Source organism: Cajanus cajan, chromosome 2 (assembly GCF_000230855.2).
Source record: "Cajanus cajan strain Asha chromosome 2, NIPB_CcT2T_4, whole genome shotgun sequence".
Lineage (NCBI taxonomy): Eukaryota > Viridiplantae > Streptophyta > Magnoliopsida > Fabales > Fabaceae > Cajanus > Cajanus cajan.
Window position 1 is genome coordinate 7,503,918 of NC_138518.1, and position 72,089 is coordinate 7,576,006.

General features: G+C 34.4%; 4 protein-coding genes and 1 non-coding gene across 5 annotated transcripts; 2 read left to right on the top strand and 3 right to left on the bottom strand.

Annotated features, from left to right (window-relative positions):
* Positions 1-3,287: 3,287 nt before the first annotated feature.
* On the top strand, positions 3,288-4,930 carry LOC109819128 (uncharacterized). Its single transcript, XM_020384735.3, has 5 exons — positions 3,288-3,549; positions 3,683-3,772; positions 4,035-4,184; positions 4,464-4,664; positions 4,767-4,930. The coding sequence occupies exons 1-5, from the start codon at positions 3,403-3,405 to the stop codon at positions 4,869-4,871; spliced, it is 693 nt and encodes a 230-aa protein (XP_020240324.1). The 5' UTR covers positions 3,288-3,402; the 3' UTR covers positions 4,872-4,930.
* Positions 4,931-12,301: 7,371 nt separating this feature from the next.
* On the bottom strand, positions 12,302-12,374 carry TRNAA-UGC (transfer RNA alanine (anticodon UGC)). Its single transcript has one exon. It is a non-coding gene; the product is annotated as a tRNA-Ala (tRNA).
* Positions 12,375-14,223: 1,849 nt separating this feature from the next.
* LOC109805072 (Pentatricopeptide repeat (PPR) superfamily protein) lies at positions 14,224-16,597 on the bottom strand. Its single transcript, XM_020367021.3, has one exon. The coding sequence runs from the start codon at positions 16,540-16,542 to the stop codon at positions 14,344-14,346; it is 2,199 nt and encodes a 732-aa protein (XP_020222610.2). The 5' UTR covers positions 16,543-16,597; the 3' UTR covers positions 14,224-14,343.
* Positions 16,598-17,342: 745 nt separating this feature from the next.
* Positions 17,343-21,603, bottom strand: VTI13 (vesicle transport V-snare 13). Its single transcript, XM_020367389.3, has 6 exons — positions 21,398-21,603; positions 21,065-21,180; positions 20,025-20,083; positions 19,748-19,936; positions 18,032-18,202; positions 17,343-17,799 (listed from the first exon to the last, which is right to left on the bottom strand). Exons 2-6 carry the CDS (start codon positions 21,156-21,158, stop codon positions 17,647-17,649), a joined length of 666 nt encoding a protein of 221 aa, XP_020222978.2. The 5' UTR covers positions 21,159-21,180; positions 21,398-21,603; the 3' UTR covers positions 17,343-17,646.
* Positions 21,604-30,103: 8,500 nt separating this feature from the next.
* On the top strand, positions 30,104-52,991 carry LOC109805206 (hyperosmolality-gated Ca2+ permeable channel 2.3). Its single transcript, XM_020367217.3, has 11 exons — positions 30,104-30,259; positions 31,942-32,320; positions 32,943-33,092; positions 36,166-36,229; positions 36,337-36,546; positions 37,722-37,907; positions 38,635-38,933; positions 46,590-46,866; positions 50,185-50,460; positions 51,123-51,356; positions 52,602-52,991. Exons 2-11 carry the CDS (start codon positions 32,040-32,042, stop codon positions 52,758-52,760), a joined length of 2,136 nt encoding a protein of 711 aa, XP_020222806.1. The 5' UTR covers positions 30,104-30,259; positions 31,942-32,039; the 3' UTR covers positions 52,761-52,991.
* Positions 52,992-72,089: the final 19,098 nt, after the last annotated feature.

Consider the following 72,089-nt stretch of genomic DNA (forward strand, 5'->3'; position numbering starts at 1 on the left):
CCAAGCTAGCCCTGACCTACTCCCATACCAAGTATGATCATCGCAGTTCCACCATATGGAAACAGAAGCGTAAGCTAGAGTTCAAAGCCAATCATACAAGTACAGAATAAAATCTATACTACACATCATCCAACTATCAATCATATTCATAGAGTCACACCATACACTCTATCCAATACTACTCATGCATAAAATACAATCCACCAATCATGAAGTCAAACACCACACTTCATCATATTAATAATCATGCAATAAATGCATCTCATGATAGATATCAATGCATATCAATCATCTAATGCATCGTCACGCATATACCTAGGAGATCTCCATAACAATAGAGTTGTATAAGTGAAATTTCATCCTACCGAAACCACCCCAACCGTTTTCACGCCCAATGCGCCCGCTCGGTCACAGCTAAACAAGATATAATCCTCACTCGAGTTTACTCAGATGATGTCGCTTACACAATTGAAAGTCCAGATCTACCGTCAGGTATAGCACAGCTGGGTACGGGCTTACCACGACCTTAGCATGCATAACCAAGTCAATTGTGGAGTTCGCCCACCGACTATCCGCAAGGATCCACGCACCTTCCCGAGTACTTGGTTAAGGGAATAACCCTCGACCTCATACCCCGCTCCAAACTAGCTAAGGACTTAGAGGAGACTCACCCAACCCAGTGGCCTATCTGAGCACCACTCTCCCAAATCTAGTGGTCTCCCTGAGCACCACTCTCATATATCAGTGGCCTATCCAAGCACCACTCTCAAGAGACTCTATGTGAGCTCTTCCAGTTCGAAAATATTTTTCCTCTCCTCAAGTCCTAGGCTAGACTCATGCCATAAGGCATCACATGCAATTATGCATCATACATCATACATGGTATGTCCACCATCATGATCAACAATCATACACATGTCATAAAACATTACATGCAATAATGCATCATACATCATACATGGTCTACCACCATTATGATCAATAAACATACCCATATGAACATATACACATGTCATATCATATTCAAACATTCATACGTATCATCAGAAGGCATACATATGAATCACCCCTCACCATACATCATATATCATACATACATGATCTAAAACTTCAACTTTAAACATGCATAAGCATCAATTCATTCATAAACATATTCACGCCCGGCGTAGCCTGAGCTCGCCCAGCCTAATCCCAACCTGAGAGTCCTAAAACTCATCCACACCCGGCGCGTTCAACTCACGCTCAGTGTCCTTGAGACAGAGACTTCTAAGAGTATCCACGCCTGACGCAACCAAATCACACCTGGCCCAACATCCAACCCAAGAGCCCTCAACTCTTCCACGCTTGGCGCGCTCAACCTGCGCCCGGCCTAAATCCCAGTCAGAGAGTTCAAAACTCTCATCCAAACTAACAAATTCAACCACATGAAAACACAAAACACAATGCATAGGCTCCATACGACTCAAAATAAACTTAAATCTCACATGCAAACACAAAACACAATGCATAGGCTCCATACGACTCAAAATAAACTTAAATCTCACATGCATCCAACCTATGCATGAAAATCATCAAAATCCTCCTTTTTCTCAAAACCCCAAAAATGAGATTTTCTTCAATCCATCTATGGATTCTCAACATTCATGCACCTATTGAGTTTGTAAACTCACATGCAACCTAAATAACAAACATTCTAGCTTCCCTCACTTGAAAATTGGCTCAAAATAGCCAATAACTGAGAAGAAGTAGAACTCCCTTCTGAAGCTCAACTCGTAACTTCAATCCTCCCAAAGTAAGCTTCCTAATCTGAATTTCAAGGAAAGACAGAAGGCATTAGTGATCTAGAGGAGAAAAGGAATCATACAGAGAAATTTGGGAGAGAAAGGAGCTCATAGACCCAAAGTCCTTCTCTCTAAAACTTCTCTCTAAAAACTCGTTCTCCTCAACTACCCCAACCCCTATTTATAGAAGTTCCGGAGCCAGAACGGCCTGTTCCGAATCCGGAACGGCCCGGTCTTCACCCCTTCATCATGGGCAAAAATCACATGCAGAATGACCCGTTCTGAAATCAGAACGGCCCGTTCTGGGACTCATCCAGAACGGCCCGTTTTGGAATTTGGAATGGTCCGTTCTCCCTCCAGAACGGCATGTTCTCAACTATGTTTTTCAGGTCAATTTAGTAGTTTGGAACGGCCCGTTCTAGTTTGGGAACGGCCCTTTCTGGGCTACTAAATCAACCACATTGGGTTTTTTTTTTCTCTACGTTACAAGTTATGTGAGAAAAAAAAAAGATAATAAAATAGAAAGTATCTTTACTTACCATTAATTTGTGAAATTGTCATTGTACCGACTATATTCGATCCAGGTTCAAATATTATTGTTCTGTATATTAAGGACTCAAAAGACCTCTTACCTATTTATATTTTATTTTACAATGAATATTAATATAAATATTATTTAATTTATATATATTGTAAAATACATACACTCATATTTAATAAGATTTAATTATTTTACCACTTCAATCTATTTATTAATATAACATGATAATAAGTTAGATTTCTATTAAATGTATATAGTTTACATCGACTACTATTGTGTATAGAAATTATAATTAAACTCATGATATAAATAACTATATATATATATATATATATATATATATATATATATATATTATTTATATATATTTTATTTTGTTTTAAAAATCATTATATCTTGTATTGAATGTTAACTTTTTTTAACTATTGTTAAGTTAGAAACTTACATGAATTGATCTACTTGTTCCTTGGTTGAATGATGATATCATTGGAATCTTGTTGGCTTACGTGAAGATATTCCAAACTTATTGTCCCACGTATTTTGCAAGTCATACTTTAATTTGCTCACTATTTGTTGTTGCCAACACGTTAGAACACTAACTTCCATCCAATGCACTGCCCCAAAACCAAAGGGTTTGCCGGCCCACATATTTTGTTTCCACCAAAATCAACTTTTGTGGACCACAAATTAGCACTTTTAAGGAAAACTAAGACCTAATCACATGCTTGCAAGCTTTTGTTACCATTCTAGCAAAGCCAAATGGTCCCTTAAACCAACCCCCAAGTAATTCTTTCAAGTCTTGGTTGACATTTCTTTCAAGTGTTGAACTCACACAATCTTAATGTCTTGTGGTGACTTATAAGCTCACAACTAACAAGTTACACTATGGTTACCTTAACTATGATTAATTAATGGATAATGGTCACTACAATATTAATTAATTGGAACTCACTCACCAATTTAGTTAAATACCATGAATACATAGATGGATGAAAAAGAAGTACAATAATAGCATACCTTGCTGCGTTGATAAGGCATCTAATTTATAAAGGTAGATATATTCATTGTGTCAACCATATTATGGCTAGCCTTCTCTTGGTTCCTTTCCAACCCAAATTACTAAAGAAGTTTCATATAAAGGCAGCATCAAACTCCATTAGGAATGAGAAAACTTCCTCATTCAGTTTCAGAAGCAAAGCCAATGTTCCTATTTATGAATTGCCAGGGGTATGCCATTCTCACCCTCTTCATCCTCCCTTCTTAATTTGATAGAGGGTTTATAGTTTTCCTTGATAAACTATTCATCTGTCACAACCGAAATCACAACGATGTCTGAAATAAATGTTAATGTGCTTTGCAGGCTTCCTTTGATCAATATATGGATGACAAGCAGAGAGTTTTTAGAGCTGTGTTTTCTGATAACAAAGGATTAACTACACAGCTCAATGAGGTAATTAACTTTCATTCATCATCTATGATGGGAAAGAAACTAGGAAATAAAGAGTCTTTTGTATAAACCTCTTTAGAATTACTTCTAGGAAAAGTTTGTTTTATTTTTCCTTATGCATAAACTAATTTTAGTTTATAGAGAAGTTTATTTATTTATTTTTATTTTCTTATCATTCTCTGGTAGAAGTGCTTCTGGAGAAGTTAAACAAAACTTGATTCTTGTCATCTCAAAGTGCTTTGTGGTGTTATATGTATGCATGCAGGAAGTGTGGAGGATTAAAATGCCTCCCATACAATGCTTATTCTTAAATATCAAGCCAACAGCAGATGTCAGGTTAACATTCAAGTCCAATGGGGAAGATTATCCCCCTCACATTCCTCATCATGTCACAAAAGTTCTTGAGCTTCACTTTGTAAGCATTTCCATTCTAACATACCTTGGTCAGTTTCTAATTTGTTAAAAGACAAAACTTAGAGATATATTTTTTTTAGGTATATTGGGTGTTATTTTTCAATTAAAATTGAAATCTCATCCAAGTAATCTATATCAGCATAAACCTTTGTCACCTTGATTTCCAAGGTTCAATTCTGATAAAAATAAATAAAAAAAAGCACCAGAAGTACTTAAAGAACTGCATGTAAGTTCTTTTTATTTTATTAAACTTTGTAGAGATGGACATTTTGTTTTGCAGATAAGGTGGGAGCTACAGGGTCTGAATACCTTTAACAAGAATCCTTACCACATTAGCCTAGATGTTAAAGGTTCTCTATACCCAGAAAGGAAGGGAAAATATAGCTGGCTTAAGAATCAAATGGAGATGAAGATAACCTTTTGTGTTTCTCCAGGAACAACTTTCATTCCTGAAAATATATTAGAGGATGCCTTAGAGCTGGTTAGACTATACCTTTGATCACTTCCTTTCTTCCTATTTAGCTCATGCATGAAGATAATTTGTTTGAATCATATTATTGATGACTTGCTGGTTAATTCACAGGTTTTCAAAACAGTGTTGGATGAAATGAAGCAGGAATTTCATGGTAGATTATTAGAAGATTATAACAGGTTCAAGAGAAACAAATCCAAGAAGAATTCTGTATAAACTTTGCTATTCTATTCTAATAGCAAGAACAAATCAATTCTGATTAACAATGTTATCCACTGATCCTGTTACCTCATCTCTAACTACTTAAAACCTGTTGCTTTTTTGCTTTGTAAATAAAAAAAAATTACAATATCCACTAATCTGAAATCATAGTATAATAAAAATAGTCATTATAATAAGGAAAATGATAATATAATTTTTAAAATAGTCATTATAAAAATCAATAAATTTATTATTAAATGAATAATAATATAAAAAAAATTTCCTCAAGGTCAATGTATAAATTATTTTTCTTTTTTTCTTATTCTACCAAAATAAGAATCTGATTTTTTAATTTTTAAATAAAACATATATAGAATAAGGAAGGAAAACGTATTTGATCAATTTAATGAAATGAAATACTTTTTGAGTGTTGTTTGTTTTAAATATACAAGCAACATATTTTGGTTGATGGTTCTTGATATTTTTCTTCTTATTTTATACAGTTTTGCAAGCAACAAATTTGATTAGTTGATTAATTGATTTTGTTAGAGGATACAACTAAACGATAAAAAAAAATATAAAAAAAAAACCACTCTACCTAATAGGACGTGTCGGTAGATATTTGTGTAGCGTGTGGTTTTCACTTTCGTTAGATGTTTATTGTTTTGAACTTTTGATTTTCTCTCGAACACGTTTCAATTTTGATTTTCTTTCGAACTTCAAAATTCTAACTGAAGAAGCCCGAGAATTGAGAGCAATTGAAACAAGCAAATGTGCATTTTTACTTGTTATAATATAGGTCGTGTTAACATGCCCTATGTCACTTTGAGTTGGATAATTCTTTAATTTTATTCGACTTTTTTTTTCCCTTTTTTTTCTTTTGGAATGACTTAAACTCAATTCAATTTTAATATGATATGATTTTAATATTTTTTATTATATAATGACGATAATAAAAATCAAATTTAAGTCTTCAAAGTTCAAACCTCTATTCCAATCTTCATATATACTAAATCGACCGTTAGAACTTTTATAAACATTGTTCAATTTTGTTGACAACTCTAATTAATGTTTTAAGTTTGTTAATCATTATAACACCTTCCCCCATAAGCCTAATGGGATAAATCATCGACACAAAAAAAAGGTAATTACTATATATAGTTATTTATAATTAATTCTACCATAAATTTAAAATTAAATTTATGTTTCAAACTTATCCTTTATTTTAATTAACTATTATATTTAATGTTAATTATAAATAAATGCATAAAAAATAAAGTTAATAATAAATAAAAAGTATAAAAGAAATTTAATTATGATTAATTTTAAAAACTAATAATTATTGATAATTAGAATCAAAGAAAAATTCAATTTATTACTTATAATTAGGATAAGAGATAATACTATTTAAAAAAGAAAAAAAATCAGAGCTTAATGTTTGATTTGGTAATTATTAATCTATTAAATTAATATTTATTTTATAATAAACATGGATAGGAGAAAAATATTTGTGCAAGTGATTTTAATTTTTAGTAATCAATAATGTTTATAGTCTAGAAACCGAAAAATATCACCTCACTATAAGTTATAATGCGAATAAAATTATGAGCAACGTATTTGTTGGCCACTAATACATAGCTAACTCAAGTTATGGTAAAGTAGGCGTAAAATTTTATGACCAATAAAAAAAAATATTAAAAGAAAAACAATGCATCACAAATGTTCCTCTTGTGAACTATTTGTTTGCCAATTTTTTGATTGATTTCTATTATGAATAAATTGTTAGGTAAACAATAAAAGTACAAAAAAACATCTATCCCTTTAGATGTATTGTGCGTATTTTTAAAATGCAAAGAAAATGTTAGGGGGGTATGTTTTTTTTGCATGTCAAAACTACACCAAAAAACACTTAGGAGGATAGGCATTTTGTGTGCGTTTTTGAAATGCACAAAAAAAAATGCCTAGGGGTAAGTGTTTTTAGTGCATTTTTGTGCTTTATCTCATGAACCCATGCATAGTTTAATGTGTCTTATCCCATGAACCAATGTATAGTATGATGCAGTGTAGGTATTGTCTAGGGGTGATGAACAAAAAATGCATAGGAGGCGTTTTCTATTAATCAGGTCACTTCCAACTTTGCAAGCAATGCAGCGTTTCGTCTCGTCACTCCAATGTTTGGTCCCATCAATCTACCATAACTCGTTTGAATTTTGAATCGCATAAGGGGTGAGGTGTTTATTTATAACACCACCACCCCTTAACCTTTTCACTCTCTATTTCATCTTCTTCACCCTCGTTATATTTTTCTTAACTCTCATTATATCGTCGGTGATTTCTCTATTTGCTTTCTTGCGAAATTTTACAAAACTTTAAAAGTTTTTTCATAGTATCCAGTACAACTTCAAAAAATTTCAAAGGTTTGTTCGTTGTTTTTTTTTTTTCTATTAAAACTTGTCTAATTGACAATGAATTTCATTTGTTTATTGTATTTTAACAGCCATCAATTTTGTGATGATCCGGGTTATCATTTACGGGTCAAATGAAAATTATTCACATTAGTCATGAAATTAATTATTCATTCTTAAAAAGAAAAATCTAACAAACTTAAATTACTTGACCATCAAATTATTTCTTCCATCACTTGTAAGTATGTATCTTCGTTTCATTAGTCCACCTAACTACAAAGGTCATGAGATTACAAATTATAAAGATATCGAAGCATGTTTAAAGTTTTTCAAAGCTAGTTTAATAGCATAATGATCGAGTTATATATCAAATTTGATACTTTTGGTCCTTCATTTTCTTTATCTAATGTTATTACAAATGAGACTAATTAACGTTAACACTATATCAATTAATGACACACTTGACAACATCTTTATTATTCATACACAGACTAGAAGACAATAATATGTCATGGTAATTGAAGAAGCGCATATTCCTAATGGTAATTATTCAGACACAAATGTTGAAGGCGATTTTGATGCAAACATTGAGCCTTTAATGAGTATTCAATCGCCATTTAACGCAACACCTCCTACTAATAATGAACAAGGTATTGATGTTTTTTTTGTGATTGTTAATTTGTTGTGTATTTATTGTCAAAAACATTTTTTTGATTACTATCTTTGTTCTATAGGGAAAATCCAACCTCCGTTTTGGAATTCAATACCACATTACACATACATTGATTGGTCCCACCCTAATCAAGAGACATGGTTTAATGGTTTAGATGTCCCTAATTTATGGCATGTGGGGGACAAGTTGTATGTTGGGCTGTGATTTCACACTAATGCTGATGTGAAAATGATTGTAAAATATTATTCAATGAATGCACATTAGACTTCTTGTGTTATTAAGTCTGGTTTGGAGGTTTTGTCCTTAAAGTGTCCAAACAACAATGATAGTTGTCCTTGAAAAATGAGAGGAATAATGGAAGTAAAATGAACAATAAATGGATCATCAAGAAATGGGGTGGTCGACACCCATGCATTAATGCGATATTATCTCAAGACTACAACAAATTATATTCTAAATTCATTTTTTGTTGTATTTTGGGTAGGATTTATTATTTTATTCATTAAATCATAAAAGTAATTAATAACATCTTATTTATATCAAACATAATTAACTATATTGCTAATCATTTTAAGTATAGTCAAAGAAGATGCTTTAGTATCCATTTCGTTAATACAAGAACGAATTAGTGGTCATCAGTTTACAAGGTATTATACATGAAGGCTTGGAAGGCAAAGTAAAAAAGCAATATCAAGAATTATTGGAAATTGGGATAATTCATATGATCTATGCCAAGATGGATGGATAGGATGCTTGAAGTTTTTCAAGGTTTAACATACATTTTTGAGACAATAGATTAAGTCTTAAACAATACACTTGATGAAAATTTTTGTCAATTTAGACATATGTCAAATAGATATATATTTACATATATTATACTTATAGTAACACTTTTTGTATCTCACTGTATATAACATTTTTTGTAGTGTTAGTTTAATTACAAGGTATTATACATGAAGGCTTGGAAGGCAAAGCAAAAAAGCAATATCAAGGATTTTTAGAAATTGGGATGATTCATATGATCTATGCCAAAATGGATGGATAGGATGCTCGAAGTTTGTCAAGGTTTAACATACATTCTTGAGACAATAGATTATGTCTTAAACAATGCACTTGATAAAAATTTTCGTCAATTTAGACATATGTTTTGGACATTCAAACCTATATGTGATGCATTTAACTTCACCAAACGTGATATACAAATTGATGGGATGTTCTTGTATGGAAAATATCAAGACATTCATTTAATCGCCACAACACAAGATGGTAATTCTCATGTGCTTCCAATAACATTTGCAATAGTTAAGAGAGAAATGTTAAGCAACTAGTCATGGTTTTTGGCAAAAATTTGCCAATGTGTCACTCAATGTTTGATATCAAACCGTCATCAAAGTATTAAGTCAATAGGGGGGAGTACAAGCCTAGGTTAGTAACCACCTAATGCATACCACGTTTATTACATTCACCACATTGCTAGCAACTTCAACCATCGTTCCAAAAATGTTAAGTTGAATTAAAATTTAATTAACTTAGGTACATCCTTTATTGTTATTGAATTACATGCAATTTTAACACAAATAGTAGTCAAGTTTCTTTATCATAGATACTTTATCGTGAATTTCACATAGGGTACACAACTTGCAAGCATCAATTCCAATGGAGACTAAACAAGTTTCATGAAATAAGTCTAGAAGTACGTCAATGGATTGATGGATTTCCCTTGAGAAATGGAGCATTGCAAACAATGATTATGGTCGCAAATATGGTCATATGACAACAAACTTCTCAAAGGCTGCAAATAAGATTTTAAAAGAGGCTTAAAATTCGCTTATCACTACTCTAGCTAAATGCATATATATTTAGATTGGTTAAGTACTTTTATCAAAGACAAGGTGGAGTTGTGGTTTGAACAAGGTGAATAATATTGTCGTAAACTAATGGAGGCTATGCAAAAAAGATCAAGATGACACAACCTCTTATGTTGTATGCAAATTTGATTTTGAACCCACAAGGTTGGAGGTTGAAGAAACATTTAATCTAGTAACTTAACGAGGTGGACAAATTTGGATAGTAATACTTAATGATCGAACCTGTGAATATAGTGTTTTTCAAGCACATAGATATCCTCGTTCATATGCCATAACTATTTGTGCTTATATACATGTCAATTCATATAATTATGTTGATCCAATTTATTCAAACCAATACATAGTATAATAGTGGTATCTAATTGGTAATGATGTCAACATACGACCTAGTTATGGACCCTGTATTATTTCTGATCAGATAAAGTTGCATGTAAAGAAACATCCAAAGTCTACTCGTAGAGGCAATTAAATGGATTGAACAAAATCACAATGTAGACAGCGTTGTTGACATTATAGGATTGAAGGCCATAATCGGACAAATTGCCATCAACTAGCTGAAGAACTTAATGTAAATCACAACAATAGTTAAAGTATGATGTGACTTAAGTATCCGTTTGTGTATGTAATATTATCTAATCAATGTTGTATATCTTTAAGATAATTTACCTTGTTATGTAAAATGTATTATTTTTCAGTACATTATGGTCTTCAATGCATAATAAAATTAAAGCACGAACCATTCATTTCATTACATGTGAACAAAGTACAATTCTAAAAACAAAAATTATTCCTAGTGTGTGTTTTAATATAGTGAACAACATAAATGAATTTGTATTGAATATCAAGGTTGCTACTTGGTCAATATTTGCAAAAAATTGTTAGGTTAACAATGGGTGTTTAGAGCATCAATTTTTCATTATAGCTTAGACCACACTAACTAGTCCAAGAATCAAAAGAGTAGAGCTAGATGAACTTAAAATAAATTACACCTAACCAAAATATTATACCAATAAAATGTAGATAGAGAAAATGAAGAAATTTGAGATAAAAAAGGAGAAATGAAGGAGATGAGAAAAACTTTTGTAGAAGGAAACACGAAGATGTTTATGACAATTAAGAAGCAAAGTAAGAGATACAATATATAGACAAATTCCATAAGGAAAGCAAATGAATCGATGTAATTAAACAAAATCCTCATAAGTAACACGAGAAATCCTGACAAGGAATGCAAGCGAAGTGGAGAAAACACCACAAACCAAAGGCATTATTTTTGCATAAAAAAATTGGGCGTGACAAATGCATAAAAATGCTTAGGGTGGTAAGTTTTTTGTGTGCACTATTGAAATACACAGAAAACACCTAGAGAATAAGCATTTTTTGTGCATTTCAAAAATGCACACAAAACACCTACATTCTTAGGTGTTTTTTGTGCTATTGGAGATAAATTTTTTAAGACAAATAGAATTTTTCCATTAATTAATATTGAGGACTGTTGTGTCAGATTATAGAGTTTTAAGGTTAATGACACATACCTGTATCTATTTACGTTGACAGGAGATTGCAACAGAACAACCTTCTGCTGTAATGATCTTCCTTAGTCCTCAGTCAAATCATTGAATTCCGGAACTTGATATTCTCTTTTAATGGGGAGAATAGAAACGTTTTTTTTTTTTATTTGGTATATTAGGAACCATGACCATCTTTTTAATTTTAAACCTGTTTGAATTTTCATTAACCCCTAATAGGTCAAATATGATTTTCACTTATTTAGGTTTATATTAATTTTTTCTATTGACAGTCTAAAAGCTCACCAAAATTAAATCACTTTTATTGAACTCAACTAAATATAAATAATTAATATATATATATATATAGTTTATATTAATTATTAAAAATAAAATTTCTAACATATGCATGTTAAAACTGCACACAAAACATTTATCTCTAGACATTTTTTATGCATTTTAAATATGTACAGGAAACATCTAGGAGGTATGCATTTTTTGTGTTTTTATGATTTACACAAAGTGTTTGTGCATCCAAAACTTTTATTTTGGTAAGTTGTTTTTAAAATTATTTATTTTGATTTTTTTAATTTAATCTGGCCTAAAACCCGAGATTCTTTACAATTTTTTGTCGAATTATTTCAAGTATTTCTTTTCTTACATGTCTTTACTTTTAATGTTAATATCATTAAAACTATAATCTACAACGACGTGAACATGTTGATCTTCTCTTTCCTGTAAAAAGTTTTTATCAAAACACACACGTTTTCGTTTCGTTATCTATATATATACTTGTGAATCGTGATGCTGATTTTTTGGATCCACACAGTAGATAACTGAAGCCTTTGTCGGATAATATTAATGTCCACCAGAAGAAGACAAAATATTAGTCCTAAATAATTTCTAGTTTTGGCACCAACTCATAATGTTTTTTCCACTTAAAAAAAAATAGATATTTATACAATAAAATTAAAAGAAAAAAGTTAGTTAACTATGGAGATGCGGGGGATCGAACCCCGTGCCTCTCGCATGCAAAGCGAGCGCTCTACCATTTGAGCTACATCCCCGATGACAATATTGATGCACTGTTACTTATAATTCTAAATATTAAGGATAAAAAAAAGGCTTTTTCCTTAACCTTATATTGAAACCTAAACTTCTACATTATTTTGGCAAGATCAAACAAAGTTGTATACAACAAATTAGGTCTGGGCAAAATTTTTTGACCGATCAGACCGACGATCAGATTAGGTGAAGTAGATTGATTCTTAGGTATTTCAGATTTTTTCGGAAGTAACTTTCAGGTTCAAACGGGTTTGAACGAGCGGATTTGGTGTTGAAATTTTCTCATCCAATGTACTCGAATCCGACCGTTTATTTTCCTCGTCTTCACCCTTTATTTTCTCTGTATTTACTATTTATCGTCTTTTACTTCGCCTTCTTTCTTCTTCTTCTTCACTCTGTCTTCTTTCTTCTTCTTCTTCTTCACTCCGTAAAAATCTTCTTCTCTTCAACCTTTCCCTGACATGGCCACCGCCACTGAGAAACTCCATGTTCCCTACTTTGGTTGACGAAGGTAGTGATGCGAAGATCTGAAACTCCGCGATTTCTCCCAAATGAAACAGTGATGGAAACTGGTGAAGGGTGACGATGGATGGAAGAATGAGACGCTAGAGAAAGCTTCTCAAACCGATAAACCCATCCGATGAACCTGTAACCCACACGGATTGTACCCGCCAAAACTCGAGTTCTTCGTCGGTCAAAAATGACCCCTGATTTTTCTTAATCAGTTTCAGACAATTTTAAGAATTTTGGTCCGAAACCGACCGTGACCGACCGATGCTCAGGCCTAGAACAAACTAAACTAAGTCTCGGAGGCACCTTTCACGTCTACTCTTTTGTTTAATGAGTTTCTGACACTGGAGAAGAAAAGTTCAAGTAATGTTCAGTAGTTATATATTAAACGAGATATTATTGTTTAGAACTTTTCAAATATATGCGAAAAGAAAAGTGCATACAGTTGTTGAAACTAAAAGCTACTCATTTCGTGTTCTTTACAGTTAGTGTACTAGTAGACACCTCACCTCCTCGGTCAGGTCGTAGGCCAAGATATCCACCAAAACAGGAGACATTACCCCTTCGGCTTCGAGACAGGCCGAACACCTCTTCGGCCTCAAGGCAGACCGAACATCTCCTCGGCCTCAAGGCAGGTCGAACACCCCCTCGGCCTTGGGATAGGCCGATACCTCCACCATCACCAAGGACAGGACAAATATCCGTTTGGCGTTAAAATGCACCTTCTCGGCACTAACCCAGGCCGAACACCCTCTCGGCCTCAAGGCAGGCCGAACACCCCCTCGGCCTCAAAGCAGGCCGAATACCCTTTCGGCCACACGCCTGGCCGAGAACTCCAACAAAGAGTGCAGGTTTGACAATAATTACTTGTTATACAATAGTTGCTACCCTTAATTAAGAATGATGAAAGATAATTACATATTACCCATCTCCCAAGAATGAAGGCCCACCGGGCCCACACATGTCACTATAAATACACAGGTGATGTGACATAAATGAGGTACGTTACTATTCAACAGAAAGACATTTATTGCTCCATACCGAATACTTACTTGATCGTTGGAGTGCCTTTGCAGGTACCCTCCCCACCCCGTGGAGATAGTATTCGGTCGGCACCGAAGACTTAGAAGACTACGAAGGAAGAACAAGAGGAGTGTTTCTACGCAGGAACAGTTAAGCTAGCTTTCATTTTTCCTAACATTAGTTCTCGACTAGAAGATGCACTTCCTCATGCTGCAAAATGAAATTTATTTATACAGCAAATTTGTATAATTTCTTTTATTACTTATGAAGATAGATAATAAAAAAAAGTGTGTAATAAGATTACTTAAGTGATGAAGATAAAGAAAAAATAAATAAATATTATTGGAGAAAGTGTTGTACAAAAAATAATATACTTTTAGACTTTTAGTCCCAATCAATTTCCTTTTTCAAACAGTGTCTATCAGGTTAAAAGGTTATTCACCAATAGTCAGAGCAAGAACAAGAACCATGCTTGAAACTATGAAAACGATAACGATCTCGGACAACAATTTCACGTTTGTATATACCAGAAGCAATCTTAATTGCAGAATGACAGTCCTGGCATATCCTCAAGTTCTTGAAAATGCACAGGGAAGAACCGGGTGTTGTGCTCATTAGGCCAAAACAAAGTGCTAGCTTCTCACTATGAGTGAACAGCACTTGTTCTGCCTCTTCCAATGCTTCCATGCAGTCATCCGCATTGGAACAACCAAACAAAACTTGACAATTTGTGTTGGGAACATAGCCAGCCAGCCTCAGCTTGCAAATCATGTCATCAAGCTTCATGTAAATATCTGCAGTTCTTGGGTGTGACTTATCCCCAGCAATGAACTTATGAAGTTGGCCATCAACATATATGGAACTCATTCCTGGCACCTTTCTGATACCCCTATTCTTAAGAACCTTCCTAAGGGAATTTGCCTGGTCTACCTTTCCACACAATGCATACATGTTGGAGAGCAGGATATGATATTCGGTGTTGAGGGGATCGATCTGAATCAACTCTCTCATAATCTTCTCCCCCAGCCTCAACTTTCCATGTGCATAAGAAGCACCCAAAAGGGACCCTAAAACAACTTCATTTGGAGGAATTGGCATTTTCCTCACCAAAACCTCAGCTTCTTCTAAGTGTCCAGCTCGACCTAGAAGATCCACCGTGCAAGCATAATGCTCTATTTCTGGCCTCACTCCATAAACAGATTCAAGATCATGAAAATACTGCCAACCCTGTTCAACTAGACCCGAATGGCTGCAAGCACTTAACAGAGCCATGAAAGTCACAGCATCAGGCTTCACCTCTTCCACCATGCAACCAAACATATCCACTACAACCTTCCCCATCCCATGCATAGCCAACCCACTAAGCATGGCATTCCATGCCACCACATTCCTCCTTGGCATGTGCCTAAACACCATCAAAGCAGTCATTATCCTCCCACATTTGGCATACATATCAACCAAACTTGTCCCCACCATGACACCCAAATCCCACCCCACAGCCTTAACAGCATAACAATGAACCCACCTTCCCACACTCAAATCCCCAGACTGAGAACAAGCAGACAAAACAGAACACAGAGTAACATTATTCAACCCAAACCCAAACCCACAACCAAAAACAGTATCTTTCTCCTTTTGGTTCCATACATATGTTGTCCTTTGAAAACGTTTCTGTTCAAGATCCTGTTGGGTATTAAATGTGGACACCTCTTCATATGGAGGTTCGAACCTTAGTTCACTATGTTGGAAAGGACTAGCCCTTTCCATTAGACCTAACTCCAATTGATTACCAAAAACCATATTTTTCTGTTCGAGAAACCGTCGAGCACTAAATGTAGGTACTTCGTTTTGCGGGAATTTAAACTTTGATTCACCCTGTAGAGGACTAGCGTCTTCCGCTAGACTCAACCCCCTTTGGCCACCAAAAACCATCTCTTTAAGAAGCAGAAAAGCCTCTTTTGTAAGCCCACTCTCAACGTACCCCTTTATCAAAACAGTCCAAGCAACCTCATTTCTCTCAGGCATTTCATCAAACACCACTCTCCCACTCTCCACACCCTCCCATTTCACCACACCTTCCAAAACCACAGTCCAAGACACCACACTAGGTTCCTCAATCTCTCCAAACACCCTTCTAGCCTCACGCACGAGCCCACACTTGACATAACCATCCATCACCGCATTGCAAACCTTGGTGTGCCCCAAAAACCCAAACTTCACCACACCCACGTGCATTTGAGGCACAAGGTTGGTGTCCCCAAGCCTGGCACACGCGCCGAGGGCGCAAATTAGGGCTACCCCGTCGACGGGGAGGGCGCGTTGGCGCATTTGGAGGAAGAAACGAAGGGAATCGAGGGGGTGAGAGCAGCGGATGAGGGCGGTGTAGTCCACGGAGTCCTTGTGCGAGTGGGGAATTTTGTCGAACAGTTTGCGCGCGTGGGAGGGGAGGGTGCAGGAGGCATAGAGGTGGAGGAGGGCGTTAAGGAGGAAGTGGGAGGCGGAGGAGAGGAGGCCCGCGACGGTAGCGGCGGCGTGGAGTTGCTCGCCGGGGCGTAGGGCGGCGGCGCGTGCGCATCGTCGGAGGAGGGAGCGCAAGATGAGAGCACATTGTTGTTGCGAGCTATGTGACCATCTCATACCATAATATGATCATGATTTGTGTTGGGATTAAGATTCATGCTTATAGTTTTGGGAGTTCCCGGGTTAACGTATGTTTAATAGTATTTTTAAGAGAGAAAGCAGAAAAGTAAGCTTAAAAAAATAAAATAATCTTTTTAATAAATTAAAACTAACTTATTTACAAGTTAAAAATAAAATTTTAAAAAATTAATAAGAAAAAATATGTACAAATTAATTTATATTTAAATCAATTTTAATTTATGAAAAAAATTATTTTATCTTCTTTTTCTAATTTTTTTTAAAAATACCTTTAAAGAAGTTTATACAGATAAATTCTAAAAAGCGCTTGGGATTAAAGAGGTCAAGTATTAACTCAAAGAAATCATATATTGCACTTCTATAAATTAATTTAAATTTTAGATTTTCTTTTACTATGTATACTTTCAGATAAATTTATCTATAGAAATCTTATGTTGTGAATGAAAACAAAATAAATTGAAAGAAAATTGTAAAACGTGTTTCTAGTATTAAATTAAGGGGGAATATATGCTTTATGTATTTAGTACGCCAAACTACGCTAATTTACCGTACTTCAGTTAATTTGCATGATAATAATGTTGCGTTTTAAATTTCACTTCCATTTCACATCATCCTTTTCATTTCACTTCCATACCTTCAAGGACTACTGCTTGGTATTCCTATTCCTGGGGGCTCAAGATCATGGTTTTAACATTTTTTTGTTCTAAAGTTATTCTACACAGGATTTTAAGCAGGTGAATTACATGCCGCATTGTAGCAACATAATTTACTCCAATGGATTAGAACCAAAACTCGTTTATATTTGAACAGCAAAACCAACAAGAATTCTGGTTTCTTGATAATTCATGCAACAGGCCATAAAGAAATAAAAGATCAATATTCCATACATGCCAAACCCAGCATTAGATACATACATTGAAAGAAGCTAATAGTATCAAATTATCTGGCAGCACTGCACAACACACCATCTTTGTCCGAACACTCAAATCATAATCAGAAGAGAAGGGGGGTCAATGGGAAATAATTGCAATCCTTGTATCTTAGCGACCTTTATGGCCATTGCAAGGAAAGGTCAGTCATTGGCTATTTAGAAAGTTTGAAGTACAGGATCAAGACGATGGCAATAACCAGGACCAAAACAATGCCACCAATAATCCATTTATTCTTGTTCATCCTTCTTGACATGTTGGTCAAAATTTTCTTGCTCTTGCCAATGTTATCATCAACTCCATGAAGCTGCATGAGGGAAAACAACCATCAGTAGATCAAAGTATATGTACTTTTATTGTCTCACTCTCATCACTATTGTATTGATACTACTCGTTCTTCTATTCACTACTCAGGGAAAAGAAAATTTTATGTTGCACTTGAAATTATCTATAATAGAAAATTAAAATCCTTGTGTCATGTTACTAATAGTAATAGAATTACAGACACATCATCTATTGAAAAGAAAGAAAAAAATTACCGTGTTATGCGCATGCAATAGAGATTGTCGCTGTGAATGCAAATCATGAAGAATGGAGACACCGAGCTCTTCTGTTTCCAACATTGTTCTCCTACTTTCCTTAACTCTGTCACTGGTTTTATTCAACCTCTCAGTTGACGTCATTAATCTTGTCCTCTGATCAGCAGATGCCTAATGTATTCACATTAGAAGTTGGTGTCAGCTTTGGTATTTCCGATCCAAGAAAACAGGAGTTCAGAAATGAAGTTTGAATCTAAGCTTAGTCATTCTTCGTATCAGGAAATCAGACAATAGAAATGACATTGGGCACAATTGTCAATAATGTAGCTGAGGAAATTTATAATCTAACATATATATAAATCTCCGAGGTCTCACCAACTAGTTTGCCCAAAATCAACATCAAAGCATCTACTTGTAAAAAAAAATTAATCATATTAAAAATCTATTTATACATTAATGATCAGATTAAACCTTTAATGCTTATCCTAATCTAATAATAACTTAGAATGATACATATCTATCTTATCAATAATTTTACTTAATCTAAATAAGTTAAATATAATTTATACAAGAAAACATAAACTATTACAATTTTAAAATTGGTATAAAGTTATCTTTCCATTACATAGGCAACAAACTAGTATTATTAAATGTTAACATAATTGTCTACATTGTATGTGAAAAGGGAGAAGGCCATTGTAATTTGTAAGCATATACAGGGCTATTGAGAAAATCAATTGTACCTTCAAAAAAAAAAGGTATTTCTATCATAAAACACGATGAAAACAAATTGACCACACACCAATGGGAAACAATCAATCCTCATAAAAGAATCAATTAGATAAAAATTTCTATGATCATCCAATGCTCAAATAATCAATTGGATAAAAAAAAAACTCTAAGATCATTTCTAGACAATTAATCTTACATTTGACCTCTAAAAGGTCTAATATTTTGGTTGAGTCAGATATATACTAGAAATTATCTGTCAACAAAAATTATAACTACTCTATACAATTAATCTACCATTAAAGATTGCTTCTCTTTCACTGTTTGAACTTTGAAGGTATATCCTTCTTGAAGTGTGAAATGATACATAAATTATACAGTCCTTTTTATTTCAAATTAAAAGTTTCAAGTGGTAATCATAATGTTTACAACTTCAATAGGTGTAATTTGAAAATAATAAAATATATTGCCTAAACTTCATTTGCTTTGTTTCACCATTGACGAGATGGATGCATCTCATAAATGATTGTAATTATCAAGAACATAGTCATAGTCATCAAACTATGTCAATGTATAGAATCATGATATACACAAAGTATGGACAAATTACTTATTGATCAATAAGAGTCAAATACTATTTTGGTCCACATACTTAGATCTTAATTTCCTCTCTGTCCCTACCATTCAAATAGCTTCAAAGAAGACCCTTAATTGATCATTGATGTAACAGTTACAACGTGAACTACAAATCAACTTTTGTTTACAATGGCTAAAGAAGTAGAAATGAGGGAGGGAGGTGGCTTGCTTGACAGGGAAAAGAAATATCAGCAACAATAAGCCATCACTTAACCCATCAATTTTAATAAAAAAAAAAGTATATAACAGTATAGAAAAAGGATGATCAAATTGTATCCTCGTTATAGTTTCACAACAAAACTAATCATCATCAAGTACACAAAAGAGGAAGTTAAAATAAATGAATCATACCGTCATAGCATCTGCCATGCCTGATTCCAACAATTCATCTCGTGCAGAAGGATTTAAGTTACCAGATACAATTTTCTTGATTTCACTTTTAAGATTGTTTAGATCAGATTTATACTCCCGCAACTTAGCAAGAAGTACACCCTTGACGTTTGGCTGCAAACTTCTTGCCTCGAGGTCCATTTTTCGAATCTACAAATTCATTAGCTAAAACATATCAGACCCTCAAGTGTACAAAAAAAATAAAGCCATCTTCCCAATGAGGGAGAAAAAGAAGTACCAAAGCCTCTGCTTCATCAATTCCAGACTTTATTTCAGAAACTTTTTGCTTCTTTTGCTCTGCAGACAAACAGAATAATAAAAATTATAATGGAATATATTGCTCAAAAATATATCATAAGGTTCGATGCTTCCCCCATCCAGATAAAGGTTTTCAATAGTTTTCCATTCCAATAGTTCATTACTTCAAGAATTAAGACATTCTTTCGTGAATATGTTTATGTTATCCATAGGAATTTATAGAGAAGCCAAATACTGTTGTCACATAAAATGAGTATTAGAATTCACTTCAGTCTGTGATGCATGCATTAGAATTATTCCCCCATCCACTCAACTAACAAAAAGAACAAAAATGAGGCAAGGCGTCAAACATAATGGGAGAAAAACAAATTGGGAAATAGTTAAGTACAAAGATACAAAAGTGATAGCAAGGTGGCTTCACTAAGCCATTGTTAACCTTTATAATCTAGTGTTCAAAATCCAGAGCATGCAGTTTCTGCTCCTAATCAAAGCTTACAACATCAAGAAATAAAACCATAAAGACTGCAATTCTGACACACTAGCTAGACTAACAACATTGCCTCTACACCTTTCCTTTGTAGGCATCTGCCAAGAGATTTTTCCAAAACTGTCAAATATAGGAAGATACAAATACAGTCATGTTTCAATCATGACTAAAGAAAAATAATAGGATCAGTGAGACTTTGGAAAGTATAAAGAGGAGAAATTTTCTTGACGGAATTTCTACCAACAGGAGCTACACATCAATACTTTTTCAGGCCAAAAGAAGCTCTACACACCAATAACTGAAAGGATCCTAATTCATGCAATACGCCATTATCCAAATTCAAGCAATGTAACTGAATTCTGTGATAAAGGAGTTCCAATAATATTTTAAAAAAATAAAAATCTACGAACTCGCAGACTTTTAGACTATATTCTACATTTGAATCAATACAAATTAAATCAAACACAGAAGAAGACTCGTCAATTTTTAAAAAAAAAAAAACAAAGTAAGATCAAGTAAAAATGCTCTAGTACCTCCATTAAGAGCACCAGCAGCAGTGCACTTTTTCGCTAGATTCGCCGAAAGCTCGCAGTATTGGCGTTCGTATCCCTCGAACACGTTGCTCATCGTCCACGACCTTCGTCACTCTCTGTTCAATTCACGATCAACAAAACGAAGAAAAAATAAAGGAAAATTAGAAACAAAAACCTCTCATCCAATTAAACAAAACGAAATCGGAACCTAGGGATCGAGAATCCGGCTCCGAAACCCTAATTCTTAGGCGTAAACACAAAAGGTTGGAGGACAATCGGCGTCGCGAGAATCGAAAAGTGGTGACAGAGAAGAATCGGAAGTGACGAAGGTACCTGCGGTGGGCGGAGATGACGTGGAGGCTCGAGAAACGGCGGGAATTTGGGCGGAGAAGGGTGGCGAAGAGGAGAGGGTGCGTTTTGTTTGGCGGAGGGTTCAAAACGACAAGGCAGGGAGAATAATTAGTGGAGGAGGAATGATGAGGGCATATTATTCTCTCTTTGGTAATTGGTGGAAGGGTTTGTCTGTCAGACACTTCAATTACTCATAAACTAAATTTTGAGTTTAGTAAGTCGGAATTGTGGAGGATGACTAGGAATGCTTCTTGACTTTTTCTTTTTCTTTTTCTTTTTTAAACTGTATTTATTTATTACTACTGTTACTGTAGTAACTGAAAATGTTATTACCAGGTAAATTAGTATACTTTACATATAAATATAAATAAATAATACATGATATAAGGACCAACTCATTAGTATGCCAAAAAAAAGAAAAGAAAACAGGTTGAAAACTTTGGTTTGTCTCACTTAAAGGTAGGTTGACGAACCAACTCAATAGTTTACAAAAAAAAAAAAAGTAATTTATTTTGAGTTACTATTTCGACATATTTTTTTCTTGATATTTAAAGGATTTATATAAATAAGTGTACTCAAATAATAAAAAAAATCTCAATTTTTTTTACATAACAAAATAGATATGTAATTAATTAATCATAGTAATATTCATAGCTTTATTTATTACACAACAAATCTCAAATTATATATATATAAAAAAATCAAATATATAACAAATTTGTTACACTATAAATCACAAATTACAGACTATACACAAAATAAAATTGAAATGATTTAATTAGATTTACATTAAAAATAATATATAAACAAAAAAAGGGCTAGTAGGGTCAGCCCCCATTTGGAGGGCATGTTTGCAGGCTAGGTGGATTGGTAGGCCAAAACACTTGATCAATCTCGCCAATTTTTTATGGTAACCAATTTTGTCACCTGTAATGTTGAATATATGTTTGATTTGCCTTGTATGATGACCTCATGAATTATATGAACTATGTATCTTTTATATATCATCATACATTCAATTAATATATACACACTTTTTAGAAAAAGAAAAGAAATAGCATTTGTTGTTGTGTCTTATGAAAAGAATAGAAGTTGATTTTGTATTAATCACACCTTTATCGTAAAATATAAAAAAAAACATTTTGTAAATGCTATATGTAAATGATTTTGTACACACTCACGCTTTAAATAACAATGTAACATACATCTCTTTTACATGACAAATGACCTACTATACCCTCCTCACAATGTGCAAAAAGTAGGATTTGCACAAAATATTTTGTCTCTTACATTTGTGTCCTAATATATCTCTTGGGACTTTATATAAGAGCATCTGCAATACGGGTTGCTTATAAGCAACTCCCTGTGCCACATAACTGTCACATCAGTTTTGGTCCACAAAGTGGGTTACTTAAATTTTAGCAGAGTTGTTTCTACAAGTAACTCTGCTAAAATTTAAGCAATCCACTTTGTGGGTCAGAGCTGATGTGGCAGTTATGTGGCATAGGGGTTGCTTATAAGCAACCCCCATTGGAGATACTTTAAGAAGATGCACAATATTGAATGTAAGAAATCTTTCTCGACAATCATATTCTTAAAATGTTCATATACTAATAAATTAGAAAGTTATATTTCTTATTTATACTAAAGTTACCTTGAGGAGATGATCTCTATTAGACAATCTATGAATTGCTCCACAATTTTAGAGATAGTGAATATTTTGTGATCCCAAAAATTTTGTGGCCTTTTATATCATCACTCTAGTAAATTAAACACTTGTAAACATTCAACCTTTGTGTGTTGATAATCTTGAAGAGGCTTGTAAAAAAATAATACATGAAAGTCTAGTATTGTGTTGTGATTAATAGTTTGTAAAGTCTAGAGAAGTTAAAGATATTTTATTTACATTCAATGGTTGGATATTGAATTCTTTAATAAAAGAAAGAATAAAACCTAATTCTTAAGGATATGCATCTTTCTTTATTTATTAACTTACTTAACTAACATGGATTGAAAAAGTTTTAAAAATAAGTTTTTAAATACACAATTCAATCTCTTTTTGTGTTACTTGTGTATCTTGCTAATGAAAAATAAATTCAAAATATAAAAAGATGTGTGCTTGAATATTATAATTTCTCCGTAAGTAATGTCAGGAAAAAAAATAAAAAGAAAAAAAAAATTCTCCCGAAGTCAAAATTAGTATTTATATTAGTTAATTTGTAATATAAAAAAAAGTTTCATATTAGTCTTTAAGTTAATTTTGAATATAAATAAGTTTATTTTCTTACTTTTTCTCCTAAAAAAAATACTTACGCATAAATTTATTTAAACATAAATAATAGATATAGACTTTTATGCGGGCCCTTACAAAGAGCACAGAGAATTGAAAACGACGAAATGCTAACTTCACGTTTTTATCCATGAGAGGTGTATTTAAAATAATAGTGAAAATTAGATTATTTTAATAATTTATAATAAAAATACATTTTGTTTGGATAAACATGATGAAAAGTAATTTTAAAATATTTAATTTTATTTAGATGAAAAAAATCAATTTTTGTATATTAACTAAACTTTAGAGAAAAATTGTTAAAAAATAATCATAAATTCAAATATTTAAGATACATAAAAACAACCTATTTGATTATAAACATAAAAAGAAAGTAACCTTTTAAAAAATTTAGTTGTTAAAGTATACAAATTTTTAAGAATTATATAACACTACTAGAATTTCTCTTATAACATGTGACTTTTCCTACGACAGGAAACGTTGTTCCTGCAAATTTTCCTGCGAAATTATATCTGCAGGTAATACCTTCGTGGATAATATTTTTTTGCGAATTTTAAAATTTGCAGGAAATTTTCCTGTGAAATTTCTTGTGAAAAAAATTCGCACGAAAGTTTCTTGCAAAAAAAAATTTGCAAGAAAGTTTCCTGCAAAAAAAAATTCGCAGGAAAGTTTCCGGCGAATTTTTTCGCAAGAAATTTTGCAGGAATATTTTTTATGAAAAAAATTAAAGAAATTACTATAAGTTCTATCAATAATTTTTTAACTTTCAAATGCTCACAATGAATTTATCCGAAGCATTTGTTTCCATGCCTCCAACATGTGATACATAATATTTTAAATTCTAAGATTGTAAATTATAAGTCTAACATTCAACCATATAAATCAACTTGTAAGGTAAGTGTTTCCCCAACTTATATACTCTTTAATTGCTTTATTTTCAATCGATGTGAGACTTGAAGTTTTTTTAAAATATTAAACTTATAAATTTAAATATATTTTTTTTTTATTTTTCCTACGGATTAAAATTTGCAGGAAAATTCGTAGGAAAAGTTACCTGCAAAATTTTTCTATCATTTAGTAAACATTACTTGCAAATTTATTTTTGCAAGAAAGTCTGCAAGAAACAAAATAAAATTCTTACAATATTTTCTGCAAATTTTTACCATGGAAAAAAATTTCTATGATTATTAAAATTATAGTAAAATTTGTAAGAAATATCTGTAAATTATTTTTTGCAAATAAATTTGCAAAAAATTTCTGCGAATATTTTTTTGCAGGAAAATTCACAAAAAATTCCTATGAATATTTTTTTGCAAGAAAATTTACAAGAAAATGACATTTTTCTAGTAGTGTAAAGCTCAATACAGCTACATGAGAAATATAAACATGTATAATATAAAAACATAAAAACAATGATTCTTGATGAATCAAAAATGAAGATTGTTTTCTTGATATAGATGATTTCAAGTAGGAATGTATGTTGCAGCTTTTGAACTAGAGAAATTAACATATTTTGAAATAGTCTTAAAAATTAAGATTAGATGTTGAATTAATGAAAAGCATGGTAATATTGTAAAGAAGATACTCGTACCCCTTGGCCTAATCCCCTCATTTTGGTGGAGCCTCAATAAGAACGACAACATAATACAATTCTGAAGAGAATATAGAAAATTCATTATTTAACTTATATATTTATTAGATAACAATTTTAGAATTGTAATAATAATTTTGTTTATCATTGGATTAAATTGATTTTTGGACAATTTGTTTGTAGAATACCATTCTATATTTTCAATGGTTGGATTGTCAAAAAGATGTTTAAGGTTGGAAGAAAAAGTTTCACAATGAAAGTTATTCTTTTGAGTGTTTTCATCTTCCTATTTTTCATTCTCGGAGATCCACATACGAAATTTTGTAACACCCCATTTTTTTTATAAAATATAATATATAGTGATTTTATTAAAGGTAATTATAATATTTATTAAAAGGTTAGAGGGATTGGCCCCAGTCCCATAAGTATTCTATTTGATGAAATTGTGTGTATTTGATGAAGTTTGTCAAGTAGATTTTGAATATAAATTTTATTTGGTGATCCGATACTTCTAAGGTAATTAATTGAGTACTCTGGAGAAAGGGGTTAGAAACCTAAGGGAAAATAATTATGAATTTTAGGGATAAGAGTCATAGACGTTTAATTGGATGAATTTGTATTGAACGATAAATTTTCTGGGCTAAATCGAGTTTTGGCTGTTTAGATTTTTGTATAATCGTTTATCATGATGTTGTATGAGATTATTTGTTCCAATGATGGCGTGTTTGGATGTTGGATTGCACGCAGCACCGAGCTCGGGTGCTCGATGCTGGGCGTGCCTTCATGCGTATGATGACACTACCTAGATGTGTTGGCGTCGGGCGTGAAAATGTCCATGTCGGGTGTGAGGTGACCAAGATGCTTCTGTCTTAGCTTAAATTCAAGCTTGGATTTGTTAAGCTGGACGTGGATTTGTTAACTAAAGCATGGATTTGTTAAGTGGAGCTTGAAAAGATCAAGATGCTCTTTCTCTCGGCTTAAAGTCGGGCATGGATTTGTTAAGCCAGACTTGAAAAGATCAAGATGCTCTTTGTCTCGACTTAAAGTAGAATGTGAAAAGATCATGATGCTCTCTATTTCAGTTAAGAGTTGAGGGTGGGTTTCCAAGTTCGACATAGATTGTCAGGAGGCTCTTTTATGATGTTTTAAATGATGATATTATGATGTTAATAATTGATTACATGATGATGAATGTATGTGTTTGTGTGTGTGTGTGTGTGTGTATATATATATATATATATATATATATATATATATATATATATATATATATATGAGGAGGGTTCACCGGTGTAACTTTTACTAAGTGTTTCATCGCTCAATAATTTTATATTAAATGTGAATTTTATAAATCCAACCGTTAGATTAAAAGTTCTTTACTTTTACATCATATATACAAAATTTGATATAAACATATAAAGTGATGTGAAGTTATAATTCAATGGTTGAATTTACTAAATCCACATTTAATATAAAGTTATTAAACGGTGTAATACTTAGTAAAAGTTATACCAATGTCATTTGAACCCTCATATATATATATATATATATATATATATATTCTATGAATGATGATTATTATTTGGATGGGTGAGAATTGATGTGGATAAATATAGATGTTGATGAATGATGAATGATGAATGATATGATGATCATGACATAATTATATAGAAGCATTTGCATGGTTGTGATATGCATCATATTTGCATGATTATGTAGTTCTGGTGGGAAGCTGTTAGTGTTCTGGTGGGAAAACTTTTGTGTTGGTAGCTTAAGGTTAACCTTAAGTACCAACTATATATTCTCGATGATGGTGACCAAGTACCCATGCATTTAGATGTAGGTATACATCGCATTGCATTACTGTGTATGTGTTTGTGAGTGTATTGATGGTGTATATATTTAAAATTAATGTATTAATTGTTGTTATTTATATTTGTTATCATGAAGGGATGGGATGCTGAGGGTTGCATCCCATTCCCTATAGTGTGAGATTATTCTCACTCCCTATTGTTTATTGATATGTCTTTGTATGTTTTACAGACGAGAATCCTCATTTTTTGGAGGAGTAGGAAGAGATCTTGATGGAATCATGCCTTGGAGAGCAAGAGGTGATACCTTAAAGGAACCAAGAGGAATGAGATAGACATGAAGATTTGGGTCAGTCAAGGCCCAATGGGCCCGATGGGCTTGGAAGGCCCAAGTTGAGCTTCACATGGGCCATATCTTGATGTATCCATTTTCTTATATTTTGTATATATTATATTAGTATAAGTTTTATATATTTTGGTCTTGTATTTTGGACCACATAGAGTAGCATTTTGGGCCATAGGCTTATTGGGCCTAGTTTTGGGCTTCATGGGCCTTTGGGCTTTTGGTACCCAATATTGGGCTCATTTTGATTCTTGTAATTTTTCCTTTTGATTGTATTTGGTTGGGCATTGTATTTAGGCCATTAGAATAAGATTATGAATGGAATTTTTAATTAGGCAAAGTTAGCTAAAATTAAGGTTACATTTAGGAGTAATTTGAGTTGCATTTGGTGCACATGGGCTAACCCACATGGTGCTGCACATGGACCACCCAAATCAACATCAAATTAACTCTAAATGCAACCTTAATGCACATGGAATCAGCTCTTGGACGTGCACATGGAGCTGCCAAGAAATTTGAATTTCAAATCCCATTTGAAATTCAAATTTTTGGTGCCAATTTTGCTCTTTGAGTTGGCACCATTGTGCTTGCTTCCTTAGCCTATAAATTAGACTTTTCTCTTCACATTTCAGCACTTTGAATCATTAATCAGATTTCTGAAAATTATTCAGCCAAGTCTCTCCTCAAAGTCACTCTCACCTAGCCTAGGTTCCTTTGAACTTTCTTTAGGTTTAGCACCTTTTTGAGTAATCCATTACTCACCTTGCTTTGGTGCTCCCTTCTTCTTCATTCTTCCTTTTTCTTCATGTCATCAAGGTTCTTCCTAGCTGGAATTTTCGTCCAGCAACCTTCAAGGAGAAGATCAAGTGGCCAGAGCAAGCTTAAGGTAAAGAACATTCATCCTCCTCACCTAAGTTTGCCATCAGATCTAGGTCTATGTGGAAACTCTAATGCCAATGTGATATTGGGACTAGGGAGTAGTTAGGAATTTTGTTATCTCTTTGTTTTAGTCCAATATATATATTCAAGTTGTAATTTAATTGTAATTACTCCATTAATTACTTTTCAGATGAACATGTTTATTTTATTTATAACTTTGATGAGGATGAATTGAGATATTATGAGCTATTTATATGCATTTTATGGTATTACTCTTGGGATAAATGGGTGTCACAAATTTGACATTCATTGAGATAAGGGGTTTTAGGTAGAAGTATACCACCTTACCTTGATGGATGCTAAACTACGTATGTAGATTTCTGAGATCATCTTTATTTTCACTCCTAATGAGAAGTAAGAAGATGAAAACCCTCAAATAAATAAATATTTTTAAATATAAATTACATTTTATATTTATATTAAATAATTTATATTGTAGTGCAATATTATTTTATTTATTAATAATTTATTTTAAAAAATACTAAAATCAATCCCCATATATAAAACACAAACAATTATTTTATGTGATAATCTTTTAGGATTTTTTTTTCTTGACAAGAAAGTTTTTAATTTTTTTTTAAATTTTATATTTAATCTAATTTTTATTTATCATAATTATTCATGACTTAAATTTTAATATTTTTTTAAAATAAATTACCAATAAATAAAAAATAATCTTATGATATAATATAAATTATTCTTAAATTTAAAATATAATTTATATATTTATAGATATCTATTTATTTAAAATTTAAATATAATTTATATATTAAAATATAATATTTATTTATATATATATAGTTTATTTTAAATTTAAGTTATATATAATAAACATTTAACATCTGCATTGCACATGTTAAAATACTAATTTTACTTATAAATAAATATTATAAATAAAAATTAGAATAAATAAGAAATAAAAAAATCTTTAAAATATTTTTCATCTAATAAAAGCATCTAAAAGCATTTTTTTCAATTAAATTTTAATATTTTAAAATAAATTATTAATAATTAAAAATAATCTTACCTTACAATATAATATATTTATATAAATTTTAAATATATTGGTATTTAAATAATATTTATTTGTATTATAATTATTAACGAGGTTGAGACCATTGTGTCTTTATAAATTTTATTTAAATAAAAAATAAAAAGAGAATAGATAGAAAAAAACAATAATAATGTTTCTTCAAAAGTGATTATGTGTTCTTATTAAAAAAAGAAAAATTTAACAAAAAAATCATCTCGCAATTACTAAAAAAGAAAATGTTAATAAAAAATATAGTTATAAATTTAGGCATAATTTATAAAGAATAATGAGACAACTCCATATATTGTTTAAGAATAAAATAATTTAAAAAATAATGGACTCTAAAATATAATATTTCTTTTATTAATACGATAGATAATGTCATAGATTATAAATTTTAATCGTATAATATACATTCATTTCGTACGATACACATTATAAAATACTATTTACATACATAACAAATAAACTCAAAAGAATGATATATAAAACATTAATATTATTAATATTTTTTATGGTATTGATACAACTAAAGTTGAACTACAAAGAAAGAAAGAATGACGATGAATAAATAATTTTTCACATGCAAGCATTAATTACTTTCTTGAGATAAACGTAATAACAAAATAAAAAAGGGTAATACATAAAGTCCAAAAGAAGAAAGGACGCCACCCATAAAGAAAGAAACGAGGCAGCAGCACGTGTACGCTGGTTTTCATTTTAAGATTGACACCAACGACACATTGTTGAGTCGAGTGATTTCGGTTACTTATTTTCCTTCTTCTGTCTTTACCACCACCCCACTTCTCACGCTTCTCTCTTTTGCTTCATAACCAGGTTCTCTCTCCAACTCTTCTAGTTCTCTATTAATCCTCTTAAGTGTAATGTGTATATGACCTTTGTTTGATTACTATGGACATGCAGTTAGCAAATTGGCATGCTCCACTCTGAATTCTCAAAGCAATAGAGTTTCAGGGTTGTTCTTATTTTTGTATTTAAGGGTGATGGATGGATTAGATTTGTGAGTTGATACATATATGGAATGTAATAATAGCATTAGAAATGGTGTTGTGCAGTGGATGATATTCGAGATTTTGAAATTACAGAAATTCGTGTATCCTGAAGTAGCAGTCTAGCACTCACTGGAATCTAAACTACTAGTTAGAGATCTCATATTGAATACCTCTGATATGGTCAAAATATACTCTAAGTGAGAAACAATCTTTATCTTACAATCCAGTTTATAAGGTTGAATTAAGGTCAAATCCATTTTTTTAAGTCTACTTGAGAAGAAAAATAGAGGTTTTGGATGAAATGGAATGAAGCACATTTAATTAGGTTCTACTCCATTTCATCCAATTTTAAACTATTCAAAGAATGACAACTACTAACTAATGTTGTTTCATTCCATCCCTTTCCACTAATCCAAACATAGCCCAAAAGTTTTTTTTTTTTTTTTTTTTTTTTATCCAACCAATACTCCAAATAGCTGATAATGAAAACATTGCTGCCAGATCCATATCTGTTGATTTACCCAAAGGGCCAAAACTTAGGGTGGCCTAATGCACAAGACTCAAGAGGCTCTCACCTGAAGTAGATGTGCACAGCTTTATCTCTACAAGAATGGAGATTATTTCCTAAATTTGAATCCATGACTTTCAAGTTACAAAGCAACAATTTGTTGTCCTCAGCCTTGCTTTTCCCAAAACTTATAAACGGAACAATTTTGTTTGATGTTTGCAGGACAAGCTCAATGCCTGCGAAAAATGTTAAGTTTACTTCAAAGGTTTTGATATATTGGGTACTGCAAAAACGGTTTGAAATCACTTTTAAATTTACTAATACACGTAACACAAACACAAGGAGAAGCTTCTTTAAATAGTCTGCAAAGTATAGATCTGCAATAGGCTGTAGCATTAATCCAGTGGGTGCTACAGGTTCGATGAAGAAGGCATCTGTTGCCTTCCAATGATGAATGACAATTGACAAAAGAAGAAATTTTACCCATTGTTGAAGAAAATTGATCTGATAAATGAAGCATGAAAACACCCCAGATTAAAACTTATCCATCATTAAGATTTGAGGAGAACTAGAACCTGTGAAGTGTAAAATATACCTTTGAAGCTTGTTGTTTACAGGAAATACAATATAGACACCAGAAACCTGAGGAAGAAATATAATTGACCCCACGGTTCTTCACAAACTTTATGCAAGAATCATCACCTGGCTTTAATCCAAACAAGTAAAAGAAGTATATTCGAGGGTTGGATTTTTATAAGATTGAAGAATATGCATTTACTTCATGCTTAACTCACCTATTTTGTAGGATACTATGCTTGTCCTTGTTACCATATGTTGGAGCTGAAGTAGTGGCCCTTCTGTATGATTGTTTGTTTGTTGGTATCTGAATATCTAAATTGTCAATAGTTTGCACATTATATATGCTAATTAGTAATTACAAAGGACCATTATATTGATTCTGTTCCAGATTATCTATTAATGGTATATTATTCTTGCAGGTTCAAACATTAACGGATCCAGTTTGTTTGATTTCTAGCCTACGGTGGTGTTATTGAGTGTAAAAGTCTATGTGCTGGTTTTGAACCAACTTTAAGCGATGATTCTTTCTGCCCTTCTTACTTCTGTCGGAATTAATCTTGGCCTCTGTTTTTTATTTTTCACCCTATATTCTATATTGAGAAAGCAGCCTGGTAATATAACTGTATATGCACCACGCTTAGTTGCTGAAGGAAAAGTTAAAGAGGGTGGTTATTTTAACTTGGAAAGGTTGTTGCCTACTGCTGGTTGGGTGAGGCAGGCATGGGAGCCTTCTGAGGATGAATTTTTATCAAATTCAGGCTTAGATGCTTTTGTCTTCATGCGAATATTTATCTTTAGGTGATGTAAAATGTTTGATTGATTCTTAGTTTGAAGATGTATCATGGCATATCAAAGTGAAATCTATTAGCTAACTTAGGCTTTTGTGGTTTTAATCATTCTGAAGGACTTCCCTGCATTACATTTACCTGTTTCAAGGATCAATGTTAGGCTTAAGTTTATATATTTTAAGGTATATGTAAATGTGCATTGATGATTTCTTCATCAGAAGAGGATAAATGTATATGTAAATGTGCATAGATGATTTTTTCATCAGAAGTGGATTTTTTTATTTTATATTGTTATTGGTTTTAGGCTGTTGTATATTCAATTCAATAATCTTTTTTCATTCTTATTTTACCTGATTGATACCAAGTTTTTCTGCTTGTTTAATCGAATGTCCAACTTCAAGTGAATTTTAACGTTTTAAAAATGTACAACATATTCATACGTAGCCAACTAAAGTGAGTGAGATGATTTTTTTATCTTATTGCCGACTCAATCATTTGTTCATCACAATTTTCTAATCACATTTCTGTAAAATATGTACAAAATTTTCTATTTTCTGTGACCTTGTTCTGTTTATTTGAAGGACATTTTATTTGTTTCAGCTGATCCTTTTTCTTCTTTTGGTATTGTACAGTTTAAAAGTATTTGCCGTTGGTGGAATTATTGGCATGTCTGTTCTTCTTCCAATTAATTATATGGGGAGTCAGCTTAGTGATGATTCGGATTTTCAACACAAGTCTTTGGACTCATTCAGTATCTCTAATGTTAACAATGGTTCAAACAGGTGAATGTTATGAATCAAGATAAATTTCATTTTCTCCAGTTGTTGAACTGGTTTCATGTGTGGTTTTTATATGAATAGTCAGGATTTACCTTACGGTGAATGAAACTGATGAAATCAAGACATATGACATTTTTACATTATAAGTCAATTAAATTCATGTATGCTCTCATTTCTATTGAAGTTTGAGAGAGAGAGAGAGATAAAACGAACAGAGAAATGTTTTCTGTGTATTATTCAACTTGTTGAATGAATCTGGAGTACATTGAGGTATTTATAGGACTAACAGCTTCTAACAGATGCAGTTAATCTAGCTTCTAACAGAAGCTATACAGTCCTAACTAATTGAGGAAGTTAGTTATAGATAGTAATAGAAAGAATAATCCTATGCTACTGTTGTACAAGAAAATAAACGAGTTGCAACTACAAGAAAATCAAGCAGAAACATAAAAGGAGAATAAGGAGTAAAGGTATATTCCAATACCTCCTGCAAGGTCAAGTAGACACAATACGTGAATCAGCCAGCTTGAGCTTGGAACACAAAGCACAAAACCAAGAAGGAGGCAGGGCTTTGGTGAGCATATCAGCACACTGATCAATGGAGGGAACATGAACCACATGAAGCTTCTTGGCAACAACTTTTTCACAAACAAAGAACAAATCTAATTCCATTGTTTTGTTCTAGCATGAAGGGCTGGATTATGCACCAGGTCAACAATACTCATATTATCAGAGTATGACAAGAGTTGAGTAGGGGACATGAAGTTTAGATAATAATGATTGAATCCTAGTTACTTCAGCAGCTACCAATGCCAAGATTCTATACTCAACCTATGTGTTGGAACGATCTACTACTGTCTATTTCTTGGACCACCAAGAGACCAGATTTGGTCCAAGAAAGATAGAGGCTCTTGATGTGGACTACTCTAGAGATAAGGTAACCAAAGAGTTTATAAGTGGGAGGTAACCCTCACCTTACAAAGTTGGTTTTTTAGGGTTAAGCTAGGATCTTAACCCATATTCTAAGATGGTATCAGAGTTATTTAGATTCACTCTAAAAGAGTCACTTACCATTGATACACGTATCAAGTCCAATAGTGTTGGGCATGGGGGGATGTATTGGAAAAAATCAAAGTCCCACCTATCTTAGATCATTAAAAAGGACCACCCATCATTTATCTACGTACCAAGTCCAATAGTGCTAGATGTGAGGAGATGTATTGGAAAAAACTCAAGTCTCGCATCTCTTAAGATACGGAAAACAAAGAGTTTAAAAGTGGGGGACAACTCTCACTTTACAAAGTTGGTTTTGTAGGGTTTATCTTACAAAGCTAATTTTGTAGGGTTGAGTTAGGCTCTTAACTCACATTCTAAGATTGACCGAATGGCCATGGAGAATTTGGGAGTGCTGGTTGAAAATGCAGAGTTCCCAAGAAATCGTGTCTTGTAAATAGCAAAGAATCCTTTTTACAACAATCCAGTGTTGCTCGAGGGGATTTGACATAAACTGATAGACCTTGTTACCTAAGAAGCTTAATTTTGCTCTAGTTACATGCTTCTTCTGACTTGCCTGGCACTGGCAGGATCTTGGTGTTCACAAAACAAAGTGAGAAATTGGTTTTGGAATTTTTCTCTATAAAGTTATTGTAACTACTATATAAAGTCATTATGTAATATGTATCGCCTACGAACTTCAGGAAGAGATTGTTCATTGTGTAAAACCTCATCTCTGAAGTTTGTACAATTCAAGTTTTTTACAAGAAATCTTAACATTTTGAACAAATTACAATTTATTTGACTTTTCTGTACTGTTTTTTTTTTTTTCTAATTTGTTTTTTGACCTCTATAGCTAATAACTGGCTTTGGAACTGAAAAATTGTAGTGTTAGAGTTTATATAATCTTACAGGCATCATTTTTCTATGTTCATTTTCAGTTCTCAAAGTAAGCTGATATATGGTAACATTCTGCATATTAGCTGATCCACCTAGGGGTAGTGATTTCTATTTGGTTCTTTAAAATTATTTGATTTAATGGATTTGGATTGTTGGATATTCTATCGAGTTGACATCTTGTTATGATGTGAATTCAACTGGGTAAAAATTGAAGACTGATAAGTCCAAAGTCATATAATAAAAAAAAAGGATTAATGGGTTGAAATTTAAGTAATTTGGGGCTGAATAATTAAATAAGTCCATTATCTTATTTTTTAATATAATTTTCGTTTTATTAATTTTATTAAATAAGTCAGATGACTTTCCAAATTACCTAGGCTAGCATTTAGTGTTTTACGCTTCTTAGTGGAATTTATGAGTTAGTGGGCTAGTGAGGAGTCAATTCTAATGAATATTAAGTGTTAGTGGGAAATTAGTGGGAATTTATGTCATCTTGCCCATCTAAGCTTATAAATAGGAATCTTATATAAAAATTTTGGACAGAGAATGAATTATTCAGAATTTGGATATTTTCCAATTGAGAGGATTTTCTCTCTATAAGTTCTTAGGAACCACTTTTGATTCTTATGTTTGAATTTCATAATTCAAAGTGGCGAATCTTCCTTAACTTATCGATCTTTAGGGATTGTGGCGTTGTTCTTCCATTTCTTACCTCAATCCATATTTTTTTTCCCTTTTAATTTCTTAATTATGAGCATTCCAGCCTAGATAGATCTGTAAAACAAATTGATCCCTCTGGGTTCATATCATTGTTCACTATTTGTGGTTTTTATCTTTAATAGAAAATGTCATTGGCTAACACTTAAATCTTCATCAGATCTCTCCATTGTCTCCCCTAAAGGGAATGGGAAGTTTCAACTAGATTACGAAGCTTGAATTTTGATTGTCATGCTTTTACTTTGTAAACCCTGGTTTTTAAATAAGTCATTTCTTCTCCAGAATATGCAAGTTTATTTAGAAACTTAAGACAAAATTTTATGTGTTCATTTACTGTGGTGAATACACGACATGTTTAAATGAAAGATGTGTTTCATGACTGTTCTTGAAATGTGTTGCTTTCTACTTAGTTTTTATCTAAAATTAAAACTCGGACATTCTGATCATACCTTTGGCCTTTATCCAGGTTATGGATCCATTTTTCTGCTGCATATATTTTCACTGGAATTGTTTGCTATCTTCTTTATAATGTAAGTTTTATTGTTTATGTTAGCTTTCAAAATGCTGTCAATTTTTTTCCTTTTATTTTATAAAGTTAGAGATAGAATTTAATGTTTAATGTTAATTCCTTATGCAGGAGTATTGGTACCTTTCATCAAAAAGAATTGCTTATTTCTATTCATCCAAGCCTCAGCCTCATCAGTTTACCTTATTGGTTCGTGGTATTCCTGTTCCACCTGGAAGTACATGTCATGAAACTGTTGAGCGTTTTTTCTTAGAGTATCACCCATCTACGTATCTCTCTCATTCAGTGGTCCGCCGAAGCAACAAACTTCAAAGTCTTGTTGTAAGTGTTTTTCTGGAGCTCCAACTGATTCAATCTTTCTCCCTTAACAGTTGCTTAACTTTCATTGTAAATTACTCCCATGTAATACCTCATTTTGTTATTAAGAAAAGAACACATTTTCCAAGTATTTGCATGTCAAGTGTGAAATATTGCTACTTTTACCCTGCTAAAGAAGAATTCATTAAAAAAGAAGAGCTACAGTGAAGGATGATCAGGGAAAAGAACATTGACTTGTGAGAACAAACCAATCCTGGACAAAGAAACTCCATCAGAGAGAGAACCCATGAGCTGAATCCCAGCATCCAAGGAAACTAGCCCATTCTATAAACATCAGTCTTTTGCTCCAACATACCTCCAAGGAGAGCAAAATTCCAAAGCACCATGTTAGACTAAGTGTGTGTTTGGTTTCCAATTAGAAACCCACAAAATCACATCCAATGGAAAAAACAGAAAAATTTATGTGTACCTTTTCTGTTCAACGAAACTCAATGATAAAACAAACATACCCTAAATAGTAGCATGACATTTCATAAATTACTGCATATCTTGTTATCATGTTATAGTAAATACTATGTTGTGAACTGATGGTTCAACCAGTGCATATTTTCTTATACTTTCAACTTTACTTTTTCTTTTTTTCCTACAACCCTACATATTGTATATTGTGTTGCATAAGTGGCAAATCTATGTCTTAATGCTTTGTGTAACTACCTTTGATGTGGTGTATTTTCATGCTGAATATTGAAAATTAAGTCTTGTAGATTAGCAATTCTTGGTTCATTAGATAAAAGTTGAGGTTGAAAAGTTCCTTGAAAAGGTGAAGTAACCTTTTTGTTAATATTCTGGAGATTGGACAATGTGTGCATTATTCTTAAAATATTTCAATTTCTGTTGAAGGTGAGGTTTTGGATTTATTTGTGTTACTTTTGACAGACTTTCCCTGAACTGTGTTCCTTTTTTTTTTTGTGTTGTTTTACCCTGTTGGCTGTTTTGTTTCCAGTAAATAGCCTCTGTTTTTGGAGGTGGGGGAATGGTGGTGCATTTGAGTTTGACTTGGGCATTATGTATCTTCATGTGTTGAAGTTAAACTTCAAAGAAATTTATTCTTGTAAATAATGTTTGTTCTTTCTTCTAGTACTACCCACATTTTGACTATTAAATTTTGTTCTTTGAAGAATGACGCAGAAAAACTGTACAAGAGGCTTACCCATCTGAAACAAAAAAATGATGCTCCTAAAAGGCACAGGCGTGATGGGTGTTTGGGACTTTTTGGCCGAAAAGTTGATATAGATCATTATGAAAGGAGATTGGGTGATATAGAAGATAATGTGAGAACAGAACAGTCCTCACTAGAAGCAAAGGTAATCTTGTTTAGGCATTAATAACCTCACTACTGGAATTATGAGAAAATAATTATGTTTCCTCTCAAGTCTAAAACTGTTTTATGTCTGGTTTGGATTGCATGGTGTCTAATAACGAACTGAAATGCTTGGATTATCAGTTGTGTTAAACCAAATTGGTTCTCACTGCAGATTTAACCTATATTGTGCTATTAAGATTTGGTGTTATTCATTATTGGCAATCTGGTTAAATATTTGTAGAACTATTTGGCAATCTGGTGTTGTTCATTATTGACAAAACATGGTAGCAAGAAGCAAAATATTGGTAGAACTACATCTTCAATTCCAGCTCCTTTTCAAATGAGATGAGATTCGAGAAAGAAAATATGCATGGGAAAGAAACTCAAATGAAATTGTTTCCATAATTGTCAACCATTAGCTATGTTCTAAACTGAAAAATATTTGTATTTGTTAGATAAAAGAACCTAATATACCCATTTATTACTTAACACCATAAACAACAAATATATTATTGAATTAACTAATGTAATAATGATTTTGTTTAGAACTACGCTAGTTTTCTCCTTTAAACAATACATTGATTACTAGATTTGGATCTTGAGAAGTTGTGTTGTGCTCATGGATATAGTTTCCAACAATAGATATATTCGTTAATAGTTAGGTTGTTATGGGTCTTATGCTGATGTGTAATACACCCACTTATTTTGTAATCACTTTCAACTTAAAGGAAGTTCGAGCTGCCTTTGTCTCATTTAAGACACGATTTGGTGCTGCAATAGCTTTACACATCCAAGAAAGTGTCAATCCCACAGAATGGATCACTGAGAAAGCTCCTGAGCCTCATGATGTTTATTGGCCTTTCTTTACCGTTTCATTCATTAAAAGATGGATCAGCAAGCTGGTAGTTTTTGTTGCATGTACTTCTCTTACAGTTCTTTTTTTGATCCCAGTTGCAATAGTACAAGGTCTTACCAATCTTGATCAATTGGAAACATGGTTCCCTTTTTTGAGAGGCATACTAAGACTGTAAGTGAGAATTCTTACCTGAATTTTATCTTTCTCTAAGTACATGGATCAGAGTCATATCATAATATACTAGAGTACAGTTGCATGCAGACTTCCCTTCTCTATTTCTTTCAAATATAGTATCATATGCCATTTGATTTAGCGATGTAAACCCTATGTTTCCCACTTTTGACATTTGGATTTCTCCTCTTTGTTATTTAGAATGTAATGTAGTGTAATTGCAACTTCACTGAATTCCTTTATAATTTAGAAGACTCATACTTTCATTACCTGTGACACGTTATTTTATCACAGATTGCATTTTATTTTTAATGTGTTGACATATTTTCATCTTTCATCTTTGATAGATTATCTAAGTTATTTGTTATGAAGAAGGGCTAGCCATATTTTAGTTGCCAATGTTACTTTTATTTCCTTGTGCTGTTTTTTTTTTTCTTGAATTGGTTCATGTATTTGTGCTTTAGGCAATCTCCATTTAGCTCTCTGTTTCTTCCTGGTTTTTCAAGAATCAAGATTGAGAAACACATGCTGGCTAACTGTTGGTTTTCTTTGAATAATCATATCTAAATGATTTATAATTTTGGTCAAATATTAAGCACAACTTATCAACTATTTTGGTTCAGAAAGAATTGCTATTTTTGGTGATGTTATGCAACTTATAAAGCTAGAGGCATAATGCCTGCTGTGATTTCTGAGGATATTTCAATTATTGCATGGAAAGCTTCACAGAATCAATTCCATGTGTATTGTAGACCAGACAAATGAAGTTGAAGAGAAACTGTTTTTGAATTGAGATCATGTGACAATTGTTGGGTGAGGATTTTAGGGGTTTTTGTGGATATTTTGGTTTGTCTTCTTAACTTAGAGGCTTTTCCTTCTACTCAGTGTAGAGGTTTTGTCTGAAAAAGGAATTTAAGTAGTTGTGAAACTATGTTGTTTTTGCTGCTATTGGAAGGTTTGACATCTCCTACCTCAATTCTTGGGGTGTAACTTATATATTTGTTAGACAACTTCACTTAATGTCAATTGGTTTTTAGATGGAATCTAACATGATATTAGAGCCTATATAGTCAGGTCTTGGTAAATCTTGTATTCTGGTTGGCTTGCCTTTTCTAGCAGGTATCTATGGAGGGGGGTGTTGGAAGGTCCCACTTCGCCTGTCTTAATACTTGGAGTGCAACTAATATATCTTTTGGGAAGCTTCATTTAATGCCACTTGTTTTTGAGATGGAATGTAATAGCTGCTCTGTGGTGTATTTACCTTGAGCACAACATGACAATTTAGTCATAGAGTTACTGCACATCTTCTTTGGGATAGATTTGTTTGTCTATCCTTTTTGTGGGTTTTTCCTTTTCTAGTGTTGTTTCTTCGTCTGAAATGAAGCTCTCTTGTGCTGTTGCCTTTTTTAGTTTATACCTTTTCCTAGCTTCTCTATGCTTTTGGAGAATTTGTGCTTTTTCTTTCATCTATAGATGAAGACTTCTTTTCTTGAAATCTTATTATAGAATTGTAGTAGAGGTTGTATATAATAATAATAATAATAATAATAATAATAATAATAATAATAATAATAATAATAATAATAATAATAATGTTGTAATTAGAGAAAAATCTTTCTAATTAGAGAAAATATTTGTAGAATCTTCTATTTATTTTTATTTTTCCTTATTTCCTTATTTTGAAAATTAGATTGTTACAAATAGGTGGAATGAGAATGTAATAGGTATGAATGAAAATAATAAAATCAATTCTCTTTTTCAAGTTGGTATCAGAGCTCCTGATCTTGGGAGCTCCGTTTCTGCTGCAACAATAGCCACCGCCGTCGTTGTCCGACCACCGCGGTTGCTGCTGTAGCCGTTGGGGTCGTTGATAGGACAGAAAGGTGCGTTCGACTCTGGCAAATATAACGTCAGAAGTCATTCTGGGAAAGATGTAGCCACACACCTACCTTTGGCGAGACCCACTCGCCCCCGTCGTCACAAAATGAGTCGCCGGAGCCTCTTGAGTTCGTTCCACTGCTCGATGATGTCCCATTTGGCCTAGATTTGAGTAGATCTGAGGTTTGAGTTTTGCTCCTTTTTCCGGTGTAGTCCACTCATTGTTGTCGTCGCGAATAAGGTCACTGGAGACACCTGATTGCATTCCAAGGGATGTCTGAGGTAGAAATTATTCCTTTGGGTCCTAATGATCTTCCAAATGTGGTGGGTCCCTATCGGTTGGATGGTCAGAATTTCTTACAATGGAGCCAATACATTCGAAGGATTCTCAAGCGATGTTCAAGACTAGACCACATAGATGGTGGAGGGACAAGACCAGAAGACTCTAATTTTTCAATTTGGGACAATGAAGATTCATTAATTATGACTTGGATGTGACATTCCATGATTCCTGAGATAAGTCAAAATTATATGTTTTATTCTTCTACCAAAGAGATATGGGATGATTTACAAAATACTTTTTCATTAAAAAAAGGATTTTGCTGCATGCTATGACATTGAAAGTAAGGTATTTAATACAAAACAGGACTCTCTTTCCGTATCAGAATATCACAGAATCCTGAATGGACTTTGGATTGAATTAGATCAGTACTTGACAATAAAGATGTGTAAAACAGATGTTACCGCACATGCTGAAGTCGTGGAAAGAGGAAGAATTTTTAAATTTCTCCATGGCCTGAATCATGAGTATGACCTAATTAGGGTACAAATCATAGGAAGAGAAAAATTATCATCTCTATTAGAAGTATTCTTTATGGTAAGAGGAGAAGAAACTCGGAGAGCTGTCATGCTTGATGGGGGGATCTCCAACATAGGCTCTGCCATGACAACTAGAAAGGGGGTCCACAAGGGAGCAAATGCGGGAGGAAAGTTTTTTGAAAAAGGTAACCGTGGAGACTATTGTTCATACTATAGAAGATCTGGACATAACAAGGAAACGTGCTTCAAACTCCATGGAAGAAATAATGTTCTTGAGCGCATGGGAAACAACAAAGGGTCTACTCAAAGATGGGCAAATCATACTACCTCATAATAGGAAGTCATCAATCAATCCAGTACTTCACCACTATCAGATCTTGATATGAAAGCTTATAGGGAGGAATTTGAGTGCTTGAAAGCAATGGTTGAATCAATAAGTAAGCCCTCTGGATCATGTACTCTGTCCATGAAAGGTAAGATTTCTCTCAATATTGTTGGTCTTGTGTCTCAAGGTATTTGGATTCTTGATTCGGGAGCAACCGATCATATGACACCTTTTCGTGTGATCTTCAACTCATATGTTAAAAGAAATAAAGAATAACTTATTACAGTTGCGAATGGTTAGAGTGTACCTATATGCGGTTCTGGGAATATAATTTTAGAATCATCTATTGTATTAATGGATGTTTTACATATTCCACAACTAGCTAATAGTCTTATCTTTGTGCAAAAACTCACAAAAGATTTAAATTGTTCAATAACATTTTTCTCAACTTATTGTGTTTTTTAAGACCTTGTCATGAGGAAGACGATTTTAACTGCTAAGGGACAGAGTGAGTTGTATCTGTTGGAATCTGAAGACCAAAGCAAAACAAAAATCATAAGTCAACAAACTACATCTGAGACATGGGCAAATTCCCAAATATGGCTACATCATAAAAGACTTGGGCATCCTTCATTCAACCTTATCAAATTCTTGTTTCCTCATTTGTTTACTAGGGAGTTTGTTAAATCTTTTAATTGTGATATTTGTTAATTGTCGAAAAACCACCGTGTATCTTATCCTATTAGTACTAAAAAGAGTACTTCTCCATTTGATTTAATTCACTTTGATGTTTGGGGACTTGTCGTAGAATCTATTTTTAGAGCCAAATGATTCGTTACTTTTATTGATGATTGTATCTGTGTCACGTGAACATACCTTATGAAAAATAAATTATAAGTTTTTCAAATCTTTGTTAATTTTTTCCGTCTTGTCCAAAATCAATTTGGAAAAAAATATCAAAAGAATCTAGTCTAATAATGGTACTGAATATGTGAATCATGAATTTCTCAATTTTTTGTCTCAGAATGGTATTGTTCATGAACTAACATGTGTAAACACCCCTCAACAAAACGTGGTTGTAGAAAGAAAGAATCGTCATATTCTTGAAGTAGCTAGAGCTCTTCTTTTTCAAATGTTTGTTCCAAAAAATTACTAGAGAGAAGCTGTGTTAACTGCCACGTATCTCATTAACAGGTTACCTAGCCGTATATTAATCCTATAGAGTCTCTATTGTCTTTTGTTCCCTCTTCCCCCTAGTATCGAGTCTTTGGATGTACTGTTTTTGTTCACTCTCATCATCCTAATTGTAGTAAATTAGATCCCAAAGCTCTTAAATGTGTCTTTATTGGATATCCTTATAATAAAAAAGGGTACAAATGTTATCATCCTCATAGTCGTCGTGTCTTTATCACCATGGATGTCACCTTTATGAAACACAATCCTTTTATGTCAACCTGCCACTTCAGGGGGAGAAAGCACTTGAAGTGGAGGAGCTTTCCTTTTTGTCATTATCATATTTGTCTTTGCAGGATGTCCAAGATCTGAGCAATGAAACTACCATGGCCCACAGTGAGGAAGAAGATAAATGTTTTGGCAAAAATTATGAAAGAAGAAAACAACCCACTTTGACTCTAGAGCAAGAAAAATTGTCTAATTCGGAGGTGAGGATCCTTGAAGATAACAATAAGAAGGTAAGTATTACTGAGGATTTACCCATTGCATTGAGAAAGGAAAGAAGGTCATGTGCTAAATATCCTATTTCTCGATATGTTTGCACTAACAATATCTCTGATAAGCACTAAAGCTTTATTGTTGCCATAGAAATTCCTACCTAAATCTAGGAGGCCATGAAAATTGAACATTGGACTCAAGCCATGAAAGAAGAGATGAATGCAATAGATAAAATTTCAACCTGGGAGATTGTAGATAAGCCAAGAGACAAAAAGGCTATAGGGTATAGATGAATATTCACAGTGAAACATAAGACAGATAGGACAATAGAAAGATATAAAGCTAGATTGGTGGCAAAGGGCTACACCCAAACTTATGGGAGTGACTATTAGGAGACATTTGCTCCAGTGGCAAAGATGAATACAATTTGAGTTGTTCTCACTTTGGCTGCTCATTTTGGTTGGGACTTACACCAATTAGATGTGAAGAATGCCTTTCTTCATGGAGGTTTGGAAAAGGAAGTGTACATGGAAATTCTCGCAAGTTTTGAAGTGCAAAATGAAAGAAACAAGGTATGCCTCCTAAAGAAAGCATTATATAGTCTTAAGGAGCATGGTTTGGAAGATTTACAAAAGCAATGGTTTCCTTGGGATACAGACAAAGCCAAGGAGATCATACTCTATTCATAAAGCACTCTTCTACAGGTAAACTCACTCTATTGCTTGTCTATGTGGATGATATGATTATTGCAGGAGATGATGAAACAAAAAAATTGGCATTAAAAGAAAAATTGGTAGCCTAATTTGAAATGAAAAACCTAGGAAAACTCAAGTACTTTCTTGGAATAGAGGTTGCTTACTCCAAGAACAAAATTTTCATCTCCTAAAGGAAATATGTAATTGATTCCCTCAAAGAAATAGGAAAGATGGGATGTAGAACCTCAACAGTTCCTATAGAACAAAATCATAGAATTGGAAGTGAAGAAGGTACTCTTGTAGAGAAAGCCCAATATCAAAGATTGGTAGGAAAATTGATTTATCTATCACACACAAGACCAGACATTGCTTATGCAGTTAGTGTAGTGAGTCAATTTATGCATGACCCAAGAGAGAGACACATGCAAGCAGTTGACAAAATTCTCCAGTACTTGAAGTCAAGTCTAGGAAAGGGGCTATTGTTCAAAAGGGAAGACACGTTGACTATGAAAGTATATACTGATGCTGACTATGCAAGTTCTATCACTGACAGAAAATCTACTTCTAAGTATTGTATATTTCTTGGAGATAGTCTGGTAACGTGGAGGAGCAAAAAGCAAGATAAAGTATCTCGTTCTAGTGCAAAAGCTGAATTTCGAGCCCTTGCTCAAGGAATGTGTAAAGGACTCTGGATGAAAATCATTTTGGATGACCTTAAAGTTAAGATGGACAACCCTGTGCAACTATACTGTGACAATAAGTCTGCCACAAGCATTGCCCATAATCCAGTACAGCATGACAAGACCAAACACATTGAGATTGATAGACACTTCATCAAAGATAATCTAGACAGAGGTTTTGTGATTACAACTCATGTTCCTACAAAAATCTAGATAGCATATATTTTTACAAAAGGGTTCCCTTAAGGTAGATTTCAAGATCTTATAGGCAAGTTGGGAATGGTTGATATCCATTTACTAACTTGAGGGGGAGTGTTGTAATCAGAGAAAAATCTTCCTAATTAGAGAAAATATTTATAGAATCTTCTATTTATTTTTCAGCACATTTTTCCTTATTTCCTTATTTTGGAAGATTAGATTGTTACAAATAGTTGTAATGAGAATGTAATAGGTATGAATGAAAATAATAAAATCATTCTCTTTTTCAAGTAGTAATAATAATAATAATAATAATAATTTACACAAGAGATTGATAAGAACCTTGGGAGACATACACCACAAATGCTTGTTGTTGTAGTTGAACAGCGTAGGCTAGCCTTGTGCAAACACTACAATGCCGACATTACCAACCACACCAATTGTTTGCAATTGAGACATGGTAGAAAGCTCTAATACCAATTGATAAGAATTTTATGAAAACTATACCACAAATGCTAGCCATTTATCAATCTCACTGGAATCCCATACTTCCAATGTGGGACTCTCATACCTTGCAATTTTATCATCTTAACATAAACACGCACACACAAAAAGTAGAATTATATTTGAAATTTAAATAAAAAACCAATAACTTTAAAAATACTAAATAATACCCTTGATGATCAAAGTATATTTGGCTAAGTTTGAATTAGCCATGCTCTGTTACAATTACTCTAAACAAGTTTATTGTATTTTAGTAAGGAGTACGAAGCTAGAATCATACATTTGATGACATCTTGAGCATTGCTAGCATCTTATTTGGTTAAAGCAAGCATGGATAAGATTGGACAATTAAATTGGTATAATCGAATAAGAAAGGAAAAGAAAGAAAAAGAGGGAAGGATTACATACTTCCTTTGCATTACATGCTTCCTTTGTTTGGTTCAATAAATGAGGATGTTAGAGATAAAAACCATTCATGGGCATGCACTTAACGACTTAAGTTTTTCATTAAAATGCTTCTAGATATGTGATCGCCTTTATAACATTGGTTCATGACTTTGAACCTTGCCATCCCTTTTCTCATTAAGTAAAATATACTTAAACAAATTATTCATACTTCCTTGCAATTGCATAGATGCTTACCCTTCAAATTAGCTTGTTTATCTTTTCTTTAATCTTCATCATATATAGAAATCCTTAATACCCAATATATGTACACAAATCTACATTATATGGTTTTTTGGCAATACACAATTTCCTTAAACAGCTGACTTGTTGAGTTTGTGTTGTACTGTTGTAAGATGTGAGTATTGTTGAGTTTTATCAGTAGCACTAGATCTTACCATGTCATGGATTTCAACTGAAGTTTCCCAATATTTGTTTTCAGGTCAGTTGTGAGCCAAGTTATAACAGGATACCTTCCCAGTTTGATTCTTCAGTTGTTTCTGTCATTTGTTCCACCTATTATGATTATGCTTTCATCCATGCAAGGATACATTTCATGGAGTCAAATACAAAAAAGTGCATGCACTAAAGTATTATGGTTTACCATTTGGAACATTTTCTTTGCGAATGTACTATCAGGGTCAGCTCTCTATCGAGTGAGAATCTTTCTTGAGCCAAAAGAGATTCCTAGAATACTAGGTGAAGCTGTACCGTCACAGGTGAGAAAGTTATCCAATATTATATATAGGAAGATCTTATCGGTGGTTTTGTAATTTTGTTTCTTAATATTATTATATATTCTGTTTAATACCTAAAAGCCCAACTTTAAAAATGATGGTTCATATAATTTCTCCATGTTGTATAAGATAGCAGTACCTTTGTAAGGTGTAGAAAAAAGGAATAAAGATGGTTGTGTCCATTATATTCTGAATATACAGGTTGCAGCCTTATTATATAGATAGAGGGGCTACTGCTATTACAAGTAAAGAAAATAAAGGATAATCACAAATCTAGGAGCTATTTATGCGAATGACTATATTTCTGATTTGTAAGCACTAACAAATTTTTTCCTTGCTATTTGATACAACAATAATTAAAAAACTTTCCTACTTTTCTTCAATATTTCAATGTAAGGTATAACAGATAAGGTATTTTTATCATTATTTGCAAGTTTGATGGTCTAAAGCAGGCATGACGTGCAAATTTGTAGTTTATTTGTTTAATCTGGTTGTCCTAGAACTTCAACACTTATTAAAATGGGTTTTATTAGGGTGTTACAAAATGGAGGAGATCATTAATACTGAAATTTTAGGGATTAGCTGGAAAAGAGAATATATTTCTCTAATATGACTGAATAATTGAGATACATAAAAACAACTGTATAACCCTATTTATAGTAATAATCTAAACGTTCAAGTATAGTACATGCCCAATCTAATGAAACTTGACTCGAACACAATATAACTCTAATATTTAACACTTCACTTCAAACAATAGCTGACTAATCCCTAAGATTGATATAAACACTTATCAAAAGAATACAACTTAAACATAATGAACTCCACAAATCATGAGATTCAAATATGACTTGAAACACAATAGTTAAGAATACAGGCATCCCATGGCACTTTTGAGAGACAACACATGGGCATGTAGACCACCAGGGTGATGGACAACCTAAAGAAAAGTGTTGCCATGAAAGAGTCACCACAATAGAGGGACTAGAATCACTAGACTATTGGCATGATGCACATGGTGCTGCTAAAATTTGATGCTATAGGAAGGGCAAAGTGGATCTCAACATGTTGAGGGATTTCTTTGTAGTGAGATAATAGAGTGTTCTTTAATTGCTGATATGCTATGAGGAAAACTTCACATGCTTTGATCTGCTTTTTTCTACATGATCATGTACTTGCATAGTTTATTAACCCAGTATTGATCAGGCAGTGGGATGCACTTCCATGTATACTATATTTGTTTTCCAAATCCAATATACTTTGAAAAATCATTAAAGTTTCGTGAAGTTTTTCTATTTGTAATTATTCTAAAGGAATTCATTGAGAACGAAAGCGAAAAAGGAGTAAGTTGACAAAAGGATACTATATTATATATGAGCTGAAAGGAGCAACTTTGTTCCTCTAGATAAAAAAGTTATGAGCTGAAATGCAAGTTCTTTCTTTCTTATTTTTTTGGGGCAAAGAATAAATCTACTGAGAATTGAGGCAAAGATAATAAGTTACATAGAGAAAGGAAGATAAGGATCCTCCTAAACAAAAGAACCAAGAAAAAAGAGAAAATAAATGTAACAAAGCTTCCAAATAACTCCACATATCTATCAATGAAACCTCAATAAAAAGACTATATGCTTTACCCCAAATAGAAACCAAACGCCTTATCTTATCCCAAATCAAGTGTTGTACCAAAGAAACCTTAAAAACATGAGAGTTTCACTCCAATCAAATGCATGAAATTTTAGCATCTAACATAGATAATACATTCTAGATGGATGAGGATCTAAAACTAAATTATGAAGATATATTTGTGTGAATTGTTTGATAAATTTTATAAAGGTTTTGATAAAACTAGGGTTACCAAAATATTGAGGGAAAGCACTTTTTATGGAGTCTTTTAGTGTATTTTGTTAGAATGGAATGCCTGTGATGAAATTAGTGGAGGAGAGGCTTGGTGTTTCTTTTCAACTAGTTCCATTGATGCTCCAATCTTCATCCATGGAACTCATAACATTGGAAGCAAAAAGAAAATGGTGTAAAAGAAGAGAGGATTGTGCGCCACTTCAAGGTAAAGATGAGCAAGAGATGAAAAACTTGTCATAAAAAGGAATTTCTTGATAAAAGTTCATAACGAGAAGTGTCTCCAAAGAGAGAACTAAGAGCTTTTGAGAGAGAAATTTGTATTCAATTTCAATAATCTAAAGTGACGTGATGTACATGGAAGAGGCTATATATAGAGTTTGGTAGCTTGTAGTGCAAGTTAAACTAACCATACTTATATGTAACATAGGTTAGGTTAACTTGTACTCAAGACTACCAACTCTAGTTACAATTTGAAATTTGAATTTCCCTCCTAAAAATGCCACTATCCTAAATCTAGAAGAGCTAATAGAAGTATGTCACATGGTAAGGTACAAAAAGTGGTTCATGTCAACATCCTAGGTCTAGAAGAGTCGATGGGAGCTTGTTACATGGCAAGGTGTCAAAAGTGTGACTAGGTGTGACACGTGCCTTGTTGGAGTTTGAATGATTAAGAGAGCATCTCATCCACCAAGTGGACGTCCAACCACATGGACCCCATGTCCAATGATGCTCTCATGGGCCATTCAAGCCTAACAAGAACATATCTCATTTTCTAGTTACAACCCCTCTAAAATACTATTTACACTCCTAAAAATAAAAATTACAAAGAAATAAATTTCTACACTATTTGACCAAAAAATACAAGGTCAAAATTAAGAAAATGTTTACAAGGAAAAAAATATATACAAATAAGAGAAAGTAGACTACTAAAAGTGATCCAAAACTCAAATAAGAGCTTGGATCTTCTTTCTTTAAGTCTAACCCACTCCTCTTGGCTCATTTTGGTGTTGGCCCCTAAGTGACTAATAGTAAAGAGTAGTACTGTGAGGGAAGAGTGAAAAGAACCCCCCCATTGGGGAGTGAAATGGAACATGAAACTGTAATCTCACAAGCTGTGGGAAGAGCCAAACTCAAGGCTTTGACTTTGTTGTCCTAGGCCATCACTTTTCCCCTTCATTTATGTATGGGATATGATTGCACTTATGGCTTCTTTCTGTTCTATTTATGGCTGTTTCAACAGAGTTTCTTGCATTCTTGAGCCTTTTCTCTCTAGTAATATTTTTGTTATTTCTAAAAATACTTGTATGGAGACATATGTCATGTCCATCCTTATGTTCTAAGGATGTGGGACTTTGATTACATACCAACAATGTTTATAAGATATTATTCCACAAATTTGAGGACATGAAGTTTCTTTATTAATATTCTATATATTTGATGCAGGCATCCTTCTTCATATCATATGTTGTGACTTCTGGATGGACCACTATAGCATCAGAACTCTTTCAATTGACAAAACTTATTTCCAATTTTATAAGTAGAATTTTTGGTGGAAACAGTGATGATGATTTTGAGCCCCCATCAATTCCCTACCATAGTGAAATTCCCAGGATTCGTCTCTTTGGTCTTCTTGGTGTAACATACTTCATCCTTGCTCCACTGATAATTCCATTTCTCTTGATCTACTTTTGTTTGGGATACATCATTTTCCGCAATCAGGTTTGCAAATTGCTTCTTTCCCCTTCAAAATACATGATTTGGTGTTCTTTTTTGTAGTATGTCCCTTTGGTTGTTCTCTATCTAGGCCATTGTACAATCGTCTCTCAATGTAAAACACTATGATTGCTTAATTAGATAAATGGTTACTTTACTCTTTTTTGCCATTGCAAAACTGACATAAAATGATATTGTAGAATAGAACAATTTGTTCCTAAAATTTATCTTTTGCAATCATTATTGGTTTACACCTTACAGATTCTATTAAATGATAGTCTGGTGCGGGGAAAATCATTTTATGGAGTGTGCTTTGTGTGTGTGTTAACCAACAATTTCCTTTGCAACTTTCCCAACACTTACGATCCTCACTCCTGTTTAAAGGGAGAAAAAGAATTTAGTGATCATATTGCCATCTGATGCTTATAGTTTCATCCATAAAATCAAATTAATTTTGTTTTATTTAGTTCTCTCTGATATAACTTTAGAGCTATAAAAGGGTCAGTTGATGGGCATATAATGAAATTTGGAAGCCACCGGACTTCACAGTGTCTTGAATAAATGGTTGATATTATTTCCTCTGTTTTCTTCAAAATTAAAAAATCTTTCAAGAAAGCATTTTTTTTATACCTAATTCTTGTGATATATTAAATGTCTTTCGGTGACAGCTGTTGAAAGTTTATGTGGCAAAGTATGAGACTGGAGGACAGTTTTGGCCTACAGTACACAACTCCACAATTTTTTCGTTGATACTGATGCATATAATAGCCATTGGTATTTTTGGTTTGAAGAAGCTTCCTCTAGCATCCATATTGACTCTTCCTCTTCCAATTCTAACACTTCTATTCAATGAGTATTGCCAGAAACGGTTCTTCCCTACATTCAAGGATTATCCTGCTGAGGTATGTTAATGGTTGATATAATTAATGCTGATTTATCTTATTCTTCATTATGATGTTGTAACTTATATGCTTTCCAGCTTCCCATAAATTGTTGTGACTTGTGATTATTATGTATTTTCTGGCGTTGTCCCTAAAGAGACATTAAACTTCTATAAATCGTTCATTTTGTATCTTCTACCCTAGCCTAAGGATGCTACCGCATTGGATCAACAATTGGGATTTAGGACTCATGAATAAAAGTTAGTTCTTTTCTTTAGATTCTGAATCAGTTCTATCAAACCCCTGGTTGCTACTTAGTAGTTGATTAACAACTAAGTTACTGTCATCTAACAATCACAGAATGCAGATGAGTTGGTTCTAGATGTAGAGAATATTGGAAAAATTTAAGATAAAAGGGTTATTAGTTTATTAGTTTTATTGTTAGTAATTTTGGGATTGTACTAGTAGTACTAGACCTTGGCCCAATATTGATTAGCATCTAACTTGTGTAAGCTTTTCAACTGTTGTTACGACTTTTTAAGGCAAGAATGCCAAACTTCGCTAAGTTTATAGGTGTTTATGAGGAATATAAATCAGAGAACTTATAAATTGGTGAGATGCATAAGCTGATTTAAACTTATGTGAGAAGTTTGATTTGTTTATTTTCTTCTCCTATAAATGCTTGTTAAGAAATTAATCCTAAACTAGCTCTTAGTTATTTATATAAATTGGATTAAATTATTATGTTATATCACTACCACTTTTGGATCAATGTTTAACATATATTATTAGCTGTTTTTCCCTTTCTTTTCCTTTTTCCCTACCCCTAACCTTGTAACATACTTGTGGTAAAATTATGATATTTTTCCGGAACATTACATACTTGACAACGATCCTGATATGGAATTTGTTTTAAATTTTCTTTAAAAGATATCTTGGTGGTAAGTGAAGAAACTGCTGGCGGTAAAACTTGAGTATGTCGATTCCATTACTATCTGGGAAACGGCTTGGTTTGGTTTCAGTTCTCATTTTAGTTCCAATGGTGTGCATTTGTCTTGTTGATTTGGTTTCATTTAAACTATGCTAACCCTGACAATCTTTTATCAGCGGTTGCACTATACCATGAAAGGCATGCTCATAATTTTTTTTGGCATTTCCTTCTACCTCAAAGTGGCATTTTTGCTACTTATTCTGTTTTTCAATTGAGTTGTTGCCCTTCAATTTTCCCTTTTGTATTCTTATGAATTTATATCTTCCCATATGCAGTGTTTGATCAAGAAGGATAGAGCAGACGAAAACGAGCATAACATGCCTGAATTTTACGACAAGTTGGCCAATGCATACAATGATCCAGCTCTGATGCCAAAGAAATATTCTGAAAGGTCTGATAGTCACAGATCTCCACTTCTTCATAGCTCTGAATAGTTCATAGCTACATTCCTATGGGGTTGGGTGCGACTGTATATAAGGCAATGTGTTTTCACTTTGACTTCCTTCTGGTTTATTTGGTTGTCCTTGGTGTAGCATATCTGTTGTTTTCTTGTAAATTTTTAGAATTGTGAATTTAATCTTATAACAGTGTGGAAACTTGTAACGACTGTGCCAACTTGTAACATCAGTATAAGCAACTTCACGGCCGTATTTTTGTGAGCACCAGCATGGTAGCATTCGTAGTGAAATGAAATATAGTAACTGCAAAGTGTAAGAAGTGTTAAGCAACATATTTTCTGAGACAATTTTTTCAACACTCTTTATTATTAATTTAAATTTATTGAAAGCTGCACAACCATCGTAGAGACTCATTAAATAAAGTGTAAGACTTACAAATTTTATGATTTTTAATAAATATCAACCAATCAAAAAGAGTGTTAAAAGTGTAATAAGATGGTAGGCTGATAGAAATGTCTTGGCATTTGCAATGAGCTTAACTAAATTTTACAGATTCATTGACTATAATGTGAATTGTTCAAGTTTTATAAATATTACTTTGGTTTTTTCTCTAGTTAATGTGGGATATCAACTCTAAGAACTGATATCTCGGTGACTATACGCTATGATGTTTCACTCAACCTTTTTGGAAACACCTTGTAATCCTTTTTAAGACATTGACAAGATAGGCCGCAATTAAGGCGACCTACAGATGACTGCAGTTGAGGAGACTTCCAACAAAAAGGTTAAATGTTCTTTTTGATGGTACGATTAGCCCGCAGAAAATTTTCAAGCTCCAACATCATCTTCTCATTAGAATTCAATTTGGCTAATTAGCAGTCCACCAAAACATTAGTATTGGGAAAAATTCAAGTCCCATATCAACTAGAGATTAGACAATTAAATAATATATAAGTGTAACAACCCGCCTGGCTGTCATACTGCAGAACAACACCTCACACTACTAGAATATGCATACATAAAAGAATATATACATATATCCAGCCCTGAGGCTCAGCAAGTCAAAGTATATATATTAATATTACTAACAAAATACTACTCCAAGGTAGCCTACATAAAAGATCAACTCCAAGAACCACCTGTGGCACTATTGCTACTTTCTAGCCTATCCCTGCTCTGTTCCCATACATAATATGATCATAGCAGTCCAAACCACATGAAAACACGCAAGGGTAAGCTAGTGAAAATAATCAACATACATATATAAATAAACAACTTACAACTCATCAACAGAAACATCTTCAAATAGTTCAACATACAACACCACAACATATATACAACTCAAATCAACACAAGATCAACACATCAACAACTTATGCGTCGTCACGCATTTCAATTCGGAGATCTCCTACAACATGGGTGAGCAGTCTAAGTGGCTAGGCCCTACCGAACCGACAACAAAGAATCTTTTCGGGCTTGCTAGGTAAACAACAAATTTGGATACCAATCCACAACACGATAACGGTTTCTCAGACTTTGCCACTTAAACAAGGAAGTATAGTACTATGTTAGGATAGAACAGTTGGGTTTAGGCCTACCATGGCATTAGCTAGCTCAACTAAGCCACCTATGGGATTAGCCTACCGATTATCCTCCAAATACTACGACCCTCTGATAGTCAGTTAGTAACTAAGTTCTCGACTTCATACTTTAGTCAAATTTGGCCACTTGTAATCGGTATAGCTCGACCTAGTCCCTATACCGTGGTCGCTTCATACACATGTGCCTCGACCTTGCCCACACACGGGATCAACTAAGTCCTAGAGGAGAACAACACAATGTCCACTCCAAGGGACAACTTCTTAAGGAGGGTTTTTCAACAAATTGGGCTCTCAGAGCACCACAACTATCTCAATCCACATAATGGGATGAGCAACTTCGAAAATATCTCCTCTAGTCCTAGTGATCAACAACTCATCATCACTTAATCAGCTTACAACTCAACAACACAGTTCAGCTCAACGACTTAAACAACATACAACTTTCCAACTCATCATCTCAATCAACTTTCAACTTAAATAAAGTAGTCAACTCACAACATTAACAACACAATTCAATAGCACAACAACTTCTCAACAGTGTTTAACATGTTTTAGCAACAAAACAACTTATCCAAATCATACATACAGTATTTCTACACAAATACACAATTATGATTCAACACACAACTACATCTTCTCATCATACCACAATATTCAACATTTTCTTAATCATAAGACCAAACATTTCATGCTCGACGCAAGTAAACTCGCGCCCGGCCTAAACCCAACTCGAGAGCTCTTGAGCTCTTTCACGCCCGGTGTAATATCACTATGCCTGGCGCACTTGTAGGCAGAGACTCCCAGGAATCTCCCATGCCCGGCACGCCCAACTCACGCCCGGCGTAAAATCAAGTAGAGACCTCACAAGGGTCTTGTGCTTGGCGCACTCCTCTGAGCATGGTGTTGCCCCAGGTAGAGACCCCTAAGGAGTCTCTACGCCTGGTGTGCTCAGAGCACGCTCGGCACCATATCAGTAACCAAAATCACAAGGCAAACATCTGATATCACGCCTAGCGTGGTTCTCCCCACGCCCGGTGTGATTCATCCAGAGGCTTCCATTCCTAATCTTGCCCAGCACGACCAACCTCGCGCCCGACGTGATTCGACAATGGAGTTCCTTGATGAACGCACGCTCGATGCTAAGAACTGCGCCTGGCGTGAACTCAAACAACAACCCTCACAACTTCAAAAATTTCAACCAAAAACCTGAAAATCAGCCAACTCAAACACATGCAATCCATGAAATGAAATACATTTACTTCATATGACTCAAAAACAAGCTTTATTTCAACATGCAACAATCAAACGCATCAAAATCACCAATTTTTCCAATTTTCCTGAAACCCCGAAAATGAGAAATTCTTCAAATCAATCAACGATTCTCAACATTTTTACTCCAAATGAGTTCTTAAACTCACACACAACCAACTAGTTTACAATCTAGCTTCCCTCACCTCGTAAAGGAAGAATCCGAGCTTTGGGGAAGAGAAAGAAGAAGAGGAAGAAGATTCGTGCTTCCAACTAGCACCTCACGCCTCTACTCAGCACCTTCAACAACAACAACACCACAAGGAGGCTCAAAATCTTCTAGAACAATAGAATAGGAAATGAGAAGAAAAGAGAGTGTTGAGGGGAAGGAGGAAGAAGAAGAGCTTGCGGGTCTTACAATAAGTAGAAAGTAACCCTCACCTTATAATTTGTAGGGTTGAGTTAGGCTCAAATCCACTATTTTGATATGGTATCAGAAGACTTTTTCACTTCTACATAATCTGACTCTGATTTTTTTCCTGCAATCACCATGGTTGCTGCCTCCACGATTCAAATTGATCAACATGATCCTCTTTTTATTCACCATTCTGATCATCCAAGGCAAAGCCTCATGTCCACACCTTTGAACGACGACAACTTCAGATCTTGGAGACGTGCTGTTGTTATCGCACTTGAATCCAAGAACAAGATGGGTTTTGCTTATGGTTCAATTCCGAAGCCAACTGATTCAACTAAACTTTCTTTGTGGAAAAGAAATGACAGTATCGTCAGATCTTGGCTCCTCAATTCAGTCAACAAAGATATTGCTACAAGTCTAATTTACTCCTCTGCAACTGCAATCTTGTGGGAAGATTTAAACTCCAGATACAGAAAACAAAATGGGCCCCAGGTTTTCCAGTTGAAGAAAGAAATTTTTTCTTGCAATCAAGGTTCAATGTTTGTCAGTCAGTATTTTGCCAAGATCAAGAGTCTTTGGGAAGAATTGAGTGATTTTCAACCCCCTAACTCTTGCACATGTGCTGAAGTGAAGCCTTTGCTTGAGTACCTTCATTCTGTGCGTGTGATGTCTTTTTTAATGGGTCTCAATGAAAACTATTCTCATATTAGTGGCCAGATATTACTAATGGATCCTATTCCTTCAATCAGTCGAGTTTTCACTCTTGTGGTTCAAGAAGAAAAAAGACAGGAAGTTGGCATCCCTACACAGCAACCCAACTCTAAACCTTCCCAGTCTGGATCAAACAAAAAGGAACGACCAAAATGCAACTACTATAGAATGCTTGCTCATACAGAAAATAAATGCTATAAAAAGCATGGATACCTTGTAGGTTACAAGAAACCCTATCACAATGTAAATCAAGTCACTGATTCACATGATTCCAACACATGATTCCAACACAGGAGACAGTCCAATGCAGTTGACAAAGACTCAATATGATCAGCTACTAAATCTCCTTCAAAGTCAGGTAGCACCTATTGGAAAATCACTGCAGTATAAATCTTCGAGTTCTCCACAAAATGGTAAGTTAAGTTTTTCTTTTTTCAAGAACCTAGCCTTCACTACATATCCACACAAAGGAAATTCCTCAATCTGGATAGTAGACTCTGGGGCTACTACACATATTACATGTTCTATGGATAATTTTATTTGCTATAGCAAATTAGAAAATCAATTTATTTATCTTCCTACTGGAAATGCTGTTGAAGTAAAAGCCATTGGCACTGTTAAATTGAATAACAATTTCATCCTCCACAAGGTCCTGTTTATACCAGAATTTATAGTCAACCTCATATCCATAAGTTCCCTAACTCAGTTTACTAGGAACAAAGTTTTTTTTTATCATTCTTCTTTTGTCATACAGGATCACCAGGGTTCGAGGGTGATTGGCAAGGGTAACATCTTGGATGGCCTCTACATTCTTAAATGTCCAAACATTAAGCCTTCTAGTTTTGTTTTGCATTCTTCAAATCATACTGTCACAACTGCTAGTAATAACAATGATAGGAGTACTACTTTAAACAAATGGCACTACAGATTAGGCCATTTATTTGATGATGTACTTAGAATAATACATACTAATAAGAGTCTACACATGCCTAGTAAATTTTCATGCAAAAATTGTGATATATGTCCTTTAGCTAAGCAAAAATGCCTCCCTTTCCATAATAAAAACAACTTGGTTGATGATTGTTTTGACTTGGTTCATTGTGACATTTGGGGACCCTTTCATCAAGCCACCAATGACAATCACAGGTTCTTTCTCACTCTTGTTGATGATCACAACAGATTTACATGGATATTTCTCTTAAAATCTAAAGATCAATCTGCTGTTTGTATACAAAGTTTTTTCAAACTTGTTAAAACTCAGTTTGGTAAATTTATAAAATGTTTGAGAAGTGATAATGCCAAGGAATTATTATTAACTGATTTTTTAGCTAATGAAGGAACATTGCTTCTATCCTTACACACCAAAACAGAATTTAGTAGCTGAGAGGAAACATCAACATCTCTTAAATGTGGCACGATCCCTGATGTTTTAGTCCAAAGTACCAATAGAGTTTTGGGGAGATTGTATTTTGACTACTACATACATCATAAATAGACTCCCTACACATGTCCTACAAAAAAGAAGCCCCTATCAACTCCTTTATAACAAAGAACCTGACTACAACAACTTTAAGGTCTGTTTTGTGTTATGCGACCACCCAGAAGCATGATCGACACAAATTCAGTCCAAGAGCAGAAGCCACTATATTCATTGGTTATCCACCCGGTGTAAAAGGATATAAATTATACAGCCTTGAAACAGGGAAGATTCTAGTCTCTCGTAATGTTATCTTCCATGAAGAAACCATGCCTTTTGTCATTAAGCAGTTCACATTTACATCCAACAGCAGTCAGAGTCCAGATCCTTTTTGCCACACTATCATTCCTAAGCCAGCAAAAAATCAGTCTATTGAGCAAGAATTTTATGAGCAACACTTAAATGACAATCAAGATGCTTCTACATGCCCTATAGCTAAAACTGAACCTGCTGAAATTGACCAAGATATCCCCACTCAGAATCCAACTTCACAGACACATGACACTACTAGAAGATCATCTAGACAAACCAACCTTCCCTCATACCTAAATGATTGCCAAGTCTCCATTCCCAACCTAAAATCCTCTCATTCCATACACCACTTCATTTCCTATGATAACTTATCTCCTCAACATAGAGATTTCACCATGCAAATCAGTGGTATCTATGAACCAACCTACTACCATCAAGTTATTCGATTCCCTGAATGGAGGGAAGCAATGGCAACAGAATTAGAAGCCATGGATGTCAACAACCCTTGGGATATTGTACCATTACCAAAAGACAAAAAGGCTATAAGCTATAAATGGATCTATAAGGTCAAATACAATGCTGATGGCACTTTAGCAAAAAGAAAAGCTAGACTTGTTGCAAGAGGCTTTACACAAGAAGTTGGCATAGACTTCCTTGACACTTTCTCACCAGTGGCCACCATAACTACTGGTCGGGTTCTTTTGTCCCTTGCTGCCATTAAGAAATGGTCTTTCATTTAATTGGATGTCCAAAATGCTTTCTTGAATGGATATCTGACTGAAGAAGTTTATATGAAGATACCATAGGGATACAAAATAAATCAAAAGGATCAAGGTAATCTTGTGTGTAAGCTGAATAGGTCCCTATATGGTCTAAAAAAAGCCTCAAGACAGTGGTTCAAGAGGTTCTCTACATCATTGAAATCTCATGGTTTTATTCAGTGCATAAGTGACTACTCTCTCTTTAGTTTTGGTAGTGGAAACAACATAGTTTACCTACTAGTATATGTAGATGACATAATACTAGCAGGACCATCTATAGATTCTTTGCAAAAATGTCAAAATCTACTTCACAATTTGTTTAAACTGAATGTTGTAGGAGATCTCAAGTAATTCCTTGGGTTGGAAATTACTAAGTCAAATCAAGGCATTCACTTATGCCAAAGGAAATATACTATTCAACTTTTAGAAGACACAGGTTTTAGCAATGCAAAACCAGTTGTTGTTCCAATGGATCCAAACCAGCATTTTAACTCAACTGATGGAGAACCACTTCAAGACCCTTCTGCTTATAGAAGGCTGCTCGGAAGACTCATGTACATTAGCATATCTAGACCTGATGTTTGCTTCGCTGTAAACAAGCTAAGCCAATTCATGAGCCATCCTAGGACACCATACCTTCAAGTTGTTCATCAGGTTCTACGCTACCTGAAGGCAACTCCAGGGCAAGGCATTTTTTTCTCTTCCCAATCCAAGTTCAATCTGAGTGCATATGTAGATGCAGACTGGGGAAGTTGTGTTGACAGCAGAAGATCCACCACAGGTTTTTGTATCTTCATGGGAGATTCTCTTCTAACATGCAAAAAAACAAGCTACTGTATCTAGATCTTCTGCAGAAGCTGAGTATAGAGCAATTTCTTCTATTACTTCAGAATTATTATGGCTCAAACAACTCCTAAGGTTCTTCCAAACTCAACCTCAAATGGTAATGGTGTTATGTGACAATATTTCAGCCATATATCTGTCAACTAACCCCATCTCCCATCAAAGATCAAAACACATAGACATCGATGTCCATTTTGTCAGAGAACATGTTGAATCTAGTTTCATCAGGCTTATCCATGTGAAGACAAATCAACAAATAGCAGATCTCTTTACCAAAGCTCTTCCAAGACATAGGTTTGAAGATCTAGCAAGCAAGTTGGCTCTCAAAAACATTTTTCGTGCAACTTGAGCGGGGCTATTACAACATTCCGTTTACTAATTGTATTTCAGTTTTGTATTATTTTATTAGTTAGTATAACTAGTTTAGCCGGCCCAGGCAGGTTCAGTTTTGTTTCTCATTCCGTTATATATTTGTACAGTTTTGTTTTTCTGCGATTACACTCAGAAACATTATTGCATGAGTCTATTTTTTCTTCTCAATCTCCTTCCCTTTCTCTCTGTTTTCCGATCATTCCCTCAACCGTTGATGAAACTATGATATGATATCAGAGCTATCCTAGATCCTTAAAATGGGCCGCCTATCCTAGATCATTCAAACACTCACCATTTATCCACGTACCAAGCCTAATAGTGTTGGACGTGAGGGGGTGTATTGAGAAAAACCCAAGTCCCATATCGACTAGAGGTTAGGCAATTAAATAATATATAAGTGGAAAACAACCCTCACCTTACAAGCCGGTTTTGTAGGGTTGAGTTAAGCTCAAATTCATTATTCTAATAATTAGTTTGTATTTTATTACAAGTAAACCATATATACCAGGCCATTATAAAATATCAGGATCCAAAATCACCCTACTCTTCCTCATCATATAAATACCACAAAGATGATGCAATCAAAATGTTTAATTTGAAATGCCTCAAAAGGATATCATATGACAAAATGTTGGCCAGATATCACACTTAAAAAATGTTGAATGTTACTTGCTTAAATATAATTTTAAAGAAGTCCTTTTTTTTTAAAGGAAAAAAATGAAATTAAAGTAAAATGAATTATTTTGTTGAGAGTTCAAGTTTAGTGTAAACATTTCTCTTCCTGAAATAGACAACTAAAGTGCTCAAGAATATGGAATTGGTGAACCACCCAACATGATTGACATGGGTTTGGTATCTTTCTTCTTTGGGCCGATTTCGTAAGAAACTTGAACAAGGTATGAATACAGTATTGTTCTAGCTTCCACGTGGCAGAATAGCATTTCACAAGGACATCTTCTGGATATCACCATGCCTGTCTGTAACATGCTGATTCAGTCAAATTTATATCTCAGATTATAAAAGTGAATAAACAATTTTCAATTCCTCATTCATCGCCAAGAAAGGTGAAGCATATTCTATTGTGTTGCCAGTGATTCTACTATGAGAATATAAAAAACCACGAAGTGGAGAAATTGTTTGCAACTTGAGATCTAATATTAATTGAAAATTTATAACTCTATGTATTTTCTTACTCTATATGTGTCATCAACACATTTTTGGTCATTGATGCTTGTGATCAATATTGTTGATAAAATCAGCATTTTATTTTAATGTGTGACGATAGTTTTGTGAAAGAGTAGATGGTCATAGAAACTAAATAAATTGCATAAAGGCAAAATTTGTCAGTATATAAAGGACTCTGTCACTTACGTTGATATGTTGGTCGAAGTAGACCCCTCAACCAAATATATTCCTTGACATTTTTATTATTATTTTCCATATATATATTATATATATGATAAAACTATACCATAGTTTTCTTAGTCTAGATTACATATATCTTTTATTGTAGGTAAACATTAAGTAATCAAATTGGTGAGTGATTAATCAAATGATGCAAGAATTTTTATTTTTATTTTTTATTTTTTGCATAGCAGCTGACTCGTATTTTGGTCATGCGTGACTTCATGACATTAGTTATCATTGTCTTTCATTTGTCAAGCATTGAAGCTCCATCCAACTGATTATAAATCCCATGTATTATACTTAGCGTTAATGTTAATGATGCTTCTCGTGCAGTAATATAGCTCAGAGCTCAAAACTTTGCCATATGGCTAATATTATAACAGCCATTTTATTTTTTTTGAAATTGATCGAATTTTCGCCATGAATTTAAGTATTGACTGTATCCTTTTTCCCTTTTTAGTTTTTAGTTAAGGTACGATTCCAATTCCAAGCTAACATTTGTGGGGGTCATGTGTCACCACATAAAGAGCTGAAGTATGGAGTTCTTTTACGATTATAAAAAGCACCTTCAATTAATTTATAAGAATATTGACGTTTTTGTTCCATCCAAACATGAGTAAGTGCGTTTTTGTTTTCATTTATAGGTTATGAATTTTCATTTAGATGATGAAGGTAAAATATTGAGAGGATAAATTATTATTGAAAAACTTTATTGACTACTAAGACATAAGTTACACTAAAAGTCATTAGTTTAGTTGGTTTGACATTTATATTTCTTAATTAAAGATTGAAGTTCAATCTTTATTTTGAGTATAGAGTCAGATATATCACTTTACTCCTATAGAGACGATTTGATAAGAAAAGTTATATCTCTTTATCAAATAAAAAAAATAAGGCATGTGGATATACACACATTCATAGACACACATTACACCAAAGATAGTTATTTGAATTAAATATGATTATTATAAGTGATAAAATTTACATACTCAATGACATTATAATTAAATTTAATGTACTTAAAAACCTTGTAACCGAATTAATACCCATGCTTAACATGGGAGCTAAATATTGCAAAGTCCCAACTTAGAGATAAAAGCCATGATGAGTTATTTGGGTAAAGTTTTGGATAAAGAATCGATTAATTTACCATGAGAGTTGACATCAACTAACTTGAAAAAAAACCAAATTCAACATGTTATGAAGTGATAATTAATATCCATATGTTTGGAACTTTCATGACATGTGGAGTTGTTAGTTAACTAAATTATAGATTTGTTGTCTCATAAGATCTTAGACAAGTCAAAAGTGATACCAAAGGAATGAAGGAGTTACTTGATCCATAGTAATTTTGAAGTTGAGGTGACTAATGCAATTAAGGTGGACAATGTGTATCCTATACAAAATGACACAAGTGTAGTCCATCATCAAATTCATTAAGTGAACATTAGGGTCCATATGTACCTTTCACATGACTCCTAATAGAGATTGATTTGTCATATATAAAGTGATTGATAGTGACAAAGTTCTAATGGGTAACAATGGTGGTTGTAGTATAGCTAGTAAATGTATAATGCAAATTAAGATGGATGATGGTATTGTGCGAGCATTAATTGATGTGAGTTATGTGCTTGAATTTCTAAAAGAATTTAATTTCTTTGAGCATTTTAGATTTTTTTGTTCATATTGATTAAAAGAAAGAGTCTTAATAGTTTATAGAGGTTCCATAATAGTTATGAAAGGAAAGTTAAAATTTGACTATATATCTTGTAAGGCATCATAGTGGTAAGTGCAATCACAATTTCTTATATTTCAGATTGTGATTAGAATTGTTTTTGGCACATGAGATTAGGTCATATGAGTGAGTGTGGGATGGATGAGCTTAGCAATAGAGGCTTGCTTAGTGGGCAAAGAACAATGAAGCTATATTTTTGTGAGCATTATGCTTATGAAAAACAATGCAAAGTAAAATTTAGCACTAGAATTCATAGAACATGAGGGACTCTTTGGATGTTATCGTGTATTGTGATAATTAAAGCACAATTCAATTAACAAGGAACCAAATGTATTATGAGAGGATAAAACATAATGTTGGGATGCATTTCATTCTTGATGTCACAACATGAGGTGATAGATTAGTTGAGAAAATTGTTACTTCTAATAATCCAATAGATATGATGACAAAAACTCTTCCATTAGTAAAGTTCAAACTTTGTTTGGACTTAGTTAGAGTTACAAATGTCACTTGACATTAGAAGTGAATGGAATAGCTGAACAATGAAAGCCATACACATAAAATTTAAGCCAAGGTGGAGATTTGTTACGTATGGCTTGAAGACAATTTTCATATTTAGTAAATAGTTATAATTCATTCATTCATATTGAATTAATGGTTTAGTTAATATTAATCATTCATCAAAGGCTTGGGTTCCATGTATTCTAATATAAATAAGTGTAAATGATTGCAACAATTCATTCAAGTAGAAGAGTGAAAACAAAAAGATCTATTCCTTAGTGAGCATTGTGAGATAAAAAAATTTATTTAGAATTCTTCTTTGTAATTTTGTTCTTTCTTAATAATAGAGTTTATTTTTAGAACTAATTATCTATGTAGTCAAATTTATATGAAATATGATTTTACCATAATAAGTACGTAAACTATATAGGCCAAACTATTAATTTTGAATATGGATATTAGATGCTTAGGAATCTAATAAGAAAAAATGAGGTAGTAGCACTAGTATTAGTTAATAATCAACAAAAAAAAACTACAATTTTTTTATATCTTGTGCAAGAGTATTTTTAAGAGAAGATTTTTAAGAATTTTTATAATTTTATATTTAGTTCAATTTTTATTTATCATAATTATTTATTAAATAAATTCTAATATTTTAAAAAATAAATAAATAATTGTTCCAGTAAAGGGATAGCAACCGGAGAACCCTTAGTGATATAACCCTAAGAGAACCTAGCCGCCGTCCTGACCTAGCACATTCAAAAATGAGAATAACCTGCCTTTTACCAGTTTCCTTTCTCCTTATTTATATGGGTCATATATGCGTGATTCGGATCATCGATCCTCATTCCCTTAAATGTGTGCGGATCCCCCTCTTTAATGAGCCTATGATCTGCCTTTATGATCATAATCAAATCTACGCAAGAATCACGGAAATCACAACCTTGATTAGTTTTACCGGAACTCACTCATCCATACACCTATGACTAGCCTAAAGTCCGGGATGTTCGGTTGGATGGGGATCAAGAAGATATATCTTGTTCGAACTGCTCAGAAAATTGGAGATAAGGAGGGTACACAAACCCTCCTGGCTTATGTGTTATTAAGGCGAAGACATTGATCGGTCAGATCGACAAATTGGAGACTCGGAGGGTACACAACCCTCTTGGCTCGAACGTTGGTGACGCGTAGAGACAGTGATCAGTCAGATCGGTAAATTGGGGACCCGGAGGATACACAGACCTCCTGGCTCGAGCGTTGATGACGTGTAGAGACATTGATCGGCCAAGTCGGCAAATTGGAGATCCAGAGGGTACATAGCCCTCTTGGCTTGAGCGTTGGTGACGCGTAGAGACATTGATCGTCCAGGTCGACAAATTGGAGACCCGGAGGGTACACAACCCTCTTGGCTCAAGCGTTAGTGACGCGTAGAGACATTGATCGGCCAGGTCGACAAATTGGAGACCCGGAGGGTACACAACCCTCTTGGCTCGAGCGTTGGTGACACGTAGAGACATTAATCGATCAGATCGGCAAATTGGGTACTCAAATTTATTCCACCATGCAATATTCTCACTTGAGCGAGAGCAGCTTCAAACCCTTCAACAAACTTGTTGGCAGCATCAACCTTCGCAGCATGCACGCGGCCTTCGGATTGTGCTAGCTCTCCTTTCAATGACTCGGTCTCGGCCTCAAATATTTGGGCTGATTCAAAGGCTTTTTCCCTAGACATCTTCAATGCATCTACCTCAGTCAATAACCGCTTCTCAACTTCTTGAAGTTTTTTCTTTTCCTCTTCAAGGGCTTGACGCTTTTCTAGTAGATTATCTCTCTCAGAAGTCACCCATTTCAGATCGGCCATACCCTTTTTGTGTGCTTCTTCAAGTTGGGAGTATTCCTTGGCCTAATGCTTTATTTCCCGAGCCATCTCCCGAACCCTATCCTCATTCATTATGGAAACCACAGATAGGCGATCGGTCAGAGACTGAATTCCCTTAACCACGCTGAAAACCTTCAATTTCTCCAGGCAGGCCATGTCTTCCTCAAGCAAATCGGTGGATCGAATATGGGCTGAATGGTTAAACTTGGCATCCCAAAAGGACTTTGCTTGCCCAGCTTCAGTGCCACGGTTAACTGGATCCCAGTCATCACCCATTCCCGCGGAAATGGTTCGCTCAATGGATTCCACCTCCAAATCTTGTGGTGTTACCTTTTCGTGAACAAGATCAACCACGTTTAGTGCCTCCACGACAATGACACCTTTACCTTTCTCACCCTCTCGTCGACGCTTCTTTGAGGTATCTACACTTCCCTTGTCCTTGACAGGGTGTGAGACACCAGCACCTGAGGTTTCATCTGCAGCCATTCCGGTTGAGGTTTTCAACATAGCAGCCTGTTGCTTCCAGATTTTTCTCAATTCCCGATTTGACATGCTCGTCATATTTGCTGCAAACAAGACAGCATTAGAAGATTAAATGACAAAGTACATCCGCAAGAAATGTAATTTTATAACAAGTGGTAGATAATTACCTATATAAATCCTCAAGTCCCTGGGTCTAAATTCTAAGTCTAGTAACTTGGCCGTATGGAACACAGTGTTCAACTTCTCTATTTTTTCCACATCCGCTCGGTCAAATTCCGATAACTCATTAGCTTGCAAGTTCCTATAAACCTTAGCCGTTTTACACCAATAGTGCGGAAACCCATTGAACGGGGTTGGGTTATGCCTAGGACATCGTATTCAAAAAAAAATAATTTTTAAAGTCTTTATAGGAGGATTGGAAGAGACTTAGGATACCTCTACCAGCCACCCCACTCAAGGAGACCCAACTAAGCCTCTTTTTAGGCCGATATTCAAAAAAGTAGAAAAACTTTTTCGTCGTGGGTACTATATCAAAGCCTGAACACAACACTTCAAATGCTCTAATGAATGCCCAACTGTTGGGATGGAGTTGTGTTGGGGCAACATCCAGGGCACTCAACACGCCAGATTCACACCCCGTCAGCGGCCACCTAACCTTTAACTTAGTGATCAATGTTTCATAACAAAATGTAAATAATTCATTATTTGATTGAGGGCCAACACACACAGGTTCCTTATCTACACAGGGTTCACATGTGATATCTTCTTCCCTACCCTCTCACGTAAACACATGCTCCCTCCTCAAGTCATTCATATAGTCCCAAGTGCAGCAAACAGAATGGATTTTCAATACATCTGGCTTCGCCCAAGGATACAGTTGGGCATAATCCGTAGTTCCTTCCATGATTAAAATAAATAAAGCTTCAAGATTTTAACCAATACCTAGCGCTGCCAACTAATATACAGAAGGAATGGGGCGAGAAAGGAAGTCGTACCTAGGCGGGGGATGGCAGAATCGTTACAGAGAGGATGGCTGAACGACACGACGGAGATCCCACTCCAAATGATAACCTAGGGCGCAAGGGTGGAAGAGAGGGAGAGTAAAACGCCTGTAGTTGAAGCTCCTAATATAGGAACACAAAGGTTGTATGGAAAACCCCGCAAAAACCAACAGTCACGAAATAAATGAGTTTAACCCTTGGTTAAAGGTATTTGAAAAATTAAATTATATTAAATATATAAATAAATAAATTATATAAATAAGTCATAATGGTGACTTATGCGTGAAAAGTAGCATCGCTTTAATGAGTCGTCAAAGCATTTAATGTAGGTTACAAAATATTTGTATTCCCAAGAGACAGGATGTATGGAGGCAAGCTAGGTGTAAAATTGATGTCATAATTCCTTCAGGTCTCCATTAGGCCGAGTTGGCCAAGCATAGGCTCTTCGCGTTGTGAGGACTGTGTATCCTCCGGGTCACCAATTTGCCGATCTGACCGATTAATGTCTCTACTTGTCACCAATGCTCGAGCCAAGAGGGTTGTGTACCCTCCGGGTCTCCAATTTGCCGACCTGGCCGATCAATGTCTCTACGCGTCACCAACGTTCGAGCCAAAAGGGCTGTGTACCCTCCGGATCTCCAATTTGTCGACCTGGCCGATCAATGTCTCTACGCGTCATCAATGCTCGAGCCAGGAGGACTATGTATCCTCCGGGTCCCCAATTTACTGATCTGACCGATCAATGTCTCTACGCGTCACCAACGTTCGAGCCCAGAGGGCTGTGTACCCTCCGAGTCTCTAATTTTCCGATATGACCGATCAACGTCTCCGCCTTAATAATGCATAAGCCAGGAGGGTTTGTGTACCCTCCTGATCTCCAATTTTTCGAGCAGTCCGAACAGAATATATCTTCTTGATCCCCATCCAACTGAACATCCCGGACTTTAGGCTAGTCATAGGTGTATGGATGAGTGAGTTCTGGTAAAACTAATCAAGGTTGTGATTTCCGTGATTCTTGCGTAGATTTGATTACGATCATAAAGGAAGATCATAGGCTCATTAGAGAGGGGGATCTGCACGCATTTAAGGGAATGAGGATCGATGATACGAGTCACGCATATATGACCCATATAAATAAGGAGAAAGGGAACTGGTAAAAGGCAGGTTATTCTCATTTTTGAATGTTCTAGATCAGGACGGCGACTAGGTTCTCTTAGGGTTATATCACTAAGGGTTCTCCGGCTGCTATCTCTTTACTGGAACAACCAAGTTACGAGCCAAACTAACAACCAACGGAACATGAATTCGAATACAAAAGCAAAAACACTAAATGCACAAAAGATAAGCCCAAAGTAAAAGTATTGGCAGTAAAACAAACGAGTAGAGACATCCTTAATCATCCTCGGGGGGATCAACTAGCTTTCCATCAACAACTTCTTTGAAATACCCCACATCACTCAAATTTATTCCACCATGCAATATTCTCACTTGAGCGAGAGCTGCTTCAAACCCTTAAACAAATTTGTTGGCAGCATTAACCTTTGCAGCATGCATGCGGCCTTCGGATTGTGCTAGCTCTCCCTTCAATGACTCGGTCTCGGCCTCAAATATTTGGGCTGATTCAAAGGGTTTTTCCCTAGCCATCTTCAATGCATCTACCTCAGTCAATAACCGCTTCTCAACTTCTTGAAGTTTGTTCTTTTCCTATTCAAGGGCTCGACGCTTTTCTAGTAGATTATCTCTCTTAGAAGTCACCCATTTCAGATCGGCCATACCCTTTTTGTGTGCTTCTTCAAGTTGGGAGTATTCCTTGGCCTGATGCTTTATTTCTCGAGCCGTCTCCCTAACCCTATCCTCATTCATTATGGAAACCACAGATAGGCGATCGGTTAGAGACTGAATTCCCTTAACCACACTGAAAACCTTCAATTTCTCCAGGCAGGTCATGTCTTCCTCAAGCAAATCGGTGGATCGAATATGGGCTGAATGGTTAAACTTGGCATCCCAAAAGGACTTTGCTTGCCCAGCTTCAGTGCCACGGTTAACTGGATCCCAGTCATCACCCATTCCCGCGGAAATGGTTCGCTCAATGGATTCCACCTCCAAATCTTGTGGTGTTACCTTTTCGTGAACAAGATCAACCACGTTTAGTGCCTCCACGACAATGGCACCTTTACCTTTCTCACCCTCTCGTCGACGCTTCTTTGTGGTATCTACACTTCCCTTGTCCTTGACAGGGTGTGAGACACCAGCACCAGAGGTTTCATCTGCAGCCACTCCGGTTGATGTTTTTAACATAGCAGCCTGTTGCTTCCAGATTTTTCTCAATTCCCGATTTGACATGCTCGTCATATTTGCTGCAAACAAAACAGCGTTAGAAGATTAAATGACAAAGTACATCCGCAAGAAATGTAATTTTATAACAAGTGGTGGATAATTACCTATATAAATCCTCAAGTCCCTGGGTCTAAATTCTAAGTCTAGTAACTTGGCCATATGGAACACAAAGTTCAACTTCTCTATTTTTTCCACATCCGCTCGGTCGGATTCTGATAACTCATTAGCTTGCAAGTTCCCATAAACCTTAGGCGTTTTACACCAATAGTGCGGAAACCCATCGAGCAGGGTTGGGTTATGCCTAGGACATCGTCTTCAAAAAAAAACAATTTTTAAAGTCTTTATAGGAGCATTGGAAGAGACTTAGGATACCTCTACCAGCCACCCCACTCAAGGAGACCCAACTAAGCCTCCTTTTAGGCCGATATTCAAAAAAGTAGAAAAACTTTTCCATCGTGGGTACTATATCAAAGCCTGAACACAACACTTCAAATGCTCTAATGAATGCCCAACTGTTGGGATGGAGTTGTGTTGGGGCAACATCCAGGGCACTCAACACGCCAGATTCACACCTCGTCAGCGGCCACCTAACCTTTAACTTAGTGATCAATGTTTCATAACAAAATGTAAATACTTCATTATTTGATTGAGGGCCAACACACACAGGTTCCTTATCTACACAGGATTCACATATGATATCTTCTTCCCTACCCTCTCGCGTAAACACATGCTCCCTCCTCAAGTCATTCATATAGTCCCAAGTGCAGCAAACAGAATGGATTTTCAATACATCTGGCTTCGCCCAAGGATACAGTTGGGCATAATCCGTAGTTTCTTCCATGATTAAAATAAATAAAGCTTCAAGCTTTTCACCAATACCTAGCGCTGCCAACTAATATACAGAAGGAATGGGGCGAGAAAGGAAGCCGTACCTAGGCGGGGGACAGCGAAATCGTTAACAGAGAGGATGGTCGAACGACACGACGGAGATCCCACTCCAAATGATAACCTAGGGCGCAAGGGTGGAAGAGAGGGAGAGTAAAACTCCTGTAGTTGAAGCTCCTAATATAGGAACACAAAGGTTGTATGGTAAACCCCGTAAAAACCAATAGTCACGAAATAAATGAGTTTAACCCTTGGTTAAAGGGGTTTGATAAATTAAATTAAATTAAATATATAAATAAATAAATTATATAAATAAGTCATAATGGTGACTTATGCGTGAAAAGTAGTGTCGCTTTAATGATTCGTCAAAGCATTTAATGTAGGTTACAGAATTTTTGTATTCCCAAGAGGCAGGATGTATGGAGGCAAGCTAGGTGTAAAATTGTTGTCATAATGCCTTCAGGTCTCCATTAGGCCGAGTTGGCCAAGCATAGGCTCTTCGCGTTGCGAGGACTGTGTATCGTCCGGGTCACCAATTTGCCGATCTGACCGATTAATGTCTCTAAGCGTCACCAACGCTCGAGCCAAGAGGGTTGTGTACCCTCCAGGTCTCCAATTTGCCGACCTGGCCGATCAATGTCTCTACGCGTCACCAACGCTCGAGTCAAGAGGGCTGTGTACCCTCCGGGTCTCCAATTTGCCAACCTGGCCGATCAATGTCTCTACGCGTCACCAACGCTCGAGCCAAGAGGGTTGTGTACCCTCCGGATCTCCAATTTTCCGACCTGGCCGATCAATGTCTCTACCCGTCATCAACGCTCGAGCCAGGAGGATTGTGTATCCTCTGGGTCCCCAATTTACCGATCTGACCGATCAATGTTTCTACGCGTCACCAACGTTTGAGCTAAGAGGGTTGTGTACCCTCCAAGTCTCCAATTTGCCGATCTGACCAATCAACGTCTCTGCCTTAATAACGCATAAGCCAGGAGGGTTTGTGTACCCTCCTGATCTCCAATTTTCCAAGCAGTCCGAACAGAATGTATCTTCTTGATCCCCATCCAACCGAACATCCCGGACTTTAGGCTAGTCATAGGTGTATGGATGAGTGACTTCCGGTAAAACTAATCAAGGTTATGATTTCCGTGATTTTTGCGTAGATTTGATTACGATCATAAAAGCGGATCATAGGCTCATTAGAGATGGGGATCCGCACGCATTTAAGGAAATGAGGATCGATGATCCGAATCACGCATATATGACCCATATAAATAAGAAGAAAGGGAACTGGTAAAAGGCAGGTTATTCTCATTTTTGAATGTTCTAGGTCAGGACGGCGGCTAGATTCTCTTAAGGTTATATCACTAAGGGTTCTCCGGTTGCTATCCCTTTATAGGAACATTAATAAATTAAAATAATATTATGCTATAATATAAATTACATATCATAAATTTAAA

Bases quoted from the DNA above. Each gene is read 5' to 3' on its own strand.
- LOC109805206 (XM_020367217.3), top strand. From the start codon at position 32,040: ATGATTCTTTCTGCCCTTCTTACTTCTGTCGGAATTAATCTTGGCCTC. The intron at 33,093-36,165 runs GTGAATGTTATG...GCCTTTATCCAG, and splicing joins GTTAACAATGGTTCAAACAG to GTTATGGATCCATTTTTCTG. The intron at 51,357-52,601 runs GTATGTTAATGG...TCCCATATGCAG, and splicing joins TCAAGGATTATCCTGCTGAG to TGTTTGATCAAGAAGGATAG.
- LOC109819128 (XM_020384735.3), top strand. From the start codon at position 3,403: ATGGCTAGCCTTCTCTTGGTTCCTTTCCAACCCAAATTACTAAAGAAG. The intron at 3,773-4,034 runs GTAATTAACTTT...GTATGCATGCAG, and splicing joins TAACTACACAGCTCAATGAG to GAAGTGTGGAGGATTAAAAT. The intron at 4,665-4,766 runs GTTAGACTATAC...GTTAATTCACAG, and splicing joins TAGAGGATGCCTTAGAGCTG to GTTTTCAAAACAGTGTTGGA.
- LOC109805072 (XM_020367021.3), bottom strand. From the start codon at position 16,542: ATGAGATGGTCACATAGCTCGCAACAACAATGTGCTCTCATCTTGCGC.
- VTI13 (XM_020367389.3), bottom strand. From the start codon at position 21,158: ATGAGCAACGTGTTCGAGGGATACGAACGCCAATACTGCGAGCTTTCG. The intron at 19,937-20,024 runs GTACTTCTTTTT...ATGAATTTGTAG, and splicing joins TTGATGAAGCAGAGGCTTTG to ATTCGAAAAATGGACCTCGA. The intron at 18,203-19,747 runs GTATGATTCATT...TGAATACATTAG, and splicing joins GCATGGCAGATGCTATGACG to GCATCTGCTGATCAGAGGAC.